The sequence below is a fragment of the Oncorhynchus clarkii genome, chromosome 3 (genome assembly GCF_045791955.1).
Source record: "Oncorhynchus clarkii lewisi isolate Uvic-CL-2024 chromosome 3, UVic_Ocla_1.0, whole genome shotgun sequence".
In the NCBI taxonomy this organism is placed as follows: domain Eukaryota; kingdom Metazoa; phylum Chordata; class Actinopteri; order Salmoniformes; family Salmonidae; genus Oncorhynchus; species Oncorhynchus clarkii.
In genome coordinates, this window is record NC_092149.1 from 27619522 (window position 1) to 27683434 (window position 63913).

General features: G+C 42.9%; 3 protein-coding genes across 7 annotated transcripts; 1 reads left to right on the forward strand and 2 right to left on the reverse strand.

The window, feature by feature from the left end:
- The first annotated feature begins 10312 nt into the window (after nucleotides 1-10312).
- LOC139392152 (protein C-mannosyl-transferase DPY19L1-like) lies at nucleotides 10313-23646 on the forward strand. Its single transcript, XM_071139918.1, has 22 exons — nucleotides 10313-10702; nucleotides 11049-11073; nucleotides 11210-11297; nucleotides 11491-11628; nucleotides 11725-11845; nucleotides 13095-13188; nucleotides 13320-13377; nucleotides 13838-13929; nucleotides 14840-14939; nucleotides 15489-15566; nucleotides 17840-17926; nucleotides 18044-18103; nucleotides 18356-18436; nucleotides 18622-18723; nucleotides 18897-18968; nucleotides 19839-19918; nucleotides 20072-20096; nucleotides 20405-20524; nucleotides 20907-21081; nucleotides 21311-21410; nucleotides 21503-21628; nucleotides 21912-23646. The coding sequence occupies exons 1-22, from the start codon at nucleotides 10459-10461 to the stop codon at nucleotides 22081-22083; spliced, it is 2238 nt and encodes a 745-aa protein (XP_070996019.1). The 5' UTR covers nucleotides 10313-10458; the 3' UTR covers nucleotides 22084-23646.
- Nucleotides 23647-23750: 104 nt separating this feature from the next.
- LOC139392158 (fucolectin-4-like) lies at nucleotides 23751-28561 on the reverse strand. Its single transcript, XM_071139931.1, has 3 exons — nucleotides 28410-28561; nucleotides 27773-28286; nucleotides 23751-27517 (listed from the first exon to the last, which is right to left on the reverse strand). Exons 2-3 carry the CDS (start codon nucleotides 28042-28044, stop codon nucleotides 27496-27498), a joined length of 294 nt encoding a protein of 97 aa, XP_070996032.1. The 5' UTR covers nucleotides 28045-28286; nucleotides 28410-28561; the 3' UTR covers nucleotides 23751-27495.
- Nucleotides 28562-34818: 6257 nt separating this feature from the next.
- LOC139392167 (fucolectin-4-like) lies at nucleotides 34819-59413 on the reverse strand. Of its 5 annotated transcripts, none has more exons than XM_071139965.1 (7): nucleotides 58861-59050; nucleotides 54653-54775; nucleotides 53984-54060; nucleotides 43663-43957; nucleotides 43187-43341; nucleotides 39646-39928; nucleotides 35393-39108 (listed from the first exon to the last, which is right to left on the reverse strand). In XM_071139965.1, exons 3-7 carry the CDS (start codon nucleotides 54057-54059, stop codon nucleotides 38937-38939), a joined length of 981 nt encoding a protein of 326 aa, XP_070996066.1. In that variant the 5' UTR covers nucleotide 54060; nucleotides 54653-54775; nucleotides 58861-59050; the 3' UTR covers nucleotides 35393-38936. The 5 variants fall into 5 exon arrangements, with proteins under 5 accessions (XP_070996044.1, XP_070996066.1, XP_070996051.1 ...); XM_071139950.1 differs by having other exon boundaries at nucleotides 54653-54839; nucleotides 58861-58963; XM_071139974.1 differs by having other exon boundaries at nucleotides 54653-54726; nucleotides 58861-58927.
- Between the last annotated feature and the right edge of the window lie 4500 nt (nucleotides 59414-63913).

Genomic DNA, 63913 nt, shown 5'->3' on the forward strand with positions numbered 1-63913 from the left:
TCTTGTCTTATGTCTTAAGTGCTCTCATGATAATGGCAAGGAGAATAAATCAACATTTTAAAATGATTTGGTAGATTGTTTTTCATTAAATCCCCACATTATAATTGGAAGAGGAAGTGTAAACGCAAACCCAGCCTATTAGCTTGAAAGGTAACTCCAAAAACATTTTCACTAAGAGCAACTGTTTTGCTGGTTGAACAAATGTTAGCCATGTGTTGGCAACAATTCATGTCTAAGTCAAGAAAGCCAGCTGCACTTGCTGCACTGGTAGCCTATTTGCTGGTGGTTTTTCAAAGTGTATGTCTGATACTCTAGTGTAATTGTCTCCGATGAGTATAATCTGCTCAATATTAGGAGTTGAGAAATAAAGTTGACATCATTAGAAAGAAGATTTTCTCCTCTTTTCCACTGCAGGTATGTAATTCTAAATGTGTCTATTCTGTTGTTGCTAATGATATTCATGATTATTTAAAAATAAATGAATATATACATATATCTTCTCTGACCACTGCAGTACCTCCATGGACCCAAGGGGGCCGCGGACCCCCGGTTGAATACCCCTGATCTAGACAAATATGGTTTATTGTATGTATACTGTATATGCGCCACTGTAAAATAATTACCAACCAAAAATGTACATGTCTCCCATGTCCTTTCCGTGATACCAGGAACAAGGCCAACAGGAAAGAAACCTCACATTTAATCCTCTCAGTTTAACAGCCTTGTTTTGTAGACCTTCACATAGAGTAACATAGACCTTCACAATGACATAGGACTTCACAATGACTGTCCTATAGACCTTCCATGTGGCCTCAGGTGCTCATGAGAGCACAATGACCTTAATGTTCCTCAGGGCTAAAGGCTGATACCTCTCATTTTAGGCTGATATACAGTATGCCCGTTATTATCACTCTGTTATCTCTCCATCAGCAACCATGCAGGTGAGGCAGGCTTGCGCTTTGTCCCAGGAAGAGAGGAATACGAAACATGGAGGTTGACGCTTGCCGGTAATCTGCCAGTGGTATTACCAGGATTAAGACGAGGGCAAGGGACGCGTAGTTAACCTGAACAGGTGTGCCTGTTACCATGCCACAAGCTGACATGACAACCACAGGACCTGCTGAGCTCTTGTAACCGACTGGCATCAAACCTGGATTGTCAGCTTTACTCTAAAGTCGGGTTTTGTTCACATGCAGTAAGAGACAGAGATCAGGACTGGAAAGTTGTGAAGACTGGAGTGGACTGCAGTGGTTGAAGCTGTCAAAAGTGGTCAACAAAGTGGGCAACATCACAAAAGCCGAGCAATAACAAAACACTTTTCTTCAGGGTAACATAGACCTACACACCGTCCCTCTGTCCTGAAGACCACTCTTCACCCTAAACCCCAACACTTTCTCCCTCCCCTTGGGTGAGTGACAGAGTTCTGTGACGATAAACCCCCATGACACCCCCACCTCTACACACACGCACACACACACACACATACACCCTTGCACTGATTTGACAGCCGCTCTCCCTCTCATTCAGATTGATGCTGTGTTGTGGCCCCAGGCCCCTGGAGAGGCCTAATTGAATTGGTTTCCAGAGAATACTAATGAGGCGTAATGTTGAGATAACTGATACCCAAAGAATAAGTGATCATTGACAGCATGTGTTTCTTGTCAGTAATAAACATGTCACAGAAATAGGGAGCCAGTTGGTGCATAATGAATTTCCCCTGGCACTCCCCCTTTGTCTCACGCACACACACAGCATGCAGTAAATTGTATGGTTTAGTACTGTAACTAGTGACTAAGTAAACGGGTTGCGAACTTGCACTGCTGAAATTACATTAGTTGGGCCAGTAACCGAAAGGTTGCTGGATCAAATCCCCAAGATGACAAGGTAGAAATCTGTCGTTCTGCCCCTGAACAAGGCAGTAGGCCGTTATTGTAAATAAGAATTTGTTCTTAACTGACTTGCCTATTTTAAAAAAAAGAAAGTATATTTATTTCATAATTTGACTATCAAGGTGTCATTATAAAAACCTCTAAAAGCGAGAAAAACAATTAAGATGCCACAGACAGACACACGCACACACTGCTTGTGATCACAGATCTCTTCCCACTGTCCCGTGGTTACTTTGGCACCCATGGGCTGCCCTGGCCCAGATGCCTCCCTCAGTTCTCTGGCTGCTCCATATGGGAGATGTTTGTGCAGTGGAGACTTGGGAGAGCTTCAATGCTCTGAAAGCTCAGTACATAAACACTGGTCCCTGATTCACACTTCAGACTGCCGACTGTGTGCTTACCTACTGGACCAACCAAAACCAGCCCTGCTATCATTTATTTCAGGGAGACGGACTGTTACGGAGAAGGGAAATAGCAAAAAATATGACATGGTAGCATGGAACTCTAAAATTACGTATGAGAATCTCATGACTCCAATAGGACAATTATTTGTAAAACCAAGATGGCCAACAATTATGTGCCCCTTTCATATGAGACAGACAAAATCTCAAGGGTTGGAGTGTGCAGGACTGCGCAACTTCCAAGAAACGAAGACCCAAACGCCCTTCCTCTTCCCAGAATGCTATTTAGCTTCGGCATGGGGCGGCTGGGCCGGGGCGGCTGGCTTCAATTACCCCGGGGCAGTTAACAGGAGGTGTCATCAGCCACACTACAGTGCGTCGAGCAGTCCTGCCCGCACCGCAAAAACGCCTGCTCCCTGTCCGCCTCTACCCACGCTTGCCCTCCTTCCAGCCAACCCAGGCAAGCGGGCGCTGCTGCAGCGCTCTGTTTGGTGAAAAAACAAATTCCAGTGTGGCCGCAAGCTGAGCTAACAGCAGAGCAGTTTTCAATGGCTCGTCCCCTCACCCCAGTCCCCCCACCCCCAACCCACGCCCCTGTTTCTGACAGTCCTGACGGGCACTCTGTTGCGTTATTGTATTTAGGCTCAGTCTGGCACCCATGAATCAGTCAGGGGCCCAAGAAATGCCACCCTGAGCTTGGCATTGGGATAGGGGATGGGGAGACGGGATTAGGGTGCAATGTTGAAAGCTTGGCATGTAGGGGCCTTAGTTAGGGTATCATGTGATATATACATGTGTCTGTGAAGGCGTGGCTTTGGCCAGGCAAGGGAGAAAACTGGGGCGGACTGGTTGTGTAAGAAACTGAGGTGCTCCAAAGAAAACTGATCCAGGGTGGAGTATCAAGAAGCATCCTGTCACGTGTATGTGGAGGTCAGTGACAGGGTGTTGGAATGGGGTCGTGCCGTTATCTCTTATCTAAATATATCTATTAGCCTATGTGTATTCAATGTTATTGTGGTGATATTGTTATCCAGAGCTTATTCAGTTGTTCCATGGGTCAATAAGGCAAAACCTTAAAAGGTCAATTTTATGCCATTGAGGTCCACATAGTCCATGTACTCTTGTTTCATCTTTCTAAATTCAAATTGTATTTGTCACATATACATGGTTAGCAGATGTTAATGTGAGTGTAGCAAAATGCTTGTGCTTCTAGTTCCCGACAATGCAGTAATATCCAATGAGTAATCTAACCTAACAATTTCACAACAACTACCTTATACACACAAGTGTAAAGGAATGAATAAGAATATGTACATAATATATATATATATATATATATATATATATATATATATATATATATATATATATATATATATATATGAGTGATGGTATAGAACGGCATAGGTAAGATGCAGTGGATGGTATAGACTACAGTATATACATATGAGATGAGTAATGTAGGGTATGTAAACATATAAAAGTGCATTGTTTAAAGTGGCTAGAGATACATTACATCAAGATGGCAAGATGCAGTAGATGGTATAGAGTACAGTATATACAGTGGGGCAAAAAAGTATTTAGTCAGCCACCAATTGTGCAAGTTCTCCCACTTAAAAAGATGAGAGAGGCCTGTTTCATCATAGGTACACTTCAACTATGACAGACAAAATGAGAAAAAAAAATCCAGAAAATCACATTGTAGGATTTTTAATGAATTTATTAGCAAATTATGGTGGGAAATAAGTATTTGGTCAATAACAAAAGTTTACCTCTCAATACTTTGTTATATACCCTTTGTTGGCAATGACAGAGGTCAAACGTTTTCTGTATGTCTTCACACGGTTTTCACACACTGTTGCTGGTATTTTGGCCCATTCCTCCATGCAGATCTCCTCTAGAGCAGTGATGTTTTGGGTCTGTTGCTGGGCAACACGGACTTTCAACTCCCTCCAAAGATTTTCTATGGGGTTGAGATCTGGAGACTGGCTAGGCCACTCCAGGACCTTGAAATGCTTCTTACAAAGCCACTCCTTCGTTGTCCGGGCGATGTGTTTGGGAGCATTGTCATGCTGAAAGACCCAGCCACGTTTCATCTTCAATGCCCTTGCTGATGGAAGGAGGTTTTCACTCAAAATCTCACGATACATGGCCCCATTCATTCTTTCCTTTACACGAAACAGTCGTCCTGGTCCCTTTGCAGAAAAACAGCCCCAAAGCATGATGTTTCCACCCCCATGCTTCACAGCAGGTATGGTGTTCTTTGGATGCAACTCAGCATTCTTTGTCCTCCAAACACGACGAGTTGAGTTTTTACCAAAAAGTTATATTTTGGTTTAATCTGACCATATGACATTCTTCCAATCTTCTTCTGGATCATCCAAATGCTCTCTAGCAAACTTCAGACGGGCCTGGACATGTACTGGCTTAAGCAGGGGGACATGTCTGGCACTGCAGGATTTGAGTCCCTGGCGGCGTAGTGTGTTACTGATGGTAGGTTTTGTTACTTTGGTCCCAGCTCTCTGCAGGTCATTCACTAGGTCCCCCCGTGTGGTTCTGGGATTTTTGCTCACCGTTCTTGTGATCATTTTGACCCCACGGGGTGAGATCTTGCGTGGAGCCCCAGATCGAGGGAGATTATCAGTGGTCTTGTATGTCTTCCATTTCCTACTAATTGCTCCCACAGTTGATTTCTTCAAACCAAGCTGCTTACCTATTGCAGATTCAGTCTTCCCAGCCTGGTGCAGGTCTACAATTTTGTTTCTGGTGTCCTTTGACAGCTCTTTGGTTTTGGCCATAGTGGAGTTTGGAGTGTGACTCTTTGAGGTTGTGGACAGGTGTCTTTTATACTGATAACAAGTTCAAACAGGTGCCATTAATACAGGTAATGAGTTGAGGACAGAGGAGCCTCTTAAAAAAAGAAGTTACAGGTCTGTGAGAGCCAGAAATCTTGCTTGTTTGTAGGTGACCAAATACTTATTTTCCACCATAATTTGCAAATAAATTCATAAAAAATCCTACAATGTGATTTTCTGGATTTTTTTTTCTCATTTTGTCTGTCATAGTTGAAGTGTACCTTCAACTATGATACATTACATCAAGATGCAGTAGATGGTATAGACTACAGTATATACATATGAGATGAGTAATGTAGGGTATGTAAACATATAAAAGTGCATTGTTTAAAGTGGCTAGAGATACATTACATCAAGATGCAGTAGATGGTATAGACTACAGTATATACATATGAGATGAGTAATGTAGGGTATGTAAACATATAAAAGTGCATTGTTTAAAGTGGCTAGAGATACATTTATTACATACATTTTTCCATTGTTAAAGTGGCTGGAGTTGAGTCAGTATGTTGGCAGCAGCCACTCAATGTTAGTGATGCCTGTTTAACAGTCTGATGGCCTTGAGAAAGAAGCTGTTTTTCAGTCTCTCGGTCCCTACCTTGATGCACCTGTACTGATCTCACCTTCTGGATGATAGCGGGGTGAACAGGCCAAGTTGTCCTTGATGATCTTTTTGGCCTTCCTGTGACTACGGGTGGTGTAGGTGTCCTGGAGGGCAGGTAGTTTCCCCCCCGATGATGCGTTGTGCAGACCTCACTACCCTCTGGAGAGCCTTACGGTTATGGGTGGAGCAGTTGCCGTACCAAGCGGTGATACAGCCCAACAGGATGCTCTCAATTGTGCATCTGTAAAAGTTTGTGAGTGTTTTTTGGTGACAAGCCAAATTTCTTCAGCCTCCTGAGGTTGAAGAGGCGCTGCTGCGCCTTCTTTACCACGCTGTCTGTGTGGTTGGACCATTTCAGTTTGTCCGTGACATGTATGCAGAGGAACTTAAAACTTTCTACCCTCTCCACTACTGTCCCGTCGATGTGGATAGGGGGGTGTTCCCTCTGCTGTTTCCTGAAGTCCACGATCATCTCCTTTGTTTTGTTTACGTTGAGTGTGAGGTTATTTTCCTGACACCACACTTCGAGGGCACTCACCTCCTCCCTGTAGGCCGTCTCGTCGTTGTTGGTAATCAAGCCTATTACTGTAGTGTCGTCTGTAAACTTGATGATTGAGTTGGAGGCGTGCATGGCAGTCGTGGGTGAATAAAGAGCACAGCAGAGGGCTGAGAACGCACCCTTGTGGGGCCGCAGTGTTGAGGATCAACGGGGTGGAGATGTTGTTACTTACCCTCAACACCTGGGGGCGGCCCGCCAGGAAGTCCAGGGTCCAGTTGCACAGGGCGGGGTCGAGACCCAGGGTCTCAAGCTTGATGACGAGTTTGTAGGGTACTATGGTGTTAAATGCCGATGCACTTGCTAATAAATCCGCTCACCGAATCAGCGTATTCATCAATGTTGTTGTTCGCCGCAATGCGGAACATATACCAGTCCACGTGATCGAAGCAATCTTGAAGCGTGGAATCCGATTGGTCGGACCAGCGTTGAACTGACCTGAGCGCGGGAGCTTCCTGTTTTAGTTTCTGTGTCACGCCCTGACCTTGGAGATCCTTTTTATGTCTCTATTTTGGTTTGGTCAGGGCGTGAGTTGGGGTGGGCATTTCTATGTGTTGTGATTCTATGATTTCTATCTCTATGTTTTGGCCGGGAATGGTTTTCAATCAGGGACAGCTGTCTATCGTTGTCTCTGATTGGGAACCATACTTAGGTGCCTTTTTCCCCACCTGTCCTGGTGGGAAGTTTACTTTCTTTATGGCACTTTGCCTTTGAGCTTCACGGTTTGTTTTTATATTGTTTATTGTTTTGTTGGCGTCATTTTGATCATTAAAAGATAGTGTATGCTCACCACGCTGCACCTTGGTCCTCTCCTTCAAACAGCCGTGACATGACTGGCTGGAAGCAACAAAATGTAGTCGTGGTCAGCTTTTCCAAAAGGAGGGCTGGGGAGGGCCTTATATGCGTCGCAAAGTTAGAATAACAATGATCTAGGGTTTTTCCAGCCCTGGTTGCACAATCGATATGCTGATAGAATTTAGGGAGCCTTGGGAGCCTTGTTTTCATAAATGCAGCCTCAGGATATGTGGTTTCCAGTTTACAAAGAGTCAAATGAAGTTTGTTCGATGTGTCTACTTGGGGGGGATATATGCTGCTGTGATTATAATCGAAGAGAATTCTCTAGGTAGATAATGCAGTCGGCATTTGATTGTGAGGAATTCTAAGTCAGGTGAACAGAAGGACTTGAGGTCCTGTATGTTGTTATGATCACACCACGTCTCGTTAATCATAAGGCGTACACCCCCGCCCTTCTTCTTACCAGAAAGATGCTTGTTTCTGTCGGCACGATGCTTGAAGAAACCAGCTGGCTGTACCGACTCTGATAGCGTGTCGCGAGTGAGCCATGTTTCCGTGAAACCAAGAACGTTACAGTCTCTGATGTCTCTCTGGAAGGCTACCCTTGCACGGATTCCGTTTACCTTGTTGTCAAGAGACTAGACATTGGTGAGTAGTATGCCCGGGAGCGGTGCGCGATGTGCCCGTCTACGGAGCCTGACCAGAAGACCGCTCCGTCTGCCCCTTCTATGGCGTCGTTGTTTTGGGTCGCCGGCTGGGATCCGATCCATTGTCCTGGGTGGTGGGCAAAACAGAGGATCCGCTTCGGGAAAGTCGTATTCCTGGTCGTAATGTTGGTGAGTTGCCTTGCTCTTATATCCAATAGTTCCTCCCGACTGTATGTAATAAAACCTAAGATTACCTAGGGTAACAATGTAAGAAATAACACATAAAAAAAACAAAATACTGCATAGTTTCCTAGGAACGCGAAGCGAGGCAGCCATCTCTGTCGGCGCCGGAACTACTGATTCATTTTGCTCTCTTGAGAGTTCTAAGAACCCTTTTGGAACCCTTTGTTCTAAGAATGGAGGACAACATTCTGAGGGTTGCTTCCATTGAAGGACATTAGAGCACCCTGATAGCCTGTCAGCATCAGAACATTCCCTTATTCTGCACCCGTACCAGGCAGGCCTCCGTGTGGGCCGGTAGGGGCCCTCGCTCCTCCTCAGCCGTGTTTCCCAGAGAAAGCAGGAGGCTCCCGGGTCACAGGGACAACACGACGGAGAACACCAGGGAAAATAAACAGAGCGCTTCCCTCCTGCCCCTCATCCTCTTGTCCCACTCACCCCCCAACCAAGAAAAAGCACACCAAGCCGATATGTTTGTTTGTGGAGATGGTGAGAAGCTGTCATGATGTCATCACTAGAAGGCAGCTTTTCCCTCTAGTGCTCTCTGTCCCTTTCCGAGCCAAACAGATGAGATCAGATCATCTTTCCTGATGTTCCTGTCTGTGTGACCAGCCACCAATATTCCACTCCGATGCAGCTTTGGCAACCATGTCTCTGTCCTCAAGGGTTGCCGCGGCCGCAGAGTGGCTCTAAAGATACACCGTTAATCTGGTCACCTGGCATAAAGGTAGTATCTCTGGTATGACAGCAAATATAGTTCTGCACATTATTGGTCAGTTATTTTCTCTGATAACCTTCAACCAATAACATTTTGTATCTAGAGGAAGACATCTTGATCAGTCCAAGATTAATCTGAAGACTTATAATGAAATACATTTAATAACCATAATTGAACCATTGTGACCACTACAGCAGATTGATTCAAATGAAAAAGCTAGAAAGAGCGATAACCAAAAGTAGCACAAATGATTTAATACTACATGTGTCCAATAAACTCTCATAAAGTAGTAGTGTTTATAGTTTTGTAGTCTTTTGTGAGATACAGAGGCCATTAGGAATAAATTATCAGGTCAGACAGTACATGTGTAGTAAATGGAATGCTATTTTGCCTGGTTTTGTAGCAAACTTGAATGTTCTCGATTCATACCCGAAACTGTAGTGACATCTAGTGGTTAAAACCAAGACAAGCGTAAACCAGCAAGCATTGTCTGCTGGTCAAGGGATACCATTACTGTAGTTTGTCAATTTCTGGAAAATATAGTGGCATTAGTAATGCAAATGTAAACCTGTGCTTAGCATTCATAATTCACAGGGATATATCCTGGGGCTCTTTTCACAAACACAAATAGACCCCACAGAGCCCCAGGACAGCAACACAATTAGACAAAAAAAAATAATGAGAAAACAAAAAGATAATTACTTGACACATTGGAAAGAATTAACATAAAAACAGAGCAAACTAGAATGATATTTGGCCAAAAACAGAGAGTAGACAGTGGCAGAATACCTGACCCTGTGACTGATCCAAACTTAAGGAAAGCTTGAATATGTACAGACTCTGTGAGCATAGCCTTGCTATTGAGTAAGGCCACCGTAGGCTGACCTGGCTCTCAAGAGAAGAGATGCTATGTGCACACTTCCCACAAAATAAGGTGGAAACTGAGCTGCACTTCCTAACCTCCTGCCAAATGTATGACTATTAGAGACACATATTTCCCTGAGATTAGACAGATCCACAAAGAATTATAAAACAAACCCAACTTTGATAAACTCTGATATCTACTGGGGGAAATACCACAATGTGTCATCACAGCAGCAAGATTTGTGACCTGTTGCCACAGAAAAGGGCAACCAGTGAAGAACAAACACCATTGTAAATACAACCCATATTTATGTTTATTAATTTTCCCTTTTGTACTTTAACTATTTTGCACATCGTTACAACACTGTATATAGACATAATATGACATTTGAAATGTCTTTATTCTTTTGGAACTTCTGTGAGTGTAATGTTTACTGTTCATTTTTATTATTTATTTCACTTTTGTTAATTATCTACTTCACTTACCTTGGCAATGTTAACATATGTTTCCCATGACAATAAACCCCTTAAATTGAATTGAAAGCCTTTCAATTGAATTGAAATTGACAGAGCGAGAGACCGAGGGATGGGGGAATGCTACTGACATGTGCCACTGTCGTGTTAGTTTTATATTTACGTTAGAAAAACAACATTTTGAACTGAAGCGTTCTAGCTACCAACTGACATATCTGTGTTACCATGGCTACTAACGCATGCAGTCTGTATTAACTCCAGTTGGGGGCGAACATTTCAAAGATTTGTGCAGTGAACACATCATCACTCAGGTAGCTAGCAAAAGGTGTAGACCCTGAGCGGTGGATAGAAGGTACCCTTCTCAGTTACTTCTACAAAACGTATTTCACAGCTGAAGATTTACGATTATGAAAACATGGTCGTAAAAACTAGAAAACAAAACGTGAAGGATCAACCGCCGCAGCCCAACGTCGACGACAGAGACAGGAGTCCGTTTGTATCGCCAGGCACCGGGAAAAGTAGACGAGCAGGCAAAGGCACCCCTTTCAACAGCTTGCTTCACAATAGGAATGGACTATTTCCTGGGTTTTCATTCATCAGAAGTAAGCTTGGCCTTACTCCGTCATCTTTTGTGAAACTCGGAATCACTCTGGTTCTTGGTAAGTGTCACACAACACATATACAGTACTTAGCTAGCTACCAGTACTGTAACTATGTTGCTAACGTATCTAGTTAGCTTACGTTAGCTAGCCAACGCTAGCTCAAACAGCACAACCTCAACGACAGCTAACGTGAGGTTTCTATCCCAGGCTGTGCCTCGGTCATTGGTGGCTAGCAACTTTAACATTACTGTAACTACAGTAGTTAGTTAACGGAAGTTATATTATTAAAACTAACGCTAGCTAGCTAATGTTAGCTAACTAATAATAGAACAATGATTAAACCCCACAACTTTCCCAATATATCATTAACTAGGTATATTTATGTTTCTCTGTATTTTCTTAGCTGCTCTGGCTGGGTATTTACATTGGTAAGTTAAGTAGCCAACCTCTAACATTTCAGGTCATTGACATGCACTTCAATGTCTTGCACGTTTCCTGTGTACATTGATTGTAGATAACTAAGGTTAGCTAGATATCCCTAAAGCCTATTTGTTGTTTCTGTAGGTACCATCTCTCACGCCTCTTTGAAAATGACAGACACTTCTCACATCTGTCAGGACTAGAAAAGGAAATGGCATTTCGGACAGAAATGGTAAGTCTTGTGGTGTTGAAAGATGACAGAAGAAGAAACGAATGAAATCATGATGACCTATTCTATATGATTGTGTGTGATACTGTGTCTTGCAAAATCTTAGAGCTGTGTTTCTGTAGCAGGCCATGAGCCAATACCTGATAAGGGCTTTTCTGTGGGAATTTAATCCATTTGTTATATGATCATGTTCTAGGGTTTATACTACTCTTATTTCAAGACCATCATTGAGGCCCCAACCTTTATCAACGGCCTGTATCTGGTCATGAACGATCGGCTTACAGAGTACCCACTGGTTATAAACACACTGAAGAGGTTCAATCTCTATCCAGAGGTAACATTTGTGGAAATGGACATCCTTGGAATTTGATTGGACAACAGACTTTGTTGAAGGTCTTCATGCTGAAATCCTTCCTCCACTGCTCTTTAGGTGGTCCTGGCCAGCTGGTACAGAATCTACACAGATATAATGGAATTCTTTGGACTCCCCACCAAGATGTGTTGGTCCATCAATAGAGGAGAGGGTATGGCTCCGGTGGATGGCTGTGAAGGTACCAATGCAGTCTTGTTTGACCTGAACAGACACACACAACTCTCTAGGCCAGATGCAATCAAACCAGAAGTATGGGAAATAATAAAGAAAATGAGTGTTATTCCTGTGCCATCCCGCTGCAGTGGTTCATCTGAAATATTAGTTGTAAAAAAATAAAAAATTTAAATCGTTGTTGCTGCATATGAAATTGAAAGTTGGCGTAACGCCAGTGTTCCACTCCGTAAGGAGAATGATGATGCAAAGCCACACTGTTTGATTTTAATTTCAACATATATATATTCCATTGCACTGGATCAATGTTCTTTTTCTGAATTGTGGATTTTCAAATGTGCAAGTTTGACTGAATATCAGTTCATTTCAGGAAAATAGAGATCTGTGTTTCCCACAGGAAGGCCATGCAGTTGCTTAGCTTATGAATTGCAATCCATGAGGCTATTTCTTGCTTTCGTTGCATTTTTATTGAGCTGCTGCACAAAGGAAAAGCTTTCTTATTTCACATGTATCTGTGCCAACTTCAATGAAATCTGAATAAGGGGTAGGTGTTTTGAGGGGTGGTTGTTCCCATTTTCTACTTGTTGAACTGTTCTCTTGACTTGTCATTAGCACTCCATAGCATGTTACATGCGTGGTACTTCAGTGTTATGTAGTCATATAGTTAAGACTGGCGCAAGTTACACTTCTTTCTAATTCAAGGTGTGAATTATGTGAAAGCACACACAATGTAATTTGAAGGTGCTGCTGTACATGTAAGTGCCGTCTGCCTTTTGTTCCTGTTTCCACTAGCTGAGTGCACAGCAAATTAGAGCAGACTCAAAATGGCCCTTTATCCTCATCAGTTCTATGGTAGTGAAATGAGAAAGCCTCCCACTTCAGGAAAGCATTAAGACGCCGACTGAAGGCTTCAATGTTTCCTTTAGGCCTATGTCTTTCACTATGAGCGAGTCAGGTGTCAATCATTATTCCATCATGCTTTCAAACATCTTGTTTTGAGCCATTCCATCAGTCGACTTAGCATTTTCTAAAAGGAAGGTAATTTGTTTGGTACAGTAATACAACAAGCAAACAATATTCTCACACTTTTTTTTTTTTTGTCCAGGGCTTCAGGTCATGGCCATAGAATAACATATAGTAATTTTAATAGAATCTCTGGTCATGAGAATCAGTGCTTTGAAGTTATGGCCTTTGGCTATTTGAGGTCCTTGACATTGCCAGTCTCAATCCTAATAGCCTCTCTGTTTGTGTGTCAGGTATGGGTGACCCCGCATACTTCTACGTGACCTTTGTGTTCCTCCTCAATGGTCTGATGATGAGTCTGTTCTTCATCTACGGGACCTACCTCAGGTAACTTAACCATTACCCTCCTTTGATTTTGTATCGGTTGGGCTCAGATTTTAAAGTAATTTAGTGACTAATGTTCTAACAAAGACTGCTAAAATAAGAAAAGTTTCATCTCCCTCCCTTCCTCTCTTTAGTGGCAGTCGGCTCGGGGGTATGGTCACGGTGCTGTGTTTCTTCTTTAACCATGGAGAGGTGAGTGTGTAGCGTACAGGACCGTGAAGGTGGCGATGGGGGATGAATACAATGCAGGCAGCCGTCAAAAGGATCTCTGTCTCAGACAGACTGAGTGGTTGCTCTATTGTATTCTTCACACCAATCGATACTGACATTTCAATCATACTCTCAGCTCTCCTGTCTCCTCTCCTCAGTTGCCACCCACTTGTCTCCTTGACCTTCTCTGTCTGTGCTGGTTTCAACGCAGAAGTGTGAATGTATCCGCATCATTATTATAGGAGCATTGGTGCAGTGTGGGTTGTAGGATGATGACTCAATGTACTGGATGAGATTACTGGATGCGTCTTTATGTACAAATAGCTCTTTGCAGTTGTCATTGATTGATTGCGTAGCGGTACAGAAAATCCCCTCCTACGCAGCAATGTGTTGTTGCAAAATAAAGTAGGATTGTGTTTGTTTCTGTGTGTTTCTGTGTCAGAGCACCCGGGTCATGTGGACTCCGCCCCTGAGGGAGAGCTTCTCCTATCCCTTCCTGGTCCTGCAGATGTTACTCCTCACCCACATCCTCCGGTAACTCACCATCTCTCCTTTCTCCTTCCTTTCTCTCCTTCTCTTTTCAATACCCTCTGGCTGCCTCTTCATGTGCTAGTCATATGTAATGTAGAGCAGCGATTCTCAACTGGTGGGTCGTGACCACGGTTTTTGATGGGTCACGGGTGTCTGAGTAAATTGTATTTATTTTTTTATAAAAAAATACTCCAGTCTAAACTTAAACCAGATAGAAACTGTGAATAAATGATAATGTACTTACGTGTTTTTATAATTTAATCCCTGAACACTTTTTCTTAAATCAAAGTATTTTCAATATACAGCTATTAACAGCACTATTTTGGTTGATTTTTGTGTTCTCAAGCCAGTGAGGTGACTTTATTAACATTCTTCATCAAGAATATGGGCAAAATGTAATTATTGACAATGAGAGTTGGCTGGGAATATAATTGCTACATTAGCTATCAATATAAGATTCCTTTTTTTTTTTTTTTTTTCAAGATTGGATTTTGGAAATTATTTTCACGATGCGGATGTCGGGACTGAGACAACCTAGTTCAATTTGGATCCCGAGGCAAAACCAGTTGAGAACACTGATGTAGATTATATTGAGAGCTCTGCAATTGTTATGATCTCAATTCATTGTGGTTCAGATATCTGGTTTGTTAAGCTTGGTGTTTGCAATACCAAGGTTGTTGGTTCCATTCCCGCAATGTTCACATTTTGTATTAACTCTAATTCACTTTGAGTCAAAGTGTCTGCTATTCGACCATGTTAACTTGTTCTCTAAAGCTGTCAGTGTGAGTGGAGGGCTTGGTGGCTGATACATTCTGTCTAGAGGCAGCCTGAATGGGAGCATTAGTGTGTTCCTGTGTTAATGGGTTTCCTTAACTCTCACCTCCTGCTCTTTTCCACATCTATCTCCCCAAAGGACACGCAACCCCAGCAGAAAGACCATGTGGGCGCTGGGCATTTCCAATTTGTGCTTCATGCTGCCCTGGCAGTTTGCCCAGTTTGTGCTGCTTACCCAGGTAAGAGGAAAAAAAGAGACATAAAGAAGGGTGGAGGGAAAGGTAGAGGCTGTGAGAGGGGTGAGGAAGAGATGGGGATAGAGAGAAGGGAGGCTGTGAGAGATAGATGGAGAAAGAGAGTGGGAGAAGAGTAAACTGGTAAAGGGACATTGTAAAAGGATGTACAAGGATAACAAAAAAGAGGACAGACAGTGAAAAAGGAGGGAGGGTGTGAGACGGATGGAGAATAAGACTGGAGGAGGAGCGGAGGCAGACAAAAGTGTCGAAGGTTAGTCATTCACACAGATCTGCTGGCATCTTTGATAGCAAAGCTGTTGCTACGCAGTCTGGCTAGATTATAATAGCAAATGTCCCTAAGCTAGCTACAGTTAGTTCCCTATCCTAATCAGATTCTTATATATGGGGATTTTACAACATACTGTAATCTAAGTACTTATAACATCAATGTGTTGTGCTCAAAATAAGCATGTACCCTTTATTGCAATCATTTCACAGTTGTTGTATACACTACTTATTGCTTGTGTTTACACATTTGACTATTTGTTTCAGGTGGCCTCTCTCTTTGCCTCGTACATCCTGGGATACATCAGCCCCACCAAAATTCAGTCCCTCCTAGTGACACACATGGTAAATATATTTTATGGTTCCTATCTAACCTGCACTTGTGGACGTGCATCGTAAAACAGGACTGTACGTTTTGCTAAGGAGTGTGTTTGTGTGTGAGATTCGGTCTGTAGCTACATTACTCCTCTCCACCTCAGTTCCAGCTCTCCTAATCCTCTCAGCAACACAGGCTGTTAGTGTGGCTAGCGTAGCGGGCTGGGGCCAGTGTGCTGGAGAGATAAGAGAAGAGGCCCTTTGTATTAAGATGATGTTGGAGATTTGTGTCGTCGGAGGAGGAGGAGAGAAGAGAGGACATATGGCTATGAATAATTCATTCGCCTGGCAAGAAGTGGCAGCGTCAAGAAAACGGGACACTCACAGGCTTGTGTCCTTGACGACCTACAACATTGTTAAGCCCACTTTGGCTGTAACAAGTTTGGTGTGCGTGTCTGTGTGCCATGACAACAGTAAAATAGTCCCAGTCAGTATTAGATTGAATGTCGTGGCCCTGCCCACCTGTGGGGGAAAACAACCTGTGGTTGCCTAGGTTACCCCATTGGCAAACAGCTGAAACATAAATGCTATTTCCTTGTTGTTTACCTGTTTTAGTCAATCACAACAACAACAAAAAAGTATGTCTAAAGATTACTTTTCAAAATTGCCTGCTCCAAAGTGTTCTCACTACTTAGAAAAACATCATATTGTAGAGCTTTCCTCATGCCCGTTGTCATGACGGTGCTACCAGCCACGTGAGTGACTATAAAGGACTATACAGCTACTAGTAGTGAGTGGAGTTACAAACGGACTATACAGCTACTAGTAGTGAGTGGAGTTACAAACGGACTATACTAAACAAGTTAAATGTCTTACCTGTGATGAAATGTTTTCCACACATACTGTAGCTACGTATAGTGTACTCCTTCCGTGGCCTCCAACTGCTCTTAAACGCTAGTAAAACCAAATGCATGCTTTTCAACCATTCGCTGCCTGCACCCGCACGCCCGACTAGCATCACCACCCTGGATGGTTCCGACCTAGAATATGTGGACATCTATAAGTACCTAGGTGTCTGGCTAGACTGTAAACTCTCCTTCCAGACTCATATCAAACATCTCCAATCTAAAATCAAATCTAGAGTCGGCTTTCTATTCCGCAACAAAGCCTCCTTCACTCACGCCACCAAACTTACCCTAGTAAAACTGACTATCCTACCGATCCTCGACTTCGGCGATGTCATCTACAAAATAGCTTCCAACACTCTACTCAGCAAACTGGATGCAGTTTATCACAGTGTCATCCGTTTTCTTACTAAAGCACCTTATACCACCCACCACTGCGACCTGTATGCTCTAGTCGGCTGGCCCTCGCTACATATTCGTCGCCAGACCCACTGGCTCCAGGTCATCTACAAGTCCATGCTAGGTAAAGCTCCGCCTTATCTCAGTTCACTGGTCACGATGGCAACACCCACCCGTAGCACTTGCTCCAGCAGGTGTATCTCACTGATCATCTCACTGATCATTGGAGACTTTTATCTCCCTCACCAACTTCAAACATCTGCTATCTGAGCAGCTAACCGATCGCTGCAGCTGTACATAGTCTATCGGTAAATAGCCCAACCAATTTTACCTACCTCATCCCCATACTGTTTATATTTACTTTTCTGCTCTTTTGCACACCAATATCTCTACCTGTACATGACCATCTGATCATTTATCACTCCAGTGTTAATCTGCAAAATTGTAATTATACGCCTACCTCCTCATGCCTTTTGCACACAATGTATATAGACTCTCTTTTTTTTCCTACTGTGTTATTGACTTGTTAATTGTTTACTCCATGTGTAACTCTGTGTTGTCTGTTCACACTGCTATGCTTTATCTTGGCCAGGTCGCAGTTGCAAATGAGAACTTGTTCTCAACTAGCCTACCTGGTTAAATATATATATTTTTTTTAAACTTGGACACTGGGTCTCCATATTTCCCACTTTCCCACACCGAATAGCCTGAAGTCATAGGGCTCATCTCGCAGGCTCTATTTCCCTACGTGGAAGTATTGCGAAACGTAGGTTGGGATTTTTGACCTGGTTACATGTACGTTGAACAACACAGCAGCTTTTTCCTTTTCTGTATACCATCAAATCTATGATGAAGTTGTCTCTTTTACACTGGGGGTCAATGGGAACGAATGTTTGTTTTCCCCAATTTGTGGGTGTGGTCAAGGGGAATTCCTTATTATTAGGTGAATATCGACTCGACTATGTCACCAAACTTCTTTCCACCCCACTCCATCTCCAGATCACACTTGCCGTGTGCTTTGTTCTGATGTTTGGAAACTCCATGCTGCTGACATCATTCTATGCATCCTCGCTGGTCTCCATTTGGGTGAGCTGGACTAACACTCTCCTCGTGCTTTCAATGTGTAGAGGATGTATTTTATGTTAAGCATGGTGTGATGTTGAAAACGGTATGGTGTTGAAATCAGTTCCTTCCTGGTTGCAGGGAATAATTGCCCTGCGGGACAAATTTGCAGAAGCCTTCAAACCTGGCCTCATCACATGGGTAAGAGGACATAAGTGTGTGGACATGTTTAACTATACCTGTGATACTTGTGTGGACAATCAAAAACTGTGGACATTTTGCTGGTCCCCACAAGGAAAAAGTATATTTCTAGGGGGGGGGTTAGGGAAAATAGGATTTTGAATGGGAATCAATTGTGTGTCCCCACAATGTTAGTAAAACAAGATTGCTTGAGTGTGTGCGGGCACATGTGTGTGTGTGTGTGTCTTCTGGTTGACCTGTGTCTGCTCTCAGGTCATGCAGGGCCTGGTATGGGTTGTCTCCACTGTCATTCTCAAGTTCATGCTGTCAGCCATCTTTGGAGCCTCTGATGATGTAAGTCTTTGAAAATAGCCCTGAGCATTTGAAACAAGCTAGCTATATTGCCTTACATGTTCCTTTTCTGGAAGAATCTCTGCATTTTGAAACAGCCATCACTCAATAGTATGATAGTAATAAAAGTAAACAGGAATATGTATTTGAAATTGCAGCTATTTTTACTACAACTTTCTCTCTCCCAGGCTCACATCAGTAGCTTAATAAAGTCCAAGTTTACCAGCTACAAGGACTTTGACACCATGATGTATACCTGTGCTGCGGAGTTTGACTTCATGGAAATTGAGGTATGAAAGACACTTGGCCCTATTTGGCATAGCAACACAGCACTAGTGTTAGAAGGGATCCTTTCGTAGTATTTGGCAGTTCATTTTGTAAAGGTAATGTGTGTGTGTGTGGTGTGTCAGAAATAAATGTTTTTCTCCAGTCGATCTGACGTGTGTACCATTGCTCTTCTCAGACCCCACTGCGCTACATCAAGACACTGCTGCTCCCCATCAACATGCTGGTGGTTGCTGTCGTAGCAGGACGGGTAAGACTTCATTTGTGTGCCATACACAAGGCACTCCACACAATCCACTGTTAGTGAACAAGGCAGGCATCCTTTAAATGTAATTTCTCCCATTCTGCACTGGACTTGCCTGTTGAGCTCAATTTGTCATATTTGAGGCAGGCTTGAAGAAATGGCAAGAGAATTATGTTCCAAAATTATTCAAGAATCTCCTCGAGCATGTCCCAAATGTGTCAGTTTGATCTAATTGTGTGTCAAATGCAGAATCAATAAGACAAGTCCGGGTCTCCCGAGTGGCGCAGCGGTCTAAGGCACTGAAGTGCTTGAGGCATCACTACAGATCCGGGTTTGATCCAGGTCTGTCGCAGCCGGCCGCAACTGGGAGGCGCGTGAAGCGACGCACAATTGGCCCAGCGTCGTCCGGCCTGGATGTCCTTGTCCCATCGTGCTCTAGTGACTCCTGTGGCGGGCCAGAAGCCTGCACACTGACACGGTCTCCAGTTTTACCGTGTTTCCTCTGACACATTGGCGTTAAGCAAAGCAGTGCGGCTTGGCAGGGTTGTGTTTCGGAGGACGCATGGCTCTCAACCTTCGCCTCTCCCTAGACTGTATGGGAGTTGCGGCGATGGAACAAGACTGTAACTACCAATTGGATATCATGAAATTGGGGAGAAAAGGGGGCATTCTGTTTGATCGCTTTGCTAATAAAGAAATGTAGGGCTTCTTAATAGTGACACTGGTGAAAAGGGTTCATTATTTAATATTTGCTGTGAGTATGCTCACTGTTAGCATATAATAGAAGGCGGAGTCATCCTGGTCAACGTTATATCCCTTCTGAGGTTGGTATTTTTTATTTGTGACACTGTTTGTCTCTTCTCCTACTCTGTACAGACCATCCAGGATGTTGTGAGGTTCCTGAGGGAAGGAGAGAAGTATTCTGCCAAACCTGAAGACGATGACGACGATGAAGAGTGAGTATATTTCCCTCTGTCCTCTCTGTAAAACTCACCCTCTTAACAGCACAAGTCAAAAGGTAAACTTGTGTGTATTTTGCCCATTCATTCTTATAAAGACCACACAACTTGACATTTTGACATCTCATAACTTTTTCAAATCTTTCACAGGCCAGAAATGTTGGCAAAAGGAGAGGTAAGCAAGCATCCTGATTTCCCTGAATGTTACTGCTGTATACACCAGAGTCTCTTCACGTTATATGATTCAAGCCTTCTGTTTTCTTAAATGCGGTAATGTTTATCTGCTTCAGCTACAATAATAATCATCATTGCCTGCATACAGAGGCAATCTTCACCTGCCAGATAAATTGCTAGCTTTATTATCAGTTCTAACCATTTCTTTCTCTCGCTTCCTCCATCCATCCTTCCCCCAATCTTGTTCTCTCCCTGTGTCCTTCAACCCTCATTCTCTACCTGGGCTCTCCCTCTCTGTCATGGTGTCAGCTGGTGTACCATAGCCTACAGTTGATAGCGTTTGCAGTGCTAGCGATGCTCATCATGCGTCTCAAGCTCTTCCTCACGCCCCACATGTGCATCATGGCCTCCTTGATCTGCTCCAAACAGGTCAGTCCCTGACACGACGCAACGAGATTAACACACCACAACACAATTAGCACTGACACCACACATATACCGTTTTTTAAATTTGACCTTTTATTTAACTAGGCAAGTCAGTTAAGAACAAATTCTTATTTTCAATGGCGGCCTAGGAACAGTGGGTTAACTGCCTTGTTCAGGGGCAGAATGACAGATTTTTACCTTTTCAGCTCGGGGATTCGATCTTGTAACCTTTCGGTTACTAGTCCAACGCGATAACCACTAGGCTACATGCCGCCCCTGCATAACGTTACCAAAGATGGATCACAACACCACCAAAGACCTTCATCACAGACACACTACAGACCTGTGTTCTCTGTGATGCTCATGTGTTGTCTGTCTGTGTCAGTTGTTTGGCTGGATAGGGGAGAAGTTCAAGCTCCACATGATGGTGTTTGGCATCCTGTCCATCATGGCCATGCAGGGCGCGGCCAACCTGCAGGCCCAGTGGGGCATCATGGGAGAATTCAGCAACCTACCCCAGGAGCAGCTGCTGGACTGGATCAAAGACAACACCCGGCCCAGTGAGTGATGTCTTCATCCTACGTCTGAAACCAACCCCCTGGCAAACTTGTTTTTTAAAATCATGCTAAATGGCATCCTTCGTTATGGAATTGACTAATCTGACTAGGTTGGATTGGTGAAAGCAATTGGCTGGTAACCTCACTTTCAGGTATCCAGTCCCTCTCAGATCACCCATGCCTTTGTGGACTCTTCCCTTAGATGTGCTGTTTTGTTTTGTGTGTGGTGCAGACGCTGTGTTTGCTGGAGCCATGCCCACCATGGCCAGTGTGAAGCTGTCAGCCGGCCAGCCCATCGTCAATCACCCACACTACGAGGATGCTGGACTGAGGTGTGGACAGAACATTGATTCTACTGTACTAGCTATGTGCTAGTCTAACACCAATTGAGCGTTGTCTAAACATTATGGTCTGTTCCACTCAGGGAGAGGACCAAGCTGGTGTACGCCATGTACAGCCGCAAGTCTGCCGAGGTGGTGAAGAGGAACCTGATGCAGATGGAGGTGGACTACTTTGTCCTGGAGGACTCGTGGTGCACCCGGCGCTCCAGGTAACCCTGGGTGGCCTTCCCGTCAGTAATCCACTGCTGTTTACACTGTCATATGTTCTTGTGACATTGTCAACAAGTCATTCCAGTCAGTACAGGGTACTTTTCCAACTCACTCTGAATGACTCTGAATTGAACTGAACCCAATTCTGCTGCCAAGTGACCTTTTGAACAATCTGTTTCGCGGTCAGTTAATCACAATGTTTTTGTTTAGTATGTTTCTTTGCTGAAATATTTTATCTTTCTCTGCCCCTCACTTTCCCCCTCTTCTCTGTGCTCTCCCCAGGCCTGGCTGCAGTATGCCTGAGATCTGGGATGTGGAGGACCCTCAGAACGCTGGGAAAGTCCCCCTCTGTACGCTCATGTCCAGGGACTCCAGGCCCCACTTTGCCACTGTCTTTCACAACAACGTTTACAAAGTTCTAAGAGTTCCCAAAGCAGCTAAAGAGCTCAGATAACAGCAGGGTCGGCCTGTTTTTGGTGCTACCTTCTAGTATTTCCACCGACCTGGTGCGTGTTTTTATATAGTTCCTTTTCCTGTTGGTCTGTCTCCCTTTGGAGTTACCACTGCCACAGCTGCGTTTTACGTCTCCCTGTTTTGAGGCTCTGTTAGAGCAGTGGACTGACGTGATGGGCTAGATAAGAGTCCCCACTCGTGTTGTATAAGCATTTTATTTTATGCGAGCTTATACTAAAGTTGTTCTTAATGACTGAATTAGTTTTATTTTAGTGTGTATTAGTACATTTTGGATGTCAGGCATATTTAGGTTTTGTACTTTTGTGCCCTTTTTTTGCGTATTAAGAATTGTCATTTATTTAGACTGTGTTATTTTTTTATTCACTGGTGTGTGTGTAATAATTTTGTTATTTGCCAAAGCAAAGTGTAGTTAGTATAACTACTAGTGTTACAGCTGCAAGTGTCAGGTTAATGTAGCACACCTGAAAAGTCCTTTTTTAAGAGAAGCAGAATATGATAATCTGCAAAAAGATTTTTCCCAACAACCCATTGCAACTTGTAGCAGTGCATTATTTTAAGCATTAGCGTAATGACCTACCACCAAATATCAGTGGTTTAGGACCCTGTATTGACACACAGAAAACACCTAGGCATCTTTTGGAGTTGTTAGTCATGCCAATTTAGCGTCATTGCTTTGTACTCCACCACACAGGAAGTTGCGTCATGAATTTGTAGCATTTTTTGCACCTCAAAAAGTGGCCTTTGCACATGTCACGAGAGCAACATATTAGAATTCAACAATGTATTATCACCCAACATTTTCAATTTTTTTGCTTGCGGTTACTTCCCCATTTAATTTTAAGGACATAGCTGTGAAAGACTACACCACTCTGTGGACTCTACTTTACACTCGATAGCACTGGTGTGCGCTACCCACTTAAAACCACTGTCCCCTTTTGTTCATGCAGCTGTGAAAGTCCCTTTGCCACTCTGAGGTCAAGGGTCAAACAGGAGAGTACTCCACTTAACCGGAGTGTCCTTCTCATTATCCCCGTCACTCACTCTGCCTTTTACCAGTGTGGCATTGAAGTTACTTAAAACAACCCCAGTGTAATCATTCCAGTGTAAAATCTACAGTATTGTTGGGTACAAATCATCTCACCAATACAGGTGAGGCTTTTTAGCAATAAGCATAGTTAGTTACTCAAAGACTGTTTAAGGTTTATACATTTTATACAACATTCATCAATTGTAATAGTATCAAGCGGCGGTTTCAATTAAATGCAAGGTGGAAGCTAGAAGTTTATTTCAATGTATTCTACTATTTCTGTAACCGTTCATGAATAGCACAGCAGGTGCTGATGGTGTTTTATGCTAAGTTTATTTTTGGTTATGTCCCAGATATACAGTAAGGTACTGAAGTGATCTTGAAAGCAAAGTGCCCATTTTTAGTGGTGGGGCGGTGACCCCCCAACCTGAAATATCTCAAATTTGAGTGACAGACCTTGCTTTGTCAAATGCTTGTCTATTTAATCTGTATTTTGAAAATAAAATGTTCATCAGCGTCTTTCTCTTATTTTTAACAGTGAAACTAATGAGTTAAAGTTTGTGCTGGTTGATCATTTGAGAGAATTTGATATTTCATTCATTAAATGGTTTCTGGATTCACAGTAATAAGCCTTTATTACTAGAATACACAATTGAATACAAATGTGACTGTTAGAGGTGGCCGTCGCACTATAAAACCAAAGAAAAACATTTGAGGTTCCACTGGGTATGACAAGAAATAGTGAGTGACTTTCAGAAATATCTCGACATAAGTGTTCAAACCCTTGAGTCAATATTTTGTGGCAGCACCTTTGGCAGCGATTACAACAGTCAGTCTTTCTCGGTAAGTCTTTAAGACCGAGATCATCAATTATATTCACCTGCGGGATGATTTTTACTTGAGCGGATGTTCAGGGACATAATTACAAATCATTTGTGAACTGTAAATTGACTGCAAGAAGTACAAACATATTTTATTAAAACATTTTAAAACCATGCTTTCATTTGTATATGGTCACAAATCTCTCTGGATGTGGGAATACTTTGGAACAGAATTCCAAAACTAAAATCACTTGGAGCTGATTTGCTGGTGTTTTTACAGTATTTTATGTCCACAATTTTTTAAATAATATATACAGCACCAATCAAAAGTTTGGACACACCTACTCATTCAAGGATTTTTCTTATTTTGTTTTTACTATTTTCTACATTGTAGAATAATAGTGAAAACATCAACACTATGAAATAACACTTATGAAGTCATGTAACCAACAAAGTGTTTAACAAATCAAAATATATTTTATATTTGAGATTCTTCAGCCACCCTTTGCCTTGATGACAGCTCTGCACACCCTTGGCATTCTCTCAACCAGCTTCATGAGGTAATGACCTAGAATGCATTTCAATTAACAGGTGTGCCTTGTTAAAAGTTAATTTGCGGAATTTCTTTCCTTCTTAATGCGTTTGAGCCAATCAGTTGGGGTGGTATACAGAAGGTGGCCCTATTTTGTAAAAGACCAAGTCCATATTATGGCAAGAACATCTCAAATAAGCAAAGAGAAATGACAGTCCATCATTACTTTAAGACATGAAGGTCAGTCAATGTGGAACATTCAAGTGCAGTCGCAAATACCATCAAGCACTATGATGAAACTGGCTCTCATGAGGACCGCCACAGGAAAGGAAGACCCAGAGTTACCTCTGCCGCAGAGGATAAGTTCATTACAGTTAACTGCACCTCAGATTTCATCCCAAATAAGTGCTTCACAGAGTTCAAGTAGCAGACACATCTCAACAACTTTCAGGTGAGACTGCATGAATCAGGCCTTCATGGTCGAATTGCTGCAAAGAAACCACTACTAAAGGACACCAATAAGAAGAAGAGACTTGCTTGGGCCAAGAAACATGAGCAGTGGAAATCTTGTCATTTGGTCTGATGAGTTCAAATTTGATATTTTTGGAACCAACTGCTGTGTCTTTGTGAGACCCCGAGTAGGTGAACGGATGATCTCCGCATGCTTGGTTCCCACCGTGAACCATAGAGGAGGTGTGATGGTGAGGGGGTTTTGTTGGTGACACTGACTGGGATTTATTTAGAATTCATGTTTTTTTGTGACTGCACTTGAAGAAACTTTCAATGTTCTTGAAATTTTCCGGATTGACTGACCTTCGTTTCTCTTTGCTTATTTGAGTTGTTCTTGCCATAATATGGACTTTAGTCTTTTAATAATATAACCCTCGGGTCAAATTTGTGGAATATCATCTGCGGGCCACCAGTCGGGGAACCCTGCTCTAAATTTGGCCATTATTATTTTCAAAATGCTTCAAGCTCTTTCAAATTGGTTGTTGATCATTGCTAGACAACCATTTTCAATTCTTGACATATTTGTCTTGCCGTAGATTTAATTCAAAACTTTAGCCGGGCCACTCAGGAACATTTACTGTCTTCTTGGTAAGCAACTCCAGTGTATATTTGTCCTTGTGTTTCAGGTTGTTGTCCTGCTGAAAGGAGAATTTATCTCCCGGTGTCTGGTGGAAAGCAGAATTAACCAGGTTTTCTTTTAGAATTAGGTCCATTCCATTCATGTTTTATTCACTCCCCAGCCCTTAACCATTACAAGCATACCCATAACATACTGCAGCCACCACTATGCTTGAAAATATGGACAGTGGTACTCAGTAATGTGTTGTATTGGATTTCCCCCAAACATAACATTTTGTATTCAGGACAAAAAGTTAATTGCTTTGCCACATTGTTTGCAGTATTACTTTAGTGCTTTGTTGCAAACAGAATGCATATTTTTCAATATATTTGTATTCTGTACAGGCTTCCTTCTTTTCACTCTGTCAATTAGGTAAGTATTGTGGAGTAACTACAATGTTGTTGATCCATTCTCAGTTTTCTTCTTCCACAGCCGTTAAACTCTGTAACTGTTTTAAAGTCTCCATTGGCTTCATGGATAAATCCCTGAGTGGTTTCCTTCCTTTCCGGCAACTGAGTTTGTATTGAGTGGGTGTATTGATACACCATCCAAAGTATAATTAATAACTTCACCGTGTTCAAAGGGGCAACTTGTTAAGCAAATGTTTACTCCTAAACTTATTTAGGCTTGCCATAACAAAGGGGTTGTATACTTATTGACTCAAGACATTTCAGCTTGTCATTTGTTACTAATTTGGTTAAAAAAAATGAAAAACATAATTCCACTTTGACGTTATGGGATATTGTGCCAGTGACATTTTTTAAATGTTTAAATTTAAATTTAAATTCAGGCTGTAACACAACAACATGTGTAAAAAGTCAAAGGGGTGTGAATACTTTCTGAAGGCACTGTAAGTGTAACAGGCTGCATTTACAAAGGCATCCAGATTCTAATCTTTTTCCCAGTAATTTGTCTTTTGACCAATCACATCAGATATTTTCACATCGGCTCATAATCAGAGCTAATCTGATTAGTCAAAAGACAAATTAGTGACAAAATGATCAGAAGTGAGCTGCCTATGTAAACAGCCATAGTGACACACAACGAATGCAAAAGGGTTTGCTTGCAGTTTGCAGACTATGTGGGTAACTTACCATGCACTGTATCAACTGGATATTGTGTCTCAAATGATATTTACTCATGGTCAAACTTCTCTTCGTCTGTACTGTTTTGATTATAGGTCTCTTCGTCAGTGGAGAAATAGAAGACGAGAAGTGAGGGAAATCAATTCAAAAGCAGGGTTGAAACTACCACATGTCAACTCATTTCAGGCTTAATCCTAATGCATGAAACTTCAGGTAAATACATCGATTTGAAGTTAGGATTCGGCCTTCCGTGAATCAACTGTGTTGAAATGTAATTGACCCATTGAGTTGGTTAGAGGGAGCATGTGTCCCAAAACCTGTTTCAGCATGTGCATTGAGGATTTTCACCATTTTGAAGTAGTCAAATGGGTAGGACTTGCAATGGGTTAAGGAAGGATCACAGTAGGTCAGTAGGAGGATTCAGCCAATGAATTACCTGTATACACCTGAGGAAATATTCCATAATTGCAGGTGGCAGTAAATCTATCTGTTCAAACTATACACACTCCAGCAAAGTAGGTAGTGGTATGCACCTTTTCAGTTTATTTTGGCACTGCCAATACACTCGTAGAAGAAGAAGAAATGGACAACTTTAAAATGGGGACAGCCCTCAATGGTGCTGCCCATGCTCTCACAGAAGTGGCCATTGCAAAGATAGGGGATGAGCTCTCTAGTACATCTCTATGAATTTACCCCAATTCTAATCCATCATATACCCACCAAGCACAGGTTGAAGCAGCCCAGGCGGATGATGTCCCTCCATCCCGTGGCACTGGAAGGTGACAGAGTCCCTAGCCGCTATGGAAAGATCACAGCACACCTGCCAGGTGGATTAGGAGTCATTCATACAATAGCCTACAGGATTTATATTATGTATCCTTTATTTAGGTGATCCCATTGGTTCTGAAATAGTACTGCTACAGTAACTACACAGTAGCAGTGTGGCAATTATAGTAGTACTTTAGTACTGTGTTAGTAGTACTCTTTGGTTGCATTGTGCTTTTCATGTACTAGTACTTTAGTAGAACTGAGTTGTGAGTAGTTTATTGTAAACATATTTGCTCAGCCTACTCACTGAGGGTTACTGTTGCCGTTGTGCTTCAGGGAGTTTCCGATGAGAATCTCTGCCGCGTCCTGCCTCCAGGGGCAGCAGTCCTCTCTGTTAGTGACGGTAATGGAGGTGACTTTGTGAACAGCCAGCAGGTCCACCCTCCACCAGGGGTCGCTCTGAAGCTGGGTGTGGGCACAGGAGCCAGAGAGGCACTCTGCATCCAGGCGACCATCGATGGCGTTCTCGGCATGGGTCAGACGGCTTAGCTTGGACAACTGGGTCACTCTTCCCATCATTGCCAAGTTGCCTTCTTTCAAACAAGAGGGATGGGGTTTGCTCAGAAAAATTACAAGCCTCTGGTTAAGAATTTCTGATTTCTGGTCCCAATTTTAGCGTGGAGGGTACTGTATCACTGGATGTAGGAGTAGCTGATCTTTCCGAATGGCAAGTCTTCTGAGGGATCTCAGAAGATCCCACAGCCAGGCCAGGTTTAGGTTTGGAGCTGTAACAGCTGTCTCAGTGACAGTTGAAGGCAGGGCTGGAAAAAGGAGGAGAGGCACAGGGAGAAAGGGAGTGGAGTAAAAAAAATTGTATCCATAAACAAGAATAAAAAAAGGTATCTGCTGGAGAAGGTGTACATTCTGAATGTTGGAGCCCATACCTGCCTGAAAGGTGCTTGCGTGCAGTTCCACCTCACAAAAAGTCAGGCACTTCGCTTTTCCTGGGAGGAGAATGTTGACATCGCGCCCCGATATCCCACTGCACGGAAATGTCCTGGTTTGCCCAGCAGGGATGTATGGAATCCCGGCACACCTACAGGTATAGGAATCTTGAGCATTGTTATATTTTATAAGAAGATTGCGGGACAAACAGTATTTGATCAAAATAAGGGATCAGGGATTAATTTCCTGAAGCTTAAAAGGGCAATCTGTAGTGGCTAAATACATTTTGGGATGTATAAATTAATGATGGATTCTTGAAGAATATACTGTAACTTAGAAATGCCTTATGATCTTAGTTCAACTGTCGTAGCCCATCAGAACATGTATGTAATGTTCTTAAACAAAGTAAATGTAAACAAACTATATAGCCTCAAAACATGGTTTCAACTATAATTTTAATTTCACAGATGGTCAGTCCTTGCATCCATAGCTATGTCTATGAATTTAAGAGTGGTTACATTTCTCCAGACCCATCCCTAGGGCGGGAGAACCGTTTGTTATTGTTTCATCTCCGGATTGCCCCTTTAAGTCTGGTTAAATTCTCATAGTTGATGATGATGAGTTATGAAGATGGCTGTGTTGTTTAAGGGAGAGTTGTGTTACTGGGATGACACATAGTGGGCTGTGTAGCCAGCCAGAAGTTGTGTTACGAAGATAAGTCACAGTGGGTTGCTATTGCCTTTGTTGAACAGTGAGTCCCCAACGTGGATCTCTGCTCCACTGATCCTGTCGGAGCAGCAGTCCCCTCTGTTGGTAATGTTGACGTAAGTGACGTTGTGGGTCTTGCTCATGTCCACCCGCCACCAGGGGTCGATATCTTTCGTGTGGCTGCAGGACCCCTCCAGATACCGATTGGTCCAGTTCAGGTCAATGGCATTGTTGGCATCTCCAAACTTGTCCCACTGCGACGACTGACTGGCTATCCCGCCAGTGGCTGCATTCTCTTCACAGAACAAACAAGATTAAAAACATTGGGTTTACAAATGGATCATTGTCAGTTCAAGATGCAGTACATAGCTGTACTAATTAATGATCTCAATGAAAACGTTCTCAAACAGTGGTTGTATTCTCTATAGAACAACAAAAGTAAAAAATATTGTATATTGTATTACCATATTGAGTCTTATGATATAGGCATAGAATGTTTTGCACTCTTCATATCCTGCACCCTCCTCTCTACAGTAAACATTACACTACATAAGGGTTTGAGTCACAGGCTTAAAAGACAGTTAGCCATGGCTTCAAGTCATCTAATAGCTACCATGTTGGCAAGTTAATGTCCAACAATAACACATCAGAGAAATAGTAACTAAAACCCTGTAGATACCAGAGGAAAGATGTTTGTCCATATCTGTAAAAGGACCAATAAATTGGATGTAATTTAGAGGAATAGGTCAAGTTTGACCAGATGTCATGATTTCGTCACCCTAACAAGCTTATAAACTTAGATGAAGTGAACATGTATTGCCCCTTCTGTTAATTGATGACAATACCATATAATGTCTGCTCCTCACCAGGACGCCTGCCCACATTCACCTCCGCCTCACACAGTGACAGGTGTTTATTTGAGCCCGACAAGAAGACGTTCACATAGCGACCCTTGATCCCTCTGCACTGAAAGGCCATGACCTCCCACGCGGGATATGAGGACATCACAGCGCACCGAAAGAAGGAAATCGTATAATCAGGTTTTTGATCTCAAATCATAAACATCAAATGCACTGTGTGTTTTAGTGTTTTAAATAAGTCAATATTTTCTGACGAGCTTCGTCACAATGGATTGTTGTTGCCGTTATTCTGCAGTTTCCAAAGTGGATTTCAGCACCATCGATCATCTCTGGATCAACATCCCGTGACATTGAAATGTAGTGGAGCCCCTTGCTGGGATGTAGGATCTCAACGCACAACTGGATGAAACATTAAGATGTATTAGGAGGAGGTGGATTCCTCGTATTCTCTATCGTCACCTCCTTTTGAAGCCCAGTTGTGAAAAAAGTACCCAACTGTCATACTTGAGTAAAAGTAAATATACGGCAGGACAAAAAGATAGAAGTAAAAGAGTAAGTTACCCAGTAAAATTATCTTTACAAGTGCATGAATTGGACCATTTTGCTGTCCTGCCTGAGTACTTTTGGGTGTCAGTGAAAATACAGTGCCTTGCGAAAGTATTCGGCCCCCTTGAACTTTGCGACCTTTTGCCACATTTCAGGCTTCAAACATAAAGATATAAAACTGTATTTTTTTGTGAAGAATCAACAACAAGTGGGACACAATCATGAAGTGGAACAACATTTATTGGATATTTCAAACTTTTTTAACAAATCAAAAACTGAAAAATTGGGCGTGCAAAATTATTCAGCCCCTTTACTTTCAGTGCAGCAAACTCTCTCCAGAAGTTCAGTGAGGATCTCTGAATGATCCAATGTTGACCTAAATGACTAATGATGATAAATACAATCCACCTGTGTGTAATCAAGTCTCCGTATAAATGCACCTGCACTGTGATAGTCTCAGAGGTCATGAAGAACAAGGAACACACCAGGCAGGTCCGAGATACTGTTGTGAAGAAGTTTAAAGCCGGATTTGGATACAAAAAGATTTCCCAAGCTTTAAACATCCCAAGGAGCACTGTGCAAGCGATAATATTGAAATGGAAGGAGTATCAGACCACTGCAAATCTACCAAGACCTGGCCGTCCCTCTAAACTTTCAGCTCATACAAGGAGAAGACTGATCAGAGATGCAGCCAAGAGGCCCATGATCACTCTGGATGAACTGCAGAGATCTACAGCTGAGGTGGGAGACTCTGTCCATAGGACAACAATCAGTCGTATATTGCACAAATCTGGCCTTTATGGAAGAGTGGCAAGAAGAAAGCCATTTCTTAAAGATATCCATAAAAAATGTTGTTTAAAGTTTGCCACAAGCCACCTGGGAGACACACCAAACATGTGGAAGAAAGTGCTCTGGTCAGATGAAACCAAAATGTAACTTTTTGGCAACAATGCAAAACGTTATGTTTGGCGTAAAAGCAACACAGTTCATCACTCTGAACACACCATCCCCACTGTCAAACATGGTGGTGGCAGCATCATGGTTTGGGCCTGCTTTTCTTCAGCAGGGACAGGGAAGATGGTTAAAATTGATGGGAAGATGGATGGAGCCAAATACAGGACCATTCTGGAAGAAAACCTGATGGAGTCTGCAAAAGACCTGAGACTGGGACGGAGATTTGTCTTCCAACAAGACAATGATCCAAAACATAAAGCAAAATCTACAATGGAATGGTTCAAAAATAAACATATCCAGGTGTTAGAATGGCCAAGTCAAAGTCCAGACCTGAATCCAATCGAGAATCTGTGGAAAGAACTGAAAACTGCTGTTCACAAATGCTCTCCATCCGACCTCACTGAGCTCGAGCTGTTTTTGCAAGGAGGAATGGGGAAAAAATTCAGTCTCTCGATGTGCAAAACTGATAGAGACATACCCCAAGCGACTTACAGCTGTAATCGCAGCAAAAGGTGGCGCTACAAAGTATTAACTTAAGGGGGCTGAATAATTTAGCACGCCCAATTTTTCAGTTTTTGATTTGTTAAAAAAGTTTGAAATATCCAATAAATGTCGTTCCACTTCATGATTGTGTCCCACTTGTTGTTGATTCTTCACAAAAAAATACAGTTTTATATCTTTATGTTTGAAGCCTGAAATGTGGAAAAAGGTCACAAAGTTCAAGGGGGCCAAATACTTTCGCAAGGCACTGTATATGGGAGTGAAAAGTAAACATAAAATAGGAATCTAGTGGAGTAAAAGTTGTCAAAGGCATTTTTACTAAGCGAAAATGTAGGATGAAAGGGCAGTGACATACCTGGGGTTACTGTTACCATCGTTCTCCAGGGAGTTTCCAATGCGGATCTCAGCCCCCTTGATCCTCTCTGCTGAAGTATCTCTGTTGGTGATGGTGACGGAGGGGACTTGGTAAGTCTCCGGCAGGTCCACCCTCCACCAGGGGTTGGTCTCTCCCAAAGTGTGGCTGCAGGAGTGATCTTCGTCGAGTTCCATATTCCATCAATGGATCTTTTTGCAGTGCCTCCATAGAATGTGGAGGATTGGGCTGCTTTGCCCCCCAGAGCAACATACACTGTGGGCCAGAAGGAGAATAATGAGGATAGCTCAGAGCAAAATTCACTGTGGGCCAGAAGAAGAAGAATGAGGATAGCTCAGAGCAACATTCACTGTGGGCCAGAAGGAGAATAATGAGGATAGCTCAGAGCAACATACACTGTGGGCCAGAATAAGAGGAATGAGGATAGCTCAGAGCAACATTCACTGTGGGCCAGAAGGAGAATACTGAGGATAGCTCAGAGCAACATTCACTGTGGGCCAGAAGAAGAAGAATGAGGATAGCTCAGAGCAACATTCACTGTGGGCGAGAAGAAGAGGAATGAGGATAGCTCAGAGCAACATTCACTGTGGGCCAGAAGGAGAATACTGAGGATAGCTCAGAGCAACATACATTGTGGGCCAGAAGAAGAAGAATGAGGATAGCTCAGAGCAACATTCACTGTGGTCCAGAAGAAGAAGAATGAGGATAGATCAGAGCAACATTCACTGTGGTCCAGAAGAAGAGGAATGAGGATAGCTCAGAGCAACATTCACTGTGGGCCAGAAGAAGAATAATGAGGAAAGCTCAGAGCAACATTCACTGTGGGCCAGAAGGAGAATACTGAGGATAGCTATTCAGCACACAGATCAACCATAAATCATGTTACCATCTGATAATCTTCTTATATGTTATAAAATCGTTTTTAAAGACTATATTTAAAGATCCACTTTTGAAATAATGACACTATCTCTATGCGTTAACTTTACATACAGAACAATAGAAAATAGATTCCCATGGGACCCAACAAGGTAAGGGGGTTTACCAACCTAATTCATCTTTAGATCCCCTTCCCATTCCCAGAATCCCCAGTAGGGACAGTATAACAACTTCTTTCATCTTGCTGATTGAAACAAATAGGACAGGGTCACCGATAAACATCGACAGGTTCAGATGTTCTGCTCAACAGACAGTTCTTTGAAATGTCACAGATCAGATAAAACATGTGACTGACACATTTTGCAATAGGCTTCTCAAAATGAAGTTACCACAAACATTTGGGAACTTACTGTGTATGTAATGTGTTTGCATGCTCTGCATTAAAGGGGTTTCTTTAAGCCCTTAGAGACTGGCCTCTGAGTCACTATGTTCGCAATGTACAAAGATCTGTTTACTTTTCAAAAGTGGCCAACAAGACTGTGCTATGGAGCATGACATATACAGAGCCCTGACACAGGCATGTCACATTTAGTCATCTTATTCCAATCTGTACTTTTTGTGTGAACTGCACTTTTTGTATTCCTTGTACAGTATGCTCATAAGTATGTTCATAAGACATGATGAAGCTTCACAGACACACTAAGACGGCCTTGAGTGTTGGGAAGACTCAGTGGAACAACCTGATGACGTCAACCTGGCCATTGCCCTATAATCATGCTATAGCATACAGTACACATGCGTATAGTCCAAAACCACCTCTAAGTCAGTCCTAAATGGTAATTTAAAACGAATTGTATGTTTTGCTAATCATTTTACCAGGCTGAATAAATATAGCAGCATTGCAGAATCACGGTTTGCTGTGTCCAAGTGGAAGAAATGTTTCCAATACAACAGCACCGTCAGATGGTTCAAAAGAGGAGCTTCATTTCATCTCAAATATTGGAAGTAAAACAAACCAAATATCAAGAATACAGTATGATTTAATCACTGTGTGTGTGTGTTTTGTGTGTGTGGGGGGGGGGGGGGGGGGGGGGGGGGGGGGTGGGGTTTTACTATCCTCATGGGGACCAGAAATCTTAGGATAGTAAAATGAGGAAAATCCAGAGAAGTGGGGTTCCCACAAGGAAAAACCTATTTTAGGTTTAGTGGTTAGGTTCAGGGACACAGTTAGGATTAGAATTAGTGTTATGGGTTAGATTTAGGAGTTAGGTTTAGGGAAAGTAGGAGTTTGAATGGGAATAAATTGTTTGGTCCCCACAAGGATAGTGAAACAAACGTGTGTGTGTGCACCCATGTTTGTGCATGCACACGTGTGTAGATGACCAAGATTGGGGCTCTGCTTGGCATGTCCACCGCCTACATTGTCCCACTGAAGAACTACTCATCTGAGCTGGACATGGAGGAGAACACGGACATCCTTCTGCTCAGTGCAGTGGACCACATCTTGCAATATGTGAACCTGTACTTCCAGGAGAGTGCAGCAACAGAGCCTAAAATGGTTTCTTTAAAACAAAGCTGTAAAATGCAGTATAACATAAATATGCATTACATATATCATGTTTTATTCATTGTTTTAACTATTGTTACCTTGTTAGTCATTGACAGCAGTCTTGCATTGAGAAAAACTCATATGTAGGAGATATTTCAGGCCTGTGTATATGCTGTCTAATAAGGTTTAACCTGTTTTGTCCACTAGAAGTACTCTCACGGTGTTATGGGTCACTGGCCACATGAACACTGAGTGGACAAACTAGGAACACCTTCCCAATAATGAGTTTCACCCCCTTTCCCCCTCAAAACAGCCTCAATTCGTTGGGGCATGGACTCTCCAATCATTTCATATGTTTATGGTTCTTCAAACCTTGTTCGCAATGTGCTATGATATGAGGCCGGTAAGTTATAAAGTTGCATGCAATAAAATAATCTTCAGTAATCCCAACCATAACTTCGGGCCCTAATAGAAGATAGGGTTACAACTTCAGAGGGAACAGACTGTGGCAAAGGGAGGATTGTTGTTCAAAGGATGAAGGCATAATGCCCGATTATTGACCTATTACATACCAGAAACACAAACAACCAAATACACAAATACACAATGGAACAATTCCAGATGTATTAATTAAGTTTATTCATGAATTTGGTCCCACTTTAAATGACGTGCAGCTTATAAAGGCTTCCTAAAACCTTCATAAACACTACATAAATGTGTTACACATCATCTATAACCGTATGCCATGCTTTATAAAGGGTTCATAAATGTGGCATAACTGTTCTCCATAACCACCAATGTCTAAGCGGACAAAACCCACTATGTCAAAAATGATACAAACCTGTGCTTTATAAAGGGTGGCATGAGCACCGCTTAATAAAGAGCTTATAAATCATATTCAATTGTGGCTTCACAAAGCATTTATAACCCTGTCATACATCTTGGTAGAGCATTGCAACGGCAGGATATTGGGTTCGATTCGATTCAACACCCTATAATACGTAAAAATGTATTCACGTATGACTATAAGTCGCTTTGGATAAAAGTGTCATTTCTAGATTGGCCCAACCTCTTTCCCTCTTGGGTGCATAGTCAATATTGGACTTGACTTCAGCTTCCCCCAAAATGCTGTGCTGCAGGAGAACACAGACTCTAAAGTGCAGTCATGCAAAGCAAAAAACCTTGGTAGGGCCTTTTACAATCGTTAGTCTGTTTGTTGTAGTTGCCTACTTCTTTTCCCCATCAAATTCTGTTTTCTTGGTTTTGTTTTTCCGGGTTTCAGATTTTCCCCATTCTTTCTGGTTTCCCCCAGTGTTTTCGCACTTTCTTAATAGAAAAACAACATTTCATTTTCTGTGTTCACAACAATTCTTAAACCACATCAGACTTTTGAGGTCTGTGAAAAATCTAAGAAACGTATATTTGTAAGTGTAGTTGCTCTTTAATTCAGTGAGCATGCTCTGCACTGTTGTTTTGTTAGCAGGTTTTCTGTAGTGCAGTAAGCACTCATGATGTGATCTGGCCGCCAATAGAATGGGTAGAGTAAAAGGCCGGCCACATTCCGAAATGATTTTGAGCCCCATGAAATGACACCGTATATATACAGTTTTCTGATGTATCAAATACTTATGTCATGCAATAAGATGCAAATGAATTACTTAAAAATCGTACAATGTGATTTTCTGGATTTTTGTTTTAGATTCCATCTCTCACAGTTGAAGTGTACCTATGATAAAAAAAAAATACAGACCTCTACATGCTTTGTAAGTAGGAAAACCTGCAAAATCGGCAGTGTATCAAATACTTGTTCTCCCCACTGTACATTCATTCTACAGACCCTATTGAGTATTCCCTGCAATACTTGTACTGCTGCACCCAGAATAGTTATTGCTCTAAGCCAATATGTATTCTATATATGGTGATTTGCATTGGGAGCACTTATTTGACCTTGGAACATGTTTTAAAACCCAAATGTAATGCAAATGTCACTTAAAAATCTATGTTTAATATTTAGACAATTATTTTTCATATATCATGAATGGTTTTTGAGACTTTTCTGCTATTACGTGGGGGACTTTATTTGGAACATTTCCAAAATTCTAGGAGTTTGAATGGGAATAAATCCCAAAACAAGTAAGTTAACCTTTATTTATTGTGATTTAAATGTGTTGGTAGTAGTTAAGTGTTGAGTTAGATTACATACTGTAGCTACCTCAATCATTATTTCAAATAATTTTGGTGACTTCACAGCAATTACTAGCTAGACAAAATGTAGTTAGCTAGCAGGCTCAGCTAAATATATATCCCCTACATACATACATGTCTCATAGCTGTATTGTAACAATACAAATTTAATGGAGTTTCCCATCTTCCTGTTTAGAGTTTCTTGTGCAGCACAGAAATGCCCTTATCTAGATGGTGTGACAAACGACCTTTCCTAACAGACCTGCTAACTTTGTTGTTCATTTAGGTTGGAACCAACACCCAGTACCTCCAGCAAGAAGGGAGGCAAGAACCGTTCTCCTGCCAGCTCAGGGACAAGCTGGACTATTCACAGCCCTGTGTAATGTTCAATGTAATGGCATTGCTGGACCTTTTGAAATGTCATGTATTTGTATTGTTTAAGAAATGTACAAATAAAATAAATGTACTGTATGGTTTAAACATTTCTTTAATGTTTTCTTGTTTTATCATTTAATGCCAATTCCCTAAGTGTTAATACAGTTGTGTTAACATCATTAAGCCATTATGCATGTGTTAGGAACGACCAAAGGTGTCTGACCTTATATTAAGTACAGCGTCATATGATATAAGGCATTTATGCATGTGTCATAAATGACCAAAGTAGACTGATTTTAAATTAAGTACAGCGTCATGCGAAGGTGTCTCATTTCAAACTAAGTATTACTGGACACTACGTGAAGTGTTAATAAGTAGGTGATTAACGTTCTGCTGATTTATTACGTTTCTCTCATGATCCACAGGTTACAGTAGGGTGTGAGAGGTATTAAATGGGTTGATGGACCTGCAAAGCTTGCGTTTATGTGTCAGAACCAAGATGATTTGGAGTAGTTCCCATGCTGGGGACCAGGGCTTGATTACAACATGTTACAATGGTGGCAACATTTTGTGGCTGATCTTTCAGCGGGGAAATGGGTGAATGTGTCAAAGACTTCACAGGGCCCAGCACTGTGTGGTATGGCTCGTTTTTGTTGTTTTCTTGTTTGTGTACTGAGGAACATGTAACTTGGTTCCAGAAGAAAGACACTTTCAATTTCTTTAGATTGGGGACTTTCATCAAGGTAAGTGTTTCTTGGTGTAATGTTGTTCTCAGGCTATTGCTCACACAGCACATTGACGCCTGGGATATCAACCATTCAAAATTGGGCATAGTGGGAGTGACTATAGAATTCTATAGCAGTGACCTTACTGAGTAAAGTATTTGTCATCGTCACTACTTAACAAACAAAAAAGTCATAATTTTGGCTAAACCCTGCCCATTTCCACACTTTATCTTGTTAAAATGTGATTTGAAACCTAACCCTGACTAATGAAGGCCAAGTTTGATGCATTGGTCCATCAGACCTTCTGAGCATTTGGGGGAAGTGTCTGGGAACGAGATTAGGTGTAATGTGACTAAGATGACATCCCTTTAGAGCGTCAGCCTTTATAAAGCACATGTTTATATCATATTTGACTTAGTGGGTTATATCACATTTGATATAGATGATTATGTCACACAGTTTTGCCACATTTATGAACCCTTTATAAAGCATGACATATGGTTATAGATGCTTTGTAAACATTTATGTACTGCTTATGAAGGCATTATTAAGGCTTTATGAAGCCTTTATAATCTGAACGTCATTTAAAGCGGGACCATTCATTCTAACATAATAGCATTACTTTACAGCATTACATGCATTTCAAGGTATGAATGATAACTGTCTAACCAATAACTAGGCTACATAATAATTAATGAAAGTTGTTCTTATAAAGTGTTACAAAAAGTGTTCGTCAATTTATACCCAAACATCCAAAAACAGTGGGCAAGACGAACTTACAGAATAGTGATAGTATACTAAAAAGTTGAATTGTTTTCATAAGACAATACATTCCCCAAACATTGCAGGGTGCTGTTAAGAATTAATGATCTGATTTAGTTACATGTAGGCCCAGTCCCATCCAGGGGTGATCCGTACACCTCCACCTCACACAAGGTCAGGTACTCCTTCCTCCCTGGAATGACCACGATGACATATCGACCCTCCATGCCCGGACACTGGAAGGTGCTTGAATTGCCAGCTGGGATAGAGGAGATCACAGCACACCTGCAGGATAAAACAGAAACAAACTACTATAGCAACTTCTGATCAATTTCAAATTGATATCTAGCCACTATCTCTAGTCACCCGTCTGCAGTTCAAACAATAAAAAAGCGGCCACCCCGCCATTGTTTTGGTAAAAAGCTGAGGGATGAGGCTGCATTAATGTGACCTCTTTCAAATTCCTATGGATGCAAGGACTGACCAACCATGACATCAAAAGGACAGTTTTAACAATGTTTTGAGACAACACAGTATTTATTTCAATCTACATTGTTTACAAATATTGGAGTAAAACAAGTTTATATTTTGGGTTCTGATGAATGTTGAACTAAGTTCATGAGGTATTTATGAGCTACATACTTCAAGAATCAATTGGTATAAAATCGTTAATTTAAAAGTCCAAAAATGGATGTACCAAAAGCAGATTACCCCTTTAAGGTACCCGGTAAGTAAAGTAGGCAGGATAAATTTACTAATATGGTCATAGCTCCACCTAGCCTTCTGACAGGTTAGGTTGGGTACTCTCCTACAGTAATTCACCTAGGATTATTGATGCCGTTGTCTTTCAGGGAATCTCCAATGCGAATCTCAGCTCCATCGAGTCTGCTGGGAACACTGTCGACTGTGTTGGTGATGATGATGGAGAACACTTTGTAGGTCTTCAGAAGGTCCACCCTCCACCAGGCGTTGATGTCCTGTAGAGTGTGGGTGCAGGACCCTCCTATCCAAATAGCGTTGCGATTCCCGTCAATAGCATTGCCTGGAATGCCAAACTCATTCAAAGACGACTGGGTGGCCTTTCCATATAGAGCCACATTATCTCCTGCACAAAATAGAGCATAATGCACATTAACTATCATCTTATCAAACAATTGTTGGAACTTGTGTAAGCATATTAATGCGCTGTAATCGTAGAGATTAATGTTTAGACTACCATTACAGAGAATATAACAAAAGTTGTACTTATAACACACTGTTCATAATCTATATATACATATATATATATATATACACTACTAGTCAAAAGTTTGGACACACCTACTCATTCAACGGTTTTTCTTTATTTTTACTATTTTCTACATTGTAGAATAGTAGTGAAGACATCAAACTATGAAATAACACATATGGAATCATGTAGTAACCAAAAAAGTGTTAAATAAATCAAAATATATTTTAGATGTTAGATTCTTCAAAGTAGCCACCTTTTGCCTTGATGACAGCTTTGCATTCTCTCAACCAGCTACATGGCGTAGTCACCTGGAATTATTTTCCACCCGTCTTGAAGGAGTTCCCACATATGCTGAGCACTTGATATCTGCTTTTCCTTCACTCTGTGGTCCAACTCATCTCAAACCATCTCAATTGGGTCTAGGTCGGGTGATTGTGGAGGCCAGGTCATCTCATGCAGCACTCCGTCACTCTCCTTCTTGGTCAAATAGCCCTCACACAGCCTGGAGGTGTGTTTTGGGGTCATTGTCCTGTTGAAAAACAAATGATAGTCCCACAAGAGCAAACCAGATGGGATGGCGTATCGCTGCAGAATGCTGTGGTAGACATGCTGGTTAAGTGTGCCTTGAATTCTAAATAAATCATAGACAGTGTCACCAGAAAAGCACCCCCACACCATCACACCTCCTCCTCCATGCTTCACGGTGGGAACTACACATGCAGAGATCATCCGTTCACCTACTATGCGTCTCACAAAGACACAGCGGTTGGAACCAAAAATCTCACATTTGGACTCACCAGACCAAAGGACAGATTTCCACCGGTCTGATATCCATTGCTCGTGTTTCTTGGCCAAGCAAGTCTCTTCTTCTTATTGGTGTCCTTTAGTAGTGGTTTCTTTGCAGCAATTCGACCATGAAGGCCTGATTCACTCAGTCTCCTCAGAACAGTTGATGTTGAGATGTGTCTGTTACTTGAACTCTGTGAAGCATTTAATTAGGCTGCAATTTCTGAGGTAACTCTAATGAACTTATCCTCTGCAACAGAGTTAACACTGGGTCTTCCTTTCCTGTAGCGGTCCTCATGAGAGCCAGTTTCATCATAGCGCTTGATGGTTTTTGTGACTCCCCTTGAAAAAACATTTTCCGTATTGACTGACCTTCATGTCTTAAAAGTAATGGTGGATTGTCGTTTCTCTTTACTTATTTGAGCTGTTATTGCCATAATATGGACTTGGTATTTAACCAAATAGGGCTATCTTCTGTATACCACCCCTACCTTGTCACAACACAACTGATCGGCTCAAACGCATTAAGAAGGAAAGAAATTCCACAAAATAACTTTTAGCAAGGCACACCTGGTGACTACCTCATGAAGCTGGTTGAGAGAATGCCAAGAGTGTGCAAAGCTGTCATCAAGGCAAACGATTGCTACTTTGAAGAATACCAAATATAAAATATATTTTTGTTTAACACCTTTTTGGTTACTACATGATTCCATATGTTGTTTCATAGTTTTTATGTCTTCTCTATTATTCTACAATGTAGAATATAGTACAAATAAAGAAAAACCCTGGAATGAGTTGGTGTGTCATGAGCTGGCGAACACCCAGAGAAATTATTGTATGTAGAGGTGCTGACTAAGCTCTAAAAAATAATAAAGAGAGTCACACACTCTGTTTGTAGCATATTGAATATATTAGGCAATTGTTATCATACGTGTTGAGCCACTGAGGTATCAGGCAGCAGCGGTGAGAGAGGCACTGATTTAGATGAGGGATCTAACCAAAGACCCTATGATAAAGATTGAGGCCCAGTCCTTGTCAGAGGAGCTGGGATCATACCGCTTCAGCATCTGTACAGTGATGTGGTATGACATCTTGAGACAGATCCAACATGTGAGCAAGCTGATCCCAGTATGCATGTGGATGTTGCAGTCATTCTTCTCAGAAAGACAGAGGTCTCAGCAACTGCAGGGCAACAGGCTTTATGACTGCACAAATGTCAGCCAAGGATATTTGCGAGGGTATGAATGGATATTTGCGAGGGTATGGCTGTTCTACAACAAAAAAGGCTGAGGTCCACAAAGCGGCACTTTTCATACGAATCATTTGATGAGCCTTTGAGTGATGCCCTGAAGAAGCTGGTGGTGACATTTTTCAATGTTGTTGTTGATGCTGGAACCTCAGTCCTTCAGGAAAGATTTTCCACATTAGAAAATGTGGGAGAGAAGTTTGGAGTGTGGTCATCCTTCCAAGTCTCTCAAATGAGGAGTTGACATAGCAATGTGAGGCCCTTAGTATGACACTGCACTATAACGAACACTCAGACTTGGATGGCAGAGAGCTTGCACAGGAACTGAAGAACTTGCCTGACTTCCCATCGAAGACCATGACCCTGTTTAAGCTGCTTATATTTATACACGAAAGGGAGCTCTCAGAAATGTATCCACATTTTTGGACTGCTCTCATATTTTGTCTTACTCTTCCAGTGACCGTAGCTGAAGCAGAGAGGATCTTTTCAAAGCAGAAGCTCATCAACTCCTACCTGAGGTCCACCATGCCACAGGAACACCTTAGTGGCCTTCATGTCATCATTATTAACCATGCAATTGTTGGGCAGATTTCTTATGAGGATGTAATTAATGACTTTGCATCAAGGAAGGCAAGAAAGGTCAGGGTTTAGATGGCAGTTGTGCAATTTAGTTTGTGTGTTTCTTGTTTGAAGTGCAATAGTGTAATAATCAGGTTCTCTTCTTTATAAGTGTATAATTATATTTGTATATTTGTATGATAAAGGATTTGTGCAATTTAGTTTTATTTGTGTGTTTTTTGTTAGCAATAGGGTAATAGTGTAATAATTCGATTATCTTTTTATTTATTTATTTATATACTACAATTTGTTTATATTTGTCTTTGTTGCCTCTTTTTGATATTATTGAGTCTTATTTTTGTAAATAGTTTAATATTTATATAGTTTTAAATTGTATGATTATGTATTTGTGTTGTTCCAAATGTCTGAATAAAAATGACAGTTAAGGGGCGCTGAAGGGAAGGTTCGCCCAGGGAACCATACAAGCTAGAACCGCCACTGTTGGTACAGTATATATAAAATATATGAATATAAGTTCTGACCAGTTGGGGCAAGGTATCCGTAAACCTCCACTTCACAGAGTGTCAGAAGTCTATGCTGGCCTGGTAGAACCACAATCACATAACGTCCTTCGAAACTTGGGTCAAAAGCAAGGGTGAGAGAACTGCCGGCTGGAACAGAGGGAATTGTTTTAACCCTGGAGAGAGAAATGGGTTTCACTGACCACTGTCAAGATACTGCATCATATGCTATCTAACTTTATTTAAACTAAAGTAACAAGACACAGGAGATGATATGCTGATATCTATAACTGTGCATGTGGTCTGGTGGTAACCTGTGAGGGGGGTTGAAACTTTTCACCATCATTGCTTGATTCTATCTGTCTTGCCTGCATGGGTTTTTATGTACAGTATGTCCACTATGTATATTCTGGTCACTCTAATTGAGTTCTTCATGGACATAAACAGTAACAACACATTGTAAATACAATTTAAAAAACCACAGTATCTTGACTCACAGAGGGTTATGAATGCCATTGTCCACTAAAGAATTTCCTATTCGTATCTCAGCCCCGTTAAGCCTCTCAGGAACAGCATCCCCTCTGTTGGTGACGGTGATGGAGGTGACTATGTAGGTATCAAGCAGGTCCACTCTCCACCAGGGGTTAGTGGATTCGTCAGTGGCAGTGCAGGACCCATGATGGAAATGTGAATCGCGGTTCCCATCAATGGCATTGGAGGCATGACTCAAACCGTGCCATGGGTTCTCAATGAGGTCTGACTGTGTTGCTTTTCCACGCAAGGCAAGATTTCCTGCAGGTGAACACATCATTGAGTGAGTATAGAGGAGCAATTTAAAGATGCAGTCAAAACAGAATAAACATGTGTTCTAATCTGCTGATAGTCCTCTTTAGCAAAAAAAAACAAATGTTTGTATATACTGTTAATTTAGTAACCAGATTGTTAGCTAACTAGCTAATGAGGTTACATGACTGAACAAGGTGTAAACAAATGCCTGACAGTATGCTCGGTAATATGAGTCATATATTTTTTATCTGTTTGTGCTAGAAACAATCCGTTTTCACTGTAGTAATGGTTCAACCATGACAGTAATGAATTTGTGCTCACTTATTTCTCCAGGTCACTTGAAAACATCGGAACATTGAAGCCTAATAATTACAGTTTTTATCTGGGTGATTATTTTCCTATGCGCAGAATGCAAAATAAAATGGCAGGTCGCAAAGCAACATATTTAGGAGCATATGTGACCAAAATGGCAGCATCCACATGAATGTAGAAGTGTTTAGAAATGTATTCTATTCTTATTTGCATTAAAAGAGACTCCAAAATGACACAATGGATTTACCAATTAATTTCTATTGGCCACAAAATAATCTGAAACACAACCAAAACAAACTGCAAATGCATCCAACAAGTTTGTATTGTTACAAGCTTGATGTAGTCATTGTGTGCTCGGAATGTAGGACCAAATTCTAAACTTTATTTCCAAGAATCTTTAGGGTTCTCAATAACTTTGACCCCTACTTTTGAGAGAAAAAAACATTACTTTTTCTCTGAGCAATTGTAGTAGTATAAAATGATATAATTTGTGCTTATCCAAAACCAGAAGGTCTGGACATGTATCTAGGAATTGAATCCCCATGCTTGTGTTGCACAGCTGGTTACTTGTTTTTTGAATGTTTGCTGAGGTGATGAACTTTGCTTGTGTTGAAGATTTTGTTTAAAAATGGCCCAGGTCCTGCTACCATCCATGTCTGTCAGACCAATGTCTCCCCCTGTTCCTTTTTTACCAGCTAATTGTTCTGTTCATGGGCTTGGTCAACTGGCATGCATTAGATCTTTTTATGGTGTTTTTGGCAGGACCCAGAAGTCAGATAATTTTTTTCTGATGTTAGCTGGTAGCTTTAATGTCTCGGATGTGAATAGGAATCCACCTAGCGTAGTTCATTCTGTCCAGTGCAAAGAACCAGGGTGCCAAGGCATCTTATGTTTCAACATAAAGACCAAAATGTCTAGTTCTGTGTGCACAGTCTTTCAAATTCAATAACAATGTTCCAGAACTGGAAGGTTGGATACCTACTTTCTGCGTATTAAAAGAAGAGCATGTGGACTAGAACAACCAAGCATCTTTCAGGAGTTTTGACAATGAAAGCAGAGTAACTTGATGACTGTGCCAGGTTTTGGTCAAGCGTGCTGCCTTCAAGAATGAGTCTGCTGTTTCTGAAGTTGGCAACCCCAGCATGGGTAGCATGGGCATACTGTACCCACTGTACCCAGCACCCTGTTGGTCCCTGTTGGTCCCTTACCATTTTTCCTCAGGACATCTTTTTTTATCTGAATAACTAGATATAATTAATATTGAATGTAGGCTGTTGTACATAGCCGCGGGAAGTAGGGGTCCTGAGGGTGCTTTAGCAGCCCCTAAAACATCTGAATAAAAAATATATAAAGACTTATTTTTTTCACAAAGTAGTGCACTGGGCCTTTACAACTCTTGAATTTAATATTGCAGCAACACAAAACTAAAATTGTCCCAGTAATCAAAATAACATTAAAAAGATGTCTAAAATACATATTTTCCAGACTTTGAAGTTAGGTTAAATTTAGGTTCTGAATGAAAGGTGGAAATATGTATTTTCCGGACAATGAAATCAGGTTCATTTTTAGTTCTAAATGAAAGTTGAAAATATTTAGTTTATAGACTATGTTTGGACCAAGTCAAGGCTGGTCCAGACTGGACAAAATCTGAACCAAACAGTAATCTATGATTGGTTTAGATTTAGTCCGGACCAGACCAAAAATCTATGTCCATGGACGTTGAAATCAAAGCTGGCCTGTACCAAAAAAAGGCTGCCGTCCTGTATTTAGGAAATGTTGTTTGTTGTGGCGTACAAGCAGGTCAGCCACAAAGGGGAGAATTGTCGAGAACTGGTGACAACTCCCTCTGCTGGACGTGCCAGGTCTCGACGGGCTCACCGGCCAGGACTAATTGGTGCTGATTGTGCTTTGTGAGTAATCAAGGGGCTGATTGCTCACCAGCTGGACGAGTCCCATAAAGTTGCCAGAAGAGAAGCACATGGGGAAGGGGACTGGGGGAAGAGAGGTTACTCCCGTATAGTCGTGAGCAGTCCTAGAGGTAATGGAGGGAGCTCAGTTTTGTTCCCCCCAGGATACAGCAAGACCCCAGTGCCCAGAAAATCAAATCAAACTTTATTTGTTACATGCGCCGAAATCAAGTGTAGACCTTACCATGAAATTCTTACTTACAACCCCTTAACCAACAGTGCAGTTCAAGAAGAGTTAAGAAAATATTTACCAAATAAGCTAAAGTTAAAAATAATAATAAAAGTAACACAATAATATAACAATAACAAGGCTTTATGCAGGTGGTACCGCTACCGAGTCAGTGTGCGGGTGTACAGGTTAGAGGTCTTCTACATCTGCATTGCTTGCTGTTTTAGGCTGGGTTTCTGTATAGCACTTTGTGACATTGGCTGATGTAAAAAGGGCTGTATGATACATTTCATACATTTCATTGAGGTCACATGGTTGAGGTCTTTTGAACATGTCAGTAGGGGTGAAGTGACTGTTCACAGATAATAAACAGCGAGTAGCAGCAGAGTAGGCCATTTGATTAGTTGTTCAGCAGTCTTATGGTTTGAGGGTAGAAGCTGTTAAGGAGCCTTTTGGTCCTAGACTTGGTGCTCCGGTACCACAGTCTATGACTTGGGTGACTGGAGTCTCTGATAATTTTATGGGCTTTCCTCTGACACTGCCTATTATATAGGTCCTGGATTGCAGGAAGCTTGGCCCCAGTGATGCACTGGGCCGTACGCATTACCATCTGTAGCGCCTTATGGTCAGATGGTGAGCAGGAGCCATACCAGGCGAGATGCTCTCGATGGTGCAGCTGTAGAACTTTTTGAGGATCTTGAAACATGTAGGTATTACAGACTCAGTCAGGGAAAGGTTGAAAATGTTAGTGAATACACTTGCCAGTTGGTCCGTGCATGCTTTGAGTACACGTCCTGGTAATCCATCTGGCCCCGCGGCTTTGTGAATGTTGACCTGTTTAAAGGTCTTGCTCACATCGGCTACCGAGAGCGTTATCACACAGTCATCCAGAACAGCTGGTGCTTCAGTGTTGCATGCCTCGAAGCGAGCGTAAAAGGCATTTCGCTCGTCTGGTAGGCTCGCATCACTGGGCGGCTCTAGTCTGGGTTTCCCTTTGTAGTCACTCACAAGCCCTGTCACATCCGACAAGTGTCAGAGCCGGTGTAGTAGGATTCAATCTTAATCCAGTATTGATGCTTTGCTTGTTTGATGGTTCGTCTAAGGCCATAGCGGGATTTTTGTATTCTGCTCCTTGAACGCGGCCGCTCTAGTGTCACACCCTGACCATAGTTTACTTTGTATATTTCTATGTTTTGGTTGGTCAGGGTGTGATCTGAGTGGGCATTCTATGTTACATGTCTAGTTTGTCCAGTTCTATGTTCGGCCTGATATGGTTCTCAATCAGAGGCAGGTGTTCGTCATTGTCTCTGATTGGGAACCATATTTAGGTAGCCTGGGTTTCACTGTGTGTGTGTGGGTGATTGTTCCTGTCTATGTGTTTTCACCAGATAGGGCTGTTTAGGTTTTCGTTACGTTCATTACGTTCTTTATTTTGTAGTGTTTGTATTGATTCGTGTTTTACGTTTGTTTATTAAAACATGGATCGCAATCTACACGCTGCATTTTGGTCCGACTCTCCTTCTCATACAGAAAACCGTTACAGAATCACCCACCACCAACGGACCAAGCAGCGTGTCAACAGGCAGCAACAGCAGCGAAAAGAGGAGATGCGGAATAAGGATTTCTGGACATGGGAGGAAATCCTCGACGGGAGAGGACCCTGGGCTAAACCAGGGGAGTGTAGCCGCCCAAAGGTGCAGCGGGAGAAGAAACAACAGGAGCAGCCCAAAGAGGAGTACAGTATGGAGTATACGACTTGGGAGGAAATAGACAGGTGGGCGGTCGACCCAGGGAGAGTGCCGGAGCCCGCCTGGGATTCGATGGAGCAGTGCGCGGAAGGTTATCAGAGAATGGAGTTGGCGAAGAAGGCACGGCGGCGCGGAAGGAAGCCCGAGAGGCAGCCCCAAAAATTTCTTGGGGGGGGGGGGGGGGGGCTAACAGGGAGTATGGCTACGCCAGGTAGGAGACCTGCGCAGACTCCCTGTGCTTACCGGGGGGCTAGAGAGACCGGACAGGCACCGTGTTATGCAGTGGTGCGCACGGTGTCTCCAGTGCGGGTGCATAGCCCGGTGCGGTATATTCCAGCTCCGCGTGTCGGCCGGGCTAGATTGAGCGTCGAGCCTAATGCCATGAAGCCGGCTCTACGCATCTGGTCTCCAGTGCGTCTCCTTGGGCCGGCTTACATGGCACCAGCCTTGCGCTCGGTGTCTCCGGTTCGCCTGCGCTGCACTGGCAGGGCGACCGTGAGCATTCAACCAAGTAAGGTTGGGCAGGCTCGGTGCTCAAGAGCTCCAGTGCGCCTGCACGGTCCGGTCTTTCCAGTACCACCTCCACACCCCAGCACTCCGGTAGCAGCTCCCCGCACCAGGCTTCCTGTGCGTGTCCTCGGCCCAGTACCACCAGTGCCAGCACCACGCATCAGGCCTACAGTGCGCCTCGCCTGTCCAGCGCTGCCGGAGCTTTCCTCCTCTCCAGCGCTGTCGGAGTCTCCCGCCTGTCTAGCGCTGTTAGAGCCTTCCTCCTCTACAGCGCTGCTGGAGTCTCCCGCCTGTTCAGAACTGCCAGTCTGCAAGGAGCTGCCAGTCTGCAAGGAGCTGCCAGTCTGCAAGGAGCTGCCAGTTTGCAAGGAGCCGCCAGAGCTGCCAGTCTGCAGGATGCCGCCAAAGCTGCCAGTCTGCAAGGAGCCGCCAGAGCTGCCAGTTAGCATGGAGCAGCCAGAGCCACCAGTCAGCATGGAGCAGCCAGGGCCGCCAGTCAGCATGGAGCAGCCAGGGCCGCCAGTCAGCATGGAGCAGCCAGGGCCGCCAGTCAGCATGGAGCAGCCAGGGCCGCCAGTCAGCATGGAGCAGCCAGAGCAGCCAGTCAGCATGGAGCAGCCAGTCAGCATGGAGCAGCCAGAGCAGCCAGTCAGCATGGAGCAGCCAGAGCTGCCAGTCAGCATGGAGCAGCCAGTCAGCATGGAGCAGCCAGAGCTGCCAGTCAGCATGGAGCAGCCAGTCAGCATGGAGCAGCCAGAGCTGCCAGTCAACCAGACTCTTCCAGATCTGCCAGTCTACCAGACTCTTTCAGATCTGCCAGTCAACCAGACTCTTCCAGATCTGCCAGTCAGCCAGACTCTTCCAGATCTGCCAGTCAGCCAGACTCTTCCAGATCTGCCAGTCAACCAGACTCTTCCAGATCTGCCAGTCAACCAGACTCTTCCAGATCTGCCAGTCTACCAGACTCTTCCAGATCTGCCAGTCTACCAGACTCTTCCAGATCTGCCAGTCTACCAGACTCTTCCAGATCTGCCAGTCTACCAGACTCTTCCAGATCTGCCAGTCGACCAGACTCTTCCAGATCTGCCAGTCGACCAGACTCTTCCAGATCTGCCAGTCGACCAGACTCTTCCAGATCTGCCAGTCGACCAGACTCTTCCAGATCTGCCTGTCGACCAGACTCTTCCAGATCTGCCAGTCGACCAGACTCTTCCAGATCTGCCAGTCGACCAGACTCTTCCAGATTTTCCAGTCAGCCAGGATCTGCTAGATCCAACTACCCGCCTGGGCTTCCTCTCAGTGCTGAGCTTCCTCTCAGTGCTGAGCTTCCTCTCAGTGCTGAGCTTCCTCTCAGTGCTGAGCTACCCATCAGGTCCCGAGCTACCTCTGTCCCGAGCTGCCCTTCTGTCCCGAGCTGCCCCTCTGTCCCGAGCTGTCATTAAGGAGGGTAACCTATCTAGGGACGCTAAGGAGGTGGACTAAAACTATTATGGAGTGGGGTCCACGTCCAGCGCCAGAGCCGCCACCGCGGACAGATGCCCACCCAGACCCTCCCCTATAGGTTCAGGTTTTGCGGCCGGAGTCCGCACCTTGGGGGGGGGGGGGGGGGGGGTACTGTCACACCCTGACCATAGTTTACTTTGTATATTTCTATGTTTTGGTTGGTCAGGGTGTGATCTGAGTGGGCATTCTATGTTACATGTCTAGTTTGTCCAGTTCTATGTTCGGCCTGATATGGTTCTCAATCAGAGGCAGGTGTTCGTCATTGTCTCTGATTGGGAACCATATTTAGGTAGCCTGGGTTTCACTGTGTGTGTGTGGGTGATTGTTCCTGTCTATGTGTTTTCACCAGATAGGGCTGTTTAGGTTTTCGTTACGTTCATTACGTTCTTTATTTTGTAGTATTTGTATTGATTCGTGTTTTACGTTTGTTTATTATAACACGGATCGCAATCTACACGCTGCATTTTGGTCCGACTCTCCTTCTCATACAGAAAACCGTTACATCTAGACTTTTGCCCAATGCGGATGTGATGTAATCGACGGCTTCTGGTTGGGATATGTACGCGCGGTCACTGTGGGGACGACGTCGTCGATGCACTTATTGATCAAGCCGATGACTGAGGTGGTATACTCCTCAATGCCATTGGATGAATCCCGGAACATATTCCAGTCTGTGCTAGCAAAACAGTCCTGTAGTGTAGCATTCGTGTCATCTGACCACTTCCGTATTGAGCGAGTCTATGGTGCTTCCTGCTTGAGTTTTTGCTTGTAAGCAGGAATCAGGAGGATAGAATTATGGTCAGATTTGCCAAATGGAGCGTGGGGGAGAGCTTTGTATGCATCTCTGTGTGGAGTAAAGGTGGTCTAGAGTTTTTTTTCCTCTGGTTGCACATGTGACATGCTGGTAAAAAGTTGGTAAAACTGATTTAAGTTTGCCTGCATTAATATCCCCGGCCACTAAGAGCACCGCTTCTGGATGAGCATTTTCTTGTTTGCTCATGGTCTTATAGAGTTGGTTGAGTGCGGTCTTAGTGCCAGCATCGGTCCGTGGTGGTAAATAGGCGGATAAGAAAAACAGAGTTGAGAACTCTCTTGGTAGATAGTGGGGTCTACAGCTTATCATAAGGTACTCTACCTCAGGCGAGCAATACCTCGAGACTTCTTTAATATTAGACATCACTCACCAGCTGTTATTGACAAAAATACGCACACCCCCACCCCTCGTCTTACCAGACGTAGCCTCTCTGTTCTGCCAGTATATTGAAAATGACAGCCACATATATTATCCGTGTCGTCGTTCAGTCACGACTCTGTGAAACATAAGATATTACAGTTTTTAATGTCCCGTTGGTAGGATAATCGTAATCGGAGATCATCAATTTTATTTTCCGATGATTACATGTTAGCAAGTGGAATTGATGGCAGTGGGAGTTCACTCGCTCGCCTATGGATTCTCAAAAGGCAGCCCGATCTGTGGCATCTCTTCCAAGGCTGCTGGCCCAGACGGCATCCCTGGCCGCGTCCTCAGAGCATGCGCAGACCAGCTGAGGGTGTGCTTACGGACATATTCAATCGCTCCCTTTCCCAGTCTGCTGTCCCCACATGCTTCAAGATTGCCACCATTGTTCCTGTACCAAAGAAGGCAAAGATAAGTGAACTAAATGACTACCGCCCCGTAGCACTCACTTCTGTCATCATGAAGTGCTTTGAAAGACTAGTCAAGGATCATATCACCTCCACCTTAGTGGCCACCCTAGACCTACTTCAGTTTGCATACCGCCCTAACAGGTCCACAGACGATACAATCGCCATCACACTTCACACTGCTCTATCCCATCTGGACAAGAGGTTATACCTATGTAAGAATGCTGTTCATTGACTACAGCTCAGCATTCAACACCATAGTACCCTCCAAGTTCATCATCAAGCTGAAGGCCCTGGGCCTCAACCCCGCCCTATGCAATTTGGTCCGGGACTTTCTGACGGGGCACCCCTAGGTGGTGAAGGTAGAAAACAACATCTCCACCTCCCTGACCATCAACACTGGAGCCCCACAAGGGTGTGTGCTCAGCCGCCTCATGTACTCCCTGTTCACCCACGACTGCGTGGCCATGCACGCCACCAACTCAATCATCAAGTTTGCAGATCACACAACAGTAGTGGGCTTGATTACCAACAACAACGAGACAACCTACAGGGAGGAGGTGAGGGCACTCGGAATGTGGTGTCAGGAAAACAACCTCTTCCTCATTGTCAACAAAACAAAGGAGATGATCATGGACTTCAGGAAACAGCAGAGGGGGCAGCAGTGGACACTCGAAGGGGCAGCAGTGGAGAAAGTGGAATGTTTTAAGTTCCTCGGTGTACACATCAACAACAAACTGAAATGGTCCACCCACACAGACATTGTGGGGATGTTTTTCAGAGGCAGGGACTGGAAGACCACTCAGGATCGAGGAAAAGATGAACGGAGCAAAGTACAGAGAGATCATTGATGAAAACCTGCTCCAGAGCGCTCAGGCCCTCAGACTGGGGTGAAGGTTCACTTCAGGACAAGGACCCTAAGCACACAGCCAAGACAATACAGGAGTTGCTTCGGTGTGCAGCGACGCTGTGCAGCGACGCTGTGCAGCGACGCTCCCCATCCAACCTGACAGAGCTTGAGAGGATCTGCAGAGAAGAATGGGAGAAACTCCCCAAATATAGGTGTGCCAAATTTGTACTGTACAAGTGCCAAATGTGCTTCAACAAAGTAGAGAGTAAACGGTCTGAATACTTATGTAATTGTAATATTTCAGTTTCTTAAGTTTAAAACATTTGCACAAATGTCTAAAAACCTGTTTTTGCTTTGTCATTATGGGGTATTGTGTGTAGATGAATTTAATCAATTTTAGAACGAGGCTGTAATGTAACAAATGTGGAAAATGTCAAGGGGTCTGAATACTTTCCGAAGGCACTGTAAATTTGCCTGTTGGTGCCATAAATACATTGAGATATAATATAGCCTCACTTTTCATAGTAAGAGATCTAGCCCTGTTAATCTAAAGGACATAATATCTAAACATACTCTCAGAGCATTTCGTATTATTCTGGATGTAAATTCGTGACAATATGTTACGTATGGTATGTATTAATTTGTGGATGTCCATCACCCATTTCATATGATATGTTACAATTCGTATTATATGTTACGGATTTGCAAAACGTACAATACGTTACAAATTTGCAAAACGTATTATATGTTACAAATTTGAAAAATGTATGTGATATGTTACGAATTTGCAAAATGTATGATATGTTACGAATTTGCAAAACATATATTACGTTTTCAAATTCTAGCTAGGTGGCTAACATTAGCTAGCTCGCTGACATTAGCTAGACTAGGGGTTAGGGTTAAGGGTAAAGTTTAGGAGTTAGGTTAGGTAGTAAAGGGTTAAGGTTAGGGTTACGGGATGGGTTAGCTAAAAGGTTAGGGTTTGGAGAAAGGTTAGCTAATGTGCCAAGTATTTGCAAAGTTGCTAAAAAGTAGTAAGTTGAAAAGTTGCTAATTAGCTAAAATGCTAGAGTTGTCCATTAAGAGATTCGAACGCGCAAGCTTTGGCTTGTTAGACGTTCATGTTATACACCCATCCATCCACCACAACCAGCCACCCTACTTTCGTTTTTGCGATACATAACTGTGTCTTATGCAACCATACCAAACATAACATATCATACTAAATGGAGTGTCTCAGATTTATGTACAGAATAATATGAAATGCTCTGAGACCAGCTCTGTATCTATCTAGTTAACAGGAGGAAAGGGAATTAAAAATGTGATTACTTGGGACTGTAGAGCCAATAGAGCATGCCAATCCCAGGAGAGTCAACAAGAGGAACATCGTGGTCGATCTCATCATCCTGGAGGAAGAGCCCAGAGCAAGTCAACAGGTCTGATAGGAACTAGTCCACAGAAACATTGACACAAACACTGAAACAATCTGTTAGGCTGCAATTCAATCACAATTTATATTTTTTATCAATTCAGCTCACATGAACAAAGAAAAACATTTCAAATATTGTTTTACTCACTTCGTAAGAAGAACAATAAACACGAAGAGAGTGCATTTTGGGTAGTATCATTTAAAAAATGTTTTACTGTTCTTTTAAACTCATTTGAACACTGTTATAAAGAGCAAATGTTCAACTTCAAAATGTATATAATATTTTTACATTTCTAGCCTGTCATCCATGTGTAACAGGGCTGATGTGTTTTGCTCAACCCTCTCAGTTTTCCGCCATGTTTTTATTAATAAAAAAGTAATCACCATATTAAAACGAAATGGCGCCGGAGCAGAAGGCAGATGTTTTACGTGCCCCCAACGGATTGTTCTTTGTTTGCTTATCTGCGTTGTTTGTAACTTATTGTTTTACTATTTTTGTACAAAATGTAGCCGCTCCCCTCTCTTTTGACCGAAAATAACTTCTAGATATCAGGACTGCGATTACTCACCACGGACTAGCAGGATCCTTTTTTTTCTTTCATGATATACGGCTCCCTCGGGAACAGGCCCCGACCCCAGTGATCTGCGTGAAGAGGAGGCAGAGAAAGAGAGGCCGGAGGGCGGGCTGCCTTCTGAGGAGTAGGAGGCGATCGCATAAACCCCCACTCCCCTCAATTCTGCTTGCAAACATGCAATCTTTGGACAATAAAATGGGCGAGTTATTGGGAAGATTAAACTACCAACGGGACATTAATACCTGTAACATCTTATGCTTCACGGAGTCGTGGCTGAACGACTACAATATCGACGTACAGCTGGCTGGTTACGCGATGTACCGGCAGGAAAGAACAGCGTCGTCTGGTAAGACAAGGGGCGGCGGTCTATGTATTTTTGTAAACAACAGCTGGTACATGATATCTAAGGAAGTCTTGAGCCATTGCTCAACTGAGGTAGAGTTTCTCATGATAAGCTGCAGACTACATTACCTACCGAGAGAGTTCTCATCTATATTCTTTGTAGCTGTTTACATACAACCACAGTCAGAAACTGGCACCAAGATAGCATTGAATGAGCTGTATTCTGCCATAAGCAAACAAGAAAACGCTCACCCAGAGACGGCACCGGGGACTTTAATGCAGGGAAACGTAAATATTTTTTAAAATGTTTTATTTTTTTACCTCCTTTTTCTCCCCAATTTCGTAGTATCCAATTGTCAGTAAGTCGAGAGCTATGCGTCCTCCGAAACACAACCCAACCCAACCAAGCCGCACTGCTTCTTAACACAGCGCTCATCCAACCCAGAAGCCAGCCGCACCAATGTGTCGGAGGAAACACCTTGCACCTAGTGTCCTGGTCAGCATGCACTGCGCCCGGCCCGCCACAGGAGTCACTAGTGCGCGATGAGACAAGGATATCCCTACCGGCCAAACCCTCCCTAACCCGGACAATGCAAGGCCAATTGTACGTCACCCCATGGACCTCCCGGTCGTGGACGGCCGCGACAGAGCCTGGGCTCGAACCCAGAGTCTCTGGTGACACAGCTAGCACTGCGATGCAGTGCCTTAGACCACTGCAACTTAAATCAGTTTTACCTCATTTCTATCAACATGCTAAATGTGCAACCAGAGGGAAAATAACTCTGGACCACCTATACTCCACACACAGAGACGCATACAAAGCTCTCCATCGCCCTCCATTTGTCAAATCTGACCATAATTCTATCCTCCTGATTCCTGCTTACAAGCACAAATTAAAGCAGGAAGCACCAGCAACTAGATCAATAAAAAGTGGTCAGATGAAGCAGATGCTAAGCTACAGGACTGTTTTGCTAGCACAGCCTCGAGTATGTTCCTGGATTCCTCCAATGGCATCTGTCATTGGCTTCATCAATAAGTGCATCGATGATGTCGTCCCCACAGTGAGTGTACGTACATACCCAAACCAGAAACCATGGATTACAGGCAGCATCCGCACTGAGCTAAAGGCTAGAGCTGCCGCTTTCAAGGAGCGGGACTCTAACCCGGAAGCTTATAAGAAATCCCGCTATGCCCACCGACGAACCATCAAACAGGCAAAGGGTCAATACAGGACTAAGATCGAGTTGTGCTACACCGGCTCTGACGCTCTTCGGATGTGGCAGGGCCTGCAAACCATTACAGACTACTAAGGGGAGCACAGCCGAGAGCTGCCCAGTGACACAAGCCTACCGGACAAGCTAAACTACTTCTATGCTCGCTTCGAGGCAAATAACACTGAAACATGCATGAGAGCACCAGCTGTACCGGAAGACTGTGTGATCACGCTCTCCGCAGCCAATGTGAGTAAGACCTTTAGACAGGTCAACATTCAGGCCGCAGAGCCAGACGGATTACCAGGACATGTACTGCGAGCATGTGCTGACCAACTGGTTGGCCAGCAGCATACCACCCTGCATACCACTGCTGGCTTGCTTCTGTAGCTAAGCAGGGTTGGACCTGGTCAGTCCCTGGATAGGAGACCAGATGCTGCTGGAAGTGGTGTTGGAGGGCCAGTAGGAGGTACTCTTTCCTCTGGTCTAAAAAAATAATAATCCCAATGCCCCAGGGTGGTGATTGGGGACACTGCCCTGTGTAGGGTGCCGTCTTTTGTATGGGACGGGTGTCCTGACTCTCTGATGTAATTAAAGATCCCATGGCACTTATCGTAAGAGTAGGGGTGTTAACCCCGGTGTCCTGGCCAAATTCCCAAGCTGTCCCTCATACCATCATGGTCACCTAATCATTCCCAGCTTACAATTGGCTCATTCATCCCCTTCCTCTCGCCTATAACTATTCCCCAGGTCGTTGCTGTAAATGAGAACGTGTTCTCAGTCAACTTACCTGGTAAAATAACGGTAAAATAAAAATAAACTAAAAACTAGCAAGTGTCTTCAATTATATTTTCAACCTCTCCCTGTCCGAGTCTGTAATACCAACATGTTTTAAGCAGACCACCATAGTGCCTGTGCCCAAGAACACTAAGATAACCTGCCTAAAGGACTACCGACCCGTAGCACTCACATCTGTAGCCATGAAGTACTTTGAAAGGCTGGTCATGGCTCACATCAACACCATCATCCCAGAAACCATAGTCCCACTCCAATTTGCGTACCGCCCCAACAGATCCACAGATGATGCAGTCTCTATTGCACTCCACACTGCCCTTTCCCACCTGGACAAAAGGAACACCTATATGAGAATGCTATTCATTGACTACAGCTCTGCGTTCAACAACATAGTGCCCTCAAAGCTCATCAATAAGCTAAGGACCCTGGGACTAAACACCTCTCTCTGCAACTGGATCCTGGACTTCCTGACGGGCAGCCCCCATGTGGTACCTCAAAAGGTTCTACAGCTGCACCACCGAGAGCTTCCTGACTGGTTGCCTGGTATGGCAACTGCTCGGCCTCCGACCACAAGGCACTACAGAGGGTAGTGCGAACGGCCCAGTACATCACTGGGGCCAAGCTTCCTGCCATCCAGGGCCTCTATACCAGGCGGTGTCAGAGGAAAGCCCTGAAAATTGTCAAAGACTCCAGCAACCCTAGCCATAGACTGTTCTCTCTGCTACCACACGGCAAGCGGTACCGTAGCGCCAAGTCTAGGTCCAAGAGGCATCTATACAGCTTCTACCTCCAAGCCATAAGACTCCTGAACATCTAGTCAAATGTCTACCCAGACTATCCACACTGCCCCCCCCCCCCCCCACACACCATTGCCATTCTCTTTTGTCATCTATTCATAGTCACTTTAATTTACTCTACCTACATGTACATACTACCTCAACTAACCGATGCCCCCGTACATTGACTCTGTACCGCCACCCCCCTGTGTATATTATGTTTTACTGCTCCTCTTTAATTACTTGTTACTTTTATCTCTTATTCTTATCCAGATTTTTTAAAACTCTTAAAACTCTGTCGGTTAGGGGCTCGTAAGTGAGCGTTTCACTGTAAGTTCTACTACACCTGTTGTATTCGGCGCATGTGACTAATAAAATTTGATTTGATTTGATTTGAAAGTTCAGTTCCCTTAACAGGGTTGACCTTGAAAATGAGAGTCAAACGTAAATGAATCATTATTCTCGTGAAATTAATAATAGTCTTCGGAAATTATATTGTCAAAGCAGCAAAGTAACAAGGGCTTTACAATGATAGCGAAAACTGGAACATTTTCAGGTTAAAATCTTCCTCAGAAAAGGGACATGTCAAAATGCTGATTTTAGACTGCTTAGAAATAATTTATTCATATATTGAATTTTCCATGCAATCTTTAAAGGGCACTTATTTTATTGTAACAGTCTTTTACATTTCTGCACAATTTCTACTTAATAAGGAACGTAATTCAAGAGAGTATAGTATTAGCGGAGAGAACAATGAGAGGTGCTGCGTTACTCTTAGCATTATCCTTTCGTGACCTTGCTACTTTTTAAAAATAGAATACAAGTATAAAATACAGTCCAGCTTGCTGTCTCTTTGCAATCACAGCCTCCTTGCAAACACAGTAGCATACATTTAAGTAAAGGGTTGGATTATGGGAACATCACGCCCATCTGAATTCAACCCACTGCTGAATTAAGACATTATTATTATGAAATAACTGTTATGAAAATCAACAGTTAATGTGTGGTTGTGTAAGGCAGAACATATAACGTAATAGAAGACAATTCCAAATAGTATTAGATTGTAATATCCTCTTACCTTAAAAAAACAAGGTCACTGTTGATGCTGATGTAGGTAAAAGCTCTGTAGACAACTGAATCTGATTGATTCATTTATACACCAGTCACAAAGTCAATGACCCTGCCCACCCCCCTCGTCTCCAAGGACATCCTCCTAACAATTTACCATACCATGATAACTAGTCACCTGCACTACTGTGCCATAGTTTGACTTCCAGCCCCACATCGATGCGATAAAACAGATCTCAACCAGCTCCAGTTAATCATCAACAGGGCTGCTTGTATCATGACCGGGCATTCATGGAGGGAACACAAGAGATACTTCTGTAAAATGCTGGAATCTAACCACTGACGGACAGGATCCTTTTCAACATCCTAGTGACGTTTCTTTGGGACTATTATAGACATCCTGACAACTGATACACTGAATGTCCTGAGAATGTCCTAAATACTAATCTAGTCCTCATTGACATCCCAGGACCATAGAGGGAACTAGACAAAAGCAGACTACAAGAACTAGAAGACTTCAAAAACGGCTCTGGCTGCACAAGGACACCATGTGGGAGAGCTTCTGGCAGGTATTGGAGGACTTTATGCTCAAGGGGACTTTGTTGTTTGCTATGAGTGGGTTTATTTATTTTTGTGTGAAACATTTGCTTTCGGTGGATCCTTGCTGCAACCTGCCTGCTGGCCTACGGTGACGACTGTAAACCATGACGTATTAATATACATGTTAAAAATATACTTTTTCCCTCTGCTTCACTCTGCCTGCTCAACTCACTTTTCCACCCTGTGACATAATCATTGAGATAAATAACAAAAACATGATTCCAACTTATGGCGAAATACAGACAGTATAACTGAATGATCAGGATATCGTGATATGGAAGGGAATAACAGGAAACATCTACACATGTTTAACGTGTTACAGAGTAGTTGTATACTTTGTTACTTATAGACTCTCAAGAGCATGTACAAAAGCAGGCAACATATTGCTTGTATACTTACTCCACATCAGATATTTTACTGCAGTTGATGACTACATTCAATTAGATAAAAGGAAACTAAAAGTGTCTTATTATAAAATTACTTCAATGTTTACTTATGGTCCTGGTACAATTACAATCCACACTCTTATACATGACCAAGTGAATGTGTATACAGTATGTGTGTGTGTGTGTGTGTGTGCATGCTTGTGTGCGTGCGCAGGTGACTTAGCTAAATGTCTTGGTTTTGAGAATTTAAAAACATAGGGTTAGGCCATAATATTCCAATCCAAATATCTTTGATAACTGCATTCTAGGTGAAACCAAGAAATGCTTCCGAAAGGTTGGTGCTGTGTTATACTTTATCTTCTCCAAATACATTAACATACAATACAGTACAATGATAGGAGACATTACAGTAAGTACGGTTTCAATAAAACAGATATAAATTAATGTACTCAATATAACAACATTTACAGTGTGACATTAGAATGCTAAACTGTTAATGAATTTTAACATGGATTTATCCTACACATACACTCTTAGAAGAAAAGGAGCTATCTAGAACCTTAAAGGGTTCTTCGGCTGTCCCCGTAGGAGAACACATTGAAGAACCCTTTTTGTTTCCAGGTAGAACCCTTTTGGGTTCAATGTGAACCCTTTTGGGTTCCATGTAGAACCCTGTTCCACATGGAACCCAAATGGGTTCTACCAGGAACTTAAAAGGGTTCTCCTATGGATACAGCTGAAGAACCCTTTTGGAACCCTTTTTTTCTAAGAGTGTGGAGAATGTTACCTACAATATAACTTAGGGTGGCAGGTAGCCTAGTGGTTAGAGTGTTGTGCCAGTAACCAAAGGGTTGCTGAACCGAATCTCTGAGCTGACAAGCTAAAAATCTGTCATTCTACCCCTGAACAAGGCAGTTAACCCACTGTTCCCCGGTAGGCCGTCATTGTAAATGAATTGTATGAATTTGTTCTTAACTGACTTGCCTAGTTAAATCATTAAAAAATATATAAGTTGCAGTCTACTGCAGAGATAGCCTGCAAAGTAATGTCATACTTTCCAGGTCCATACCCAAACAGTTCGAACTACTAATTTTAAAAATGACTCTCTTCAAAAATACAGTGGGGCAAAAAAGTATTTAGTCAGCCACCAATTGTGCAAGTTCTCCCACTTAAAAAGATGAGAGAGGTCTGTAATTTTCATCACAGGTACACTTCAACTATGACAGACAAAATGAAAAAAAAATAAACTTGAAAATCACATTGTAGGATTTTTAATGAATTTATTTGCAAATTATGGTGGGAAATAAGTATTTGGTCAATAACAAAAGTTTATCTCAATACTTTGTTATATACCCTTTGTTGGCAATGACAGAGGTCAAACATTTTCTCTAAGTCTTCACAAGGTTTTCACACACGGTTGCTGGTATTTTGGCCCATTCCTCCATGCAGATCTCCTCTAGAGCAGTGATGTTTTGTGGCTGTTGCTGGGCAACACGGACTTTCAACTCCCTCCAAAGATTTTCTATGGGGTAGAGATCTGGAGACTGGCTAGGCCACTCCAGGACCTTGAAATGCTTCTTATGAAGCCACTCTTTCGATGCTAGGGCGGTGTGTTTGGGATCATTGTCATGCTGAAAGACCCAGCCATGTTTCATCTTCAATGCCCTTGCTGATGGAAGGAGGTTTTCACTCAAAATCTCACGATACATGGCCCCATTCATTCTTTCCTTTACACGGATCAGCCGTCCTGGTCCCTTTGCAGAAAAACAGCCCCAAAGCATGATGTTTCCACCCCCATGCTTCACAGTAGGTATGGTGTTCTTTGGATGCAACTCAGCATTCTTTGTCCTCCAAACACGACGAGTTGAGTTTTTACTAAAAAGTTATATTTTGGTTTCATGTGACCATATGACATTCTCCCAATCTTCTTCTGGATCATCCAAATGCTCTCTAGCAAACTTCAGACGGGCCTGGACATGTACTGGCTTAAGCAGGGGAACACGTCTGGCACTGCAGGATTTGAGTCCCTGGCGGCGTAGTGTGTTACTGATGGTAGGCTTCAATCTCACACAAATCATCAAGGAACCCACCAGGTACAACCCTAAATCTGTAAACAAGGGCACCCTCATAGACGTTATCCTGACCAACTGGCCCTCCAAATACACCTCCGCTTTCTTCAACCAGGATCTCAGCGATCACTGCCTTATTGCCTGTATCCGCTATGGGTCCGCAGTCAAATGACCACCCCTCATCACTGTCAAACGCTCCCTAAAACACTTATTGACCTCATCCCTTCAGTTGAGGATGTCTGGTCATTCTTTAAAAGTAACTTCCTCACCATCTTAGATAAGCATGCTTCGTTCAACAAATGCAGAACCAAGAACAGATGTAGCCCTTGGTTCACTCCAGACCTGACTGCCCTCGACCAGCACAAAAACATCCTGTGGTGGACTGCAATAGCATCGAATAGTTCCCGCGATATGCAACTGTTCAGGGAAGTCAGGAACCAATACACTCAGTCAGTCAGGAAAGCAAAGGCCAGCTTTTTCAAGCAGAAATTTGCATCCTGTAGCTCTAACTCCAAAAAGTTCTGGGACACTGTAAAGTCCATGGAGAACACCACCGATAAATCCATGATAATCGAAAACTTCAACAAGCATTTCTCAACGGCTGGCCATGCCTTCCTCCTTGCTACTCCAACTTTGGCGATGTCATCTACAAAATAGCTTCCAATACTCTACTCAGCAAACTGGTTGCAGTTTATCACAGTGTCATCCGTTTTCTTACTAAAGCACCTTATACCACCCACCACTGCGACCTGTATGCTCTAGTCGGCTGGCCCTCGCTACATATTCGTTGCCAGACCCACTGGCTCCAGGTCATCTACAAGTCCATGCTAGGTAAAGCTCCGCCTTATCTCAGTTCACTGGTCACGATGGCAACACCCACCCGTAGCACGCGCTCCAGCAGGTGTATCTCACTGATCATCCCTAAAGCCAACACCTTATTTGGCCGCCTTTCCTTCCAGTTCTCTGCTGCCTGTGACTGGAATGAATTGCAAAAATCGCTGAAGTTGGAGACTTTTATCTCCCTCACCAACTTTAAACATCTGCCATCTGAGCAGCTAACCGATCGCTGCAGCTGTACATAGTGCATCGGTATATAGCCCACCCAATTTACCTACCTCATCCCCATACTGTTTTTATTTATTTACTTTTCTGCTCTTTTGCACACCAGTATCCCTACCTGCACATGACCATCTGATCATTTATCACTCCAGCGTTAATCTGCAAAATTTTAATTATTCACCTACCTCCTCATGCCTTTTGCACACAATGTATAGACTCTTTTTTTTTCTTTTTTTCTACTGTGTTATTGACTTGTTTATTGTTTACTCCATATGTAACTCTGTGTTGTCTGTTCACACTGCTATGCTTTATCTTGGCCAGGTCGCAGTTGCAAATGAGAACTTGTTCTCAACTAGCCTACCTGGTTAAATAAAAAATAAAACATCTATCACGTCCAGAAAACAGTGTGTGCTCCAGATTACATTTTGGTAATAAGTGCTCTGGATCTATCAGTGCAGTGGTGACCCATAGACCTCCACCTCCCACAGGGTCAGGTGTTCACTTCTTCCTGGAATGACCACGTTGATGTATCGACCCTCCATCCCGTTACATTGGTAGGTGCTGGAGAAGCCAGCTGGAAGAAGAGATCACAGCACACCTGCAGGAGGAAATCGAAACTGCTTCAGAACAGTAACTATGAAACAAGCAGCTCCATGTTAACTCATCAGACTCATATAGTGAACCACTCAATAATGTTGACAATTCAACACATTTCCTGGTGTTGTAAGTAAGGCTGCACCATAGAGATAGATAGAGGACTCAAGTGACTAAAAGCCTGTTTTAGTATATGGAGTGCCATTGAGGACTTTCACCATTTTGAAGTACTCAACTGGGTGGGACTTTCTATGGGTTAAGGAAGGATCACATAATTCCAGGAGGGATCAGCCAATGAATTATACTCGTGAGCAAATATTCTGTAACTACAGGTGGCAGTAAATATTCAACCTTG

Coding starts and splice junctions, on each gene's coding strand:
- LOC139392152 (XM_071139918.1), top strand. CDS start 10,459: ATGGTCGTAAAAACTAGAAAACAAAACGTGAAGGATCAACCGCCGCAG. Junction 13,378..13,837: donor TCTTCTTTAACCATGGAGAG/GTGAGTGTGTAG, acceptor TTTCTGTGTCAG/AGCACCCGGGTCATGTGGAC. Junction 19,919..20,071: donor GACGATGACGACGATGAAGA/GTGAGTATATTT, acceptor AATCTTTCACAG/GCCAGAAATGTTGGCAAAAG.
- LOC139392158 (XM_071139931.1), bottom strand. CDS start 28,044: ATGATGGGAAGAGTGACCCAGTTGTCCAAGCTAAGCCGTCTGACCCAT. Junction 27,518..27,772: donor AACGGCAACAGTAACCCTCA/GTGAGTAGGCTG, acceptor TCCACCTGGCAG/GTGTGCTGTGATCTTTCCAT.
- LOC139392167 (XM_071139943.1), bottom strand. CDS start 58,934: ATGAATCAATCAGATTCAGTTGTCTACAGAGCTTTTACCTACATCAGC. Junction 43,958..53,983: donor TATTGGCTCTACAGTCCCAA/GTAATCACATTT, acceptor GTTCACCTGCAG/GAAATCTTGCCTTGCGTGGA. Junction 39,109..39,645: donor AACGGCATCAATAATCCTAG/GTGAATTACTGT, acceptor TTTATCCTGCAG/GTGTGCTGTGATCTCCTCTA.